General features: G+C 36.1%; 4 protein-coding genes across 4 annotated transcripts in view; 2 read left to right on the top strand and 2 right to left on the bottom strand.

The window, feature by feature from the left end:
* LOC145011994 (Major facilitator superfamily protein) overlaps positions 1–2133 on the top strand; it is a 6868-nt gene extending 4735 nt beyond the window's left edge. The window contains exons 6-14 of the mRNA XM_078970757.1: positions 232–307; positions 393–479; positions 574–654; positions 742–774; positions 895–948; positions 1022–1063; positions 1166–1244; positions 1340–1410; positions 1778–2133. Coding sequence (XP_078826883.1) covers positions 232–307; positions 393–479; positions 574–654; positions 742–774; positions 895–948; positions 1022–1063; positions 1166–1244; positions 1340–1410; positions 1778–1870 — 616 coding nt within the window. The 3' untranslated portion in view covers positions 1871–2133. The remainder of the gene's footprint in view (positions 1–231; positions 308–392; positions 480–573; positions 655–741; positions 775–894; positions 949–1021; positions 1064–1165; positions 1245–1339; positions 1411–1777) is intronic.
* A 21447-nt stretch (positions 2134–23580) lies between these two features.
* Positions 23581–30072, bottom strand: LOC145009519 (uncharacterized). Its single transcript, XM_078968203.1, has 8 exons — positions 29481–30072; positions 27978–28943; positions 27014–27878; positions 25904–26878; positions 25153–25219; positions 25001–25069; positions 23913–24902; positions 23581–23829 (listed from the first exon to the last, which is right to left on the bottom strand). Exons 1-8 carry the CDS (start codon positions 30070–30072, stop codon positions 23581–23583), a joined length of 4773 nt encoding a protein of 1590 aa, XP_078824329.1.
* A 19612-nt stretch (positions 30073–49684) lies between these two features.
* On the top strand, positions 49685–50666 carry LOC145009518 (uncharacterized). The gene is made up of 2 exons (XM_078968202.1): positions 49685–50155; positions 50229–50666. Exons 1-2 carry the CDS (start codon positions 49685–49687, stop codon positions 50664–50666), a joined length of 909 nt encoding a protein of 302 aa, XP_078824328.1.
* Positions 50667–57239: 6573 nt separating this feature from the next.
* LOC145009517 (uncharacterized) lies at positions 57240–59801 on the bottom strand. Its single transcript, XM_078968201.1, has 3 exons — positions 59285–59801; positions 57999–59170; positions 57240–57953 (listed from the first exon to the last, which is right to left on the bottom strand). The coding sequence occupies exons 1-3, from the start codon at positions 59799–59801 to the stop codon at positions 57240–57242; spliced, it is 2403 nt and encodes an 800-aa protein (XP_078824327.1).
* Positions 59802–72089: the final 12288 nt, after the last annotated feature.

The raw sequence follows: 72089 nt of genomic DNA, 5'->3' as shown, positions 1-72089 counted from the left end.
TTGATACATATTGAGATATCTAATATGTACTATACGAGAGTCTTCTTCACACATGCAATGCCCTACCATTTGTGCACTTTGAGACGAATATACCTACCATTTGTGAACTTTGAGACAAAAATGGAAAAACTGAATTCTTTCTTTCTTGAATGCTACTTTCACCTACCATTTGTGAACTTTGAGACGAAAATGGAAAGACTGAATTCATTCTTTTCTGAATGTTACTTTCAGCTGGACATTTTCACAAGCAGCAATCGTGGCATTTTTCAGTAGCCTTGGTGAATTAGGCCTTTATTCTGCACTATTGGTACTTCATAGTTCATACACCATAGCAACAAACTGTTCTTCTACTTCAAGCCTTTCCATTAAGCATTCGTTTCTGTATCCTGCAGTTCTATTTGAAGGCCGAATTCCATTGGGATAAAGACCAGTTTGCTGACTTGTTGATCATCAATGGTATCGCAGGGATCATATCTCAAGTATGGAATTTATAATTAGGGTTCATGAATCATGACTACTTTCACATACAAAGATTATAAGTTTAATCTTGTTTTCAAATTTCAACTCCTGCAGATGGTTCTTATGCCCCTGTTAGCTAGAGTAATCAGTGAAGAAAAAATTCTTTCAATTGGACTCATCTTTAACTGTGTACATGTAAGTAGATCTCTAATTATATATTAATTTCCACAAAATTCACATGAGTAATCTTGATCCCTAATATAACTTTGTGTTTAAATGCAGATTTTCCTTTACAGTGTAGCTTGGTCTTCATGGGTATGTACTTGTGCTTAACTATTATGAACAAGTTCTTTTTTTTTTTTTATTACACTTTTGGGTGTATGTTTCAGTTTTACTAATGACTATTATAATTATTTATTTTTTTGTATCAAAAAGGTTGTTTATGTGGCAGCCATGTTTCAGATTCTGGCTGTTTTTGCAGGACCAAGTGTGAGTTCCTTGTGACTGTTGTATTTATTTATTGATTTTTTTGTTATCTTATCAAGATTTTGATGTTTTTCAGTTGAGAAGTATTGTGTCCAAACAAGTAGGTCCTACTGAGCAGGTAATCTTAAGCGTTTATATATTATGTTTAATTAAAAGTTTTTCTTTAATTACGTCTTACTTCTAGACATAAGGGTAAAATGGTCATTTACTTTGTTTTCAGGGAAAGGCACAAGGGTGCATTACAGGTCTATGTTCTTTTGCCAGTATTGTTTCACCACTAATTTTCAGCCCTCTAACAGGTGATTAATTTTTTAAGCATAGTAGCATACATTATTTTTTTATTTTTTTTTAATAATTATAAATGAAACTAATGAATTTTTATGTTTTTATACAGCTTTATTCTTATCTGACAATGCTCCATTTGAGTTTCCTGGTTTTAGTCTTGTGTGTGCTTCATTTGCTGTGGTAAGAAATATTTTCTTTTTTTAATTGATTTTTGACATTTTATTGACCATAATCAGATATTAAAAATAAATAAATAAATAAATAAAATGTATCTCAATTTTATGTTGGGTGTTACATAAAAGTCACATTCTTTATTCTGTTGTGCATAAGAAAAAAAACCTCAATAACTGCTTTCTATTGAAGGCTAAATGACCATTTTACCCTTTTGTTTTACATTTTATTGACCATAATCGGGTAAAAAGAAGAAAAAAAAATCAATTTTATGTTGGCTGTACATCAAAATCACATTCTTTATTCCTTGTGCATAAAAGACCTCAATAACTATCATCTATTAAAGGCTAAATGACCATTTTACCCTTCTGTCTAGATGATCGCGTTCATCCAGAGTGTCATGATCAGGGCCCCACCCCCACCTGTTCCAGATTTAAAACTTGACGACTCTGTCTCAGTGGAGGCTTAAACTATTCTAATCATGGTATTTTGTTTGTTGGCTTGGTATGGTGGTGTATTGACTGTTATACCCTTTTCTGGCTAAGTACATAGTAAGGGCAATTACGGAAATGTTGGTTTTTCACAACGTGAAGTTAGCTACAAGGTAATGGACAAAAGTTCCATTTTTAGGGGTAGTGTGTATGAATATGATGTCTAAGTTGGTATTTAGAAGTATTTATTTGTAGTAAGATTGTTAATATATATATAAAAGTTATAGTATGGTTATGGTTAGGGGTAAAAGTGTCAAGTTACCACTTTTGTTACATATTTCTTGTTGGTGTATCATGTATGTTGTGGCTTTAAGCCTATATATATATATATATATATATATATATATATATATATATATATATATATATATATATATATATATATATATATATATATATATATATATATATATATATATATATATATATATATATATATATATATATATATGTAACTGATCTACTTTTCATATAATGAAAAATGCATGTCACTTTACTTTGTTTTATTTTATTTTATTATTTTTTTTTTTTTTTGTATGAAATTTGAAGTGGATTACCATCATGTTCATATATTAGTTTACATTGAAGATTTAGCAAAAGTAAAATATTATGGAATGGAATCATAAATGAACGGAATTATCAACAAGGTCTAACATGGATCATTATATTCCATTCTCATATTTATTGTCTAAAATGAATCAAATAAGCCATTCATTCATTTTGTTGTCATGTATAATAGAACATTAAGTTATATTAAAATGATAGATAAAAATATAATTTTATATAAATAAAGTTTAATAAAATAGAAGTCGTTAAATAAATTCCATATAATCCATATTATACATCCATTGGCTCTCTTTTTCTCTTTAGTGTTTTGTCCCTTTAGAACAAAGAAGATATGTAGAACTAACCGATGCAATTGGATCTACTCTCAGATTTTCATTAGTTTAGATAATCCATATTTCTATCATCAAGCTTGAAGATTGGTTAAATTCTCGAGCCTTATTGGTGCAAAACAAAACTACTTTTTTTTTTTTTCTGCCCGTCAAGTGTTCGACAAAATGTCTAAAGGAGTTTTTTCAAGTGTTGAAACCATTTTAGGACTCAAGAAGATGTAGTCTCTTTCTGGTGTGTTTTTACATTGTGCACTCCTACCTTTTGTTGAAGTGTCACATTTTATGCTGGATTTATGCTTCTCATTGTGAGCCTCCCCTTGAGGCTTATAAGATTTGTTTTGTGTTTATGACATATTCTCATACATATGCGGGTGGAACTTGGTCGTGTCCTTTTTGGGGGTTTCATTGCTGTCCGAAAGGGGAAGTAGGCGGTAAGGGGATTTCATGTATGATTTCTCATATCAAGAGCTTGCACATCCCTATAGATGAGTGTAGAGTTGTGTTGCGAGCGGCTATTTCTTTAGACTTGGAGCTGTTTATATCAGTGGCAACAACATTGAAGGAGTTTGGTTAATGGATATGTGGGGATTTTATGAGTCTACATGCCCTAAGTCACTCGTGTCGCCACTCAAATGGTCTTGTTAAATTTAATGGTGATGTTGATGATATGAGCGGACATATTGTTGGTATTCAAAAGTCGTCACTCAATGAACCGGAGGCCGACCTCAATGAGGGGTTGGTGTTGGATGTTCAGCTCCTTGATCTTGTTTTTAAGCTACCTATCACCACAGTCAAAAGCATCCTTCATAATTGTCATATGGATTTCTCCCAGGCTTTGAAAGCAACCCTTTCTAAGGTGGTTGCTCATCCTGGATACATTGAAGTGTGGGTTACATTGTTAATTCTTCCTAGATGTACTCTTCAGGTGTTTAGGCCCAAGAATAGGCAACAAGAAGTCCTTGCAACATCGTAACATCCTAAGTGCATTAGCTACTTGGGGTACAGAAGATGGTATAGCCAAGCTTGTTAAAAACTTGGTTGATAATGCAAGGCTAGAGCAATAAGACAAAAAAGAAGAGTACATTCATGAGGATAGAACTCGGGGTGACACCAATGTCAGATAATGTCTTCGTAAGGTGGCAGATAGGCATTTCACGGCAGTAATGAAAGTATTATGTTCCTCGGGGGTTGCTCCATACGGGGATGCTACCACGAAGGCATTGGAGGATAAGCATCCACACAAGCCACCACCATCCATGTCGAGTATTATGTGTTCAGTGCCTTCCCTTGTGGTGGATATTGACAATGTCCTTGGGGGCATTAAATCATTCCCTAAAGGAACCTCGTATAGGAGAGATACATTAAGGGCTCAACACATTTTAGATGCTCTTTGTGGAGAATGTTCAGCTATAGCCAAAGACCTCCTATTACATGTGTGGTTAATCTCTGGCTAAGGGGAAAATGCCCTTCGAATTTGGCAGAATTTGTTGCCTCTACTCCTCTTACTCCGCTCTTAAACCCTGAAAGGGGAATACTGTTGGATTAGGTGTCTAAGCTCATAACTATAATTGATATGTACTTGACCCGAGAGTAGCATGGTCCATTTCGAGTTGCCTTCACTAGAACAATATGATAGGATGGATAATTGAGAAAGATGTTATTTTTAATTTATTAATATATTATAAGTATAATATATTAATTGTGAAATCATATTATATAATTAGTATTGATCAAGAATTAATTTGGAATTAATTTAGTGATAAAAAAAGACTAATTAAATTAACGGAGACTGATTATGTAAATCAGTGGGCTATTGATCCATGATGGACTGAGTTTATGTGAGAGTCCATGAAGAGTTAGTCCATATGAGTTATTGGATCATAAGCCTAATTGTAAGAATTAGGGTTTGCATATGACTCTTGGAATTCTACACTATATATGTATTCCCTAAACCCTAAAATCATGACTTGTGAATTCCATGAAGAGCCTAGTCGATTTTTAGGTTCATAACCTCTCTCTCATATTCATCCAATTGTTCATGGTGTTTGTGACTTGTTTGAGGCATCACATTTGAGGTACTAAGCTATTGAAAGGCCAAATTCTACATGCTACAAATAAGAGGTATTCTTCTAACTAGTTTTATGATTCATGTACCAAATTTGTATGCTAGATAGGTTTCATTCTTTGGATAAATTTTTTTGTTGCATGTATAACTAGAGAAAACATAGATGCACTATAGGAGTGTTATAGTACTTAAAACCCAACAGTGGTATCAGAGCCATGAGTTTTTTTTATGCTATATTGATGCTTTAGTTAATTGTTCAAAGCAAGAAAATTTGTTTTTTTTGGAATCTGCATGATCACCATGCCGTGGTCAAAGTTACCACGTTGTAGTGGCTGCTCAGTGGACGATTTTTTTTCCAGTTTTTTGGCCAAGTTTTGGATTAGAATCATTACCACAAACTGTTTTGACTATTAAAAAATTGTTTCTGTGATAAGTTAATGATTTCCTTCATCCAAAATTAAAAAGATAATTATCAAATTTTAAGATAATGTTTTGATTATATGATAATTTGATTATTTGTATTGTTTGATTAGAATTTTATTGCAATAAGAGTTAAATTAGGTCAAATTGGTAAATGATAAGTTATATGATAATTGTATTAGTTTATATTTTGATCTAAGTGTTTCATGAAGAGATTCATAACTTGTCCTCAAATTATGAAATATGAAAAGTCTTATTCATGAAAATTTAAACTCTTTAAGTTATGGAATTGTAAAGGTCTTGAAGAGTTTCATAACTTGTCCTCAAGTTATGGAACTTGGAATGTCTCATTCATTAAACATTAACTCCATAACTTATGGAATCCAAAAGTTTTGAAGAGTTTCAAAACCTGCCCTCAAGTTTTGGAATTTGAAAAGTTTAATTAAAAATTTTTAATTTAAAATATTGAATTCTAAAACATCTAGTAATTGAGAGGTTTCAAAAGGTGCAACTCTTGGGTTCATAACTTAAAAATTAACTAAATAGTTTTTAATTTTGAATTTTTATATTTAGAACCTTGATGTTTTTTGAATAGTTCAATTACACCTTATGTGCTTTATTAAATTGATTAAAGTGTTTAATTAAAAAAGAATTAATAATTCCATAATGATATGGTTTAAGTTTAATTAAACTAAAAGTTTAATTTTTATTAATAGATTAAACCACAAATTATTTTAAATGGGTAAAATACACCCTTATACTATATAACATTAAAAGGTTAATATATTATATATGTATAAGTTAAAAGTCAATCTTATCGTTAGTATACCTAATTCATGAAGTTGGTCTATAAGGGGTGTTTAAGAAAATTGCCTATAAAATGGTGATTGAATGTGTATCTACTCTTACCCACTGCACTCTTAACTAGTGGAGAGTCGTTAGCCAAACGGGTTTGACAGGACATTTAAATCCTCATTAAAATTATAATGAAATATAAAGTAACTTAACCTTTTATAAATTCTCAATCTTAGTTACTTGATGAAAAATGTGATTTTGATGCTAACCCATGAAATTGCACATTGCACCTTATTAGTCGTTATTGGAGCGTGTGTGGTTAACCAGCACACTAATATGGGACTAATGAAGGATGATAATGGGTAACTCGTAGTTTATCATAGATCAATGGAGCGTGTGTGGTTAACCGGAACGTTGGTTAGGTGATAAATGACTTCGAGAGTACCAAGCTAATTTGCATGGTTATTCACACCTTGTTTGTGATCATCAGCATCCCAATCACAAACTTGAAGGGCATAATCGAGATTAAACATGCCATTGAAAAAGTTCAATGAATCTAGGAATTTCAATTCATTTAAAATCCAATGCTCCTTTTCATTTTTCATGGTGGAATTGGTAAATCGTCATTTACCTACCTTCAAATATTTTACAATTGGATTACAGCATCCCTCTTCCGAACCGTAAAATATTGTGTTGGGTCATAGCCTTAATATTTTATTTTGGGTGTTATATTAAGGACTTAAATCAACTAAACTTGAACTTCTCCCTTGTTGATGTCTAATTTTAACAACTATGTTCTTTCCGAATCCTATTGGAAAAAGCTTTCCACATGAAGATGATATTCCACAATATCATACTTCACTTCCTCCACCTCCTCCAATAATTCTCCCTGACCCACATGTTTTTCGACTTGAAAAGTTCAAGATCACTCAAACCCTATTGGTAAGCAAACACCAAGATGGAAGGTCTGTGTGTGCACATTTCTTGGAGATGAAGTCACACATTGACAGGCTAGAAATGTTAAGAGTCATTGTGTCAAGGAATTTGGCTATTGACTTGGTTCTTCAATCACTTCCTAAGTCATATAGTGAGTTTGTTAAAGACTACTATGTGACAGATCATGATGTGACCCTTATCGATCTTACATATTTGTTAATTGTTGTTGAATCAGCAATGATTTGACACACTAGTCAAGCAAATTTAAATGAAAGATCTGTATCCCAAATTTCCATGGACCATAACAATGGCAAAGGTGATAGTCCAGAAATGGTTTCTTCTCCTAAGGGAAAGAAATGGCCATGGTCGAAAAGTTTGATCATAAGAGAAAGGCCAAGTCTGAGATAATCCCGCGTGTCATCCCAAAATAATTTGTGTGTTTCTACTGCCAAGAGAAGGGGTACTAGATGCGAAGCTGTCGTATCTACCTGAAGGATCACAAGGGTGGTAAAGTCAAAGTGTTTGACTCTACTTCAGGTAAGTCCACTATCTAACTCTATTAAGTTCCTATTTCTAGATTCTTAATACATGATGTGATAAGATTACATTTTGATGTTTTGAAGGGTCGAAGAAGAGAAAGGAAGCTTAAAGGAATAGCATGTTGAGTCTGATCACGAAAAGATGGATTTCGATCGCACGGTTCGATGATCAGATTTTTGAGCTGCTACTTAGGAGTTATGATAGATTGCTTAGGAATATTTAGAAACATAGCTTTCATATGTACTTGCATTGTAAGGAAAGGTTTTTCGCATGTTATTTATAAAGAAAATTTTGATTTTTCTTATTTTATATCTCCTTGCAATGACATATGTTAAAATTGATGTTTGTATTTTTTTTAGCAATATTGATTTGATTCTTTCGTTTGTGGTATTGTCTAAATTTACAAAATAAGGAAAGATTCTCATCAACAAAGTTTTAGTTGAACAAAAACTTGGAATCATGCAACTAGTATTGTGTGATGAATGAGAATTTTTATCTTTGGGAAATTAAGACTAATTCATTATTCACATATAGATGTGAGTCAAGTGAAGGACTAGGGGATCAAGTACACATTGTTGTGAACTGATCAAGTCCACCAAGACTATTCCTCATGATTAACTAAGAGTTTAATAAATATGATTATGCTTACAATATTAAGTGTAATTCTGAATCATTGAAAAAGTTTCAATATATAGCAGAACGAATAAGAAGAATCAATTAGGCAGAAAGATAACAGTTTCTCTAATCTGAAAGGAAAGGAGAGTACTCTAGTATCGTGTTTTATGATTATCTTAATGATTATGAATACCATATCACAATTGATCCTCTAAAGAAACCTTAGTGCACTTGTATGGCTAAGAAAAGGAATCAGGAATTGTTGAAATGGTTAAATCAAAAAGATGAGTCGTACTTCGTTCCAAGATCAAGTCTTAGAGTCATACTCCAAGATTATACATTGAGTGACATATCTTACGTAGGGTTATAACACAACATGAAATGTAGAGTAGAAAAGTTTTCTTTCTCATGGACATTTGAAATTGGTAGTTGTGATGTTTTAGATAAGACAAAGACCAACTAAGACCAATTATATGAAGTATCATTCTTGATAAGAATCCGCACTAACTCTTGGATATTTGTTTGTCAATGAATGGTTCTTAACAAGAGAATCTTATATGTCAAGAGGTTAGTGGGCATCTTAAAACACCTTAAAAAACTTCAAGAGCTAATCAAGAATAAACCTATCGTTTATCACTAGCACACGACGTGAGTTTTGTAACCTATCTTGTTGGCGTATTCTTGTTTCTATGTCATTCCAGTTAAAGTTGACTATGCATGTGACTTTTATGATTTCTCAATTGTTTGCATAAGGCAAAGCACCTTGACCAGTGAAAGTTCATTGATCAGTAAGGGTGATATGCTCAACAACTTGGAAGACATGGTAGGCCCTTGTGCTGCCAAGTGGCAAGAAATTAAGATTGAGTAAGTTCAGTCCATATAACCTTGAATTTGTCATAGAACTTGTCTAATGATAATGGTTGGAAATGACAGTTTCACATGGATAAGAACACATAAACCATAAAATCTAAGTGACATAAGGTTTCTCTCCAATTCATGAAAGTGATTGTGAGGAAATGCTTTCATTAAGAAGATTTTAAGGAGATAGAATTTGTGTTAATTGCATTCTCAAATTCGATTATGATTATGGCATCCCTCTTCATAGTTCGAATTGTGAGAAATGACAAATAGTTTGAACATTCGAAACTTATTGTTGTAAGTTCTGAATAGTTTAGACACGCATATGAGCTTTCTAATAAAAGGTGTATGATCTTAGATAAAGGCTTATCAAAGTATCTCGTATCAGAAATCTGAACTTTGGAAAGAAAGTCAATAAGTATTGATTTCTAGAAGTCCAACTGATTTTTGAGTATATGTCAAAGCTAGTGGGAGCATAAGTGTTATGCTAGTAAGAATATAATTATCATGATAGTGGGAGCATGATTATCATATGAAGTGTTGCAAGTTAGCAATACTAGTTATAGGAAACAAAGATTACAAATTTGCAAAGTTGCAAAGTTGTTTCGCTATAATAAGGGAGAGGATACTTATACTTTATTTCGAATCTAAAAGTTTAGATTAAAGTACTAATCAAACTTAGTGATGGATATATGAATACCATGTTGAAATATTTCAACATTGAAAATTCTATATATGGAAACATTATAGCAAGAGACTAGTCCAGTATCATGTATTTGTGCAAGACATTATGAATCGTATCCCATATGCTACATGTATAGGATCGATTACATATGATATAATATTCATGTGTTCTAATTTTCCAAATGCCTAAGGCATTAAAAAGGAAAAAGGACCAAAACCGGATATGACTAAAGTTATTAAACAACTGTTAAGGACAATCCATGGTTCGCTAAGGATTGGTCACTTGTGGACAGTTGGAAGTATGTTATGAATGAACCATATTGATATAATTCTGAATAGATAGGATTCTATTAAGAATGGATAGTTATATAGAAATTATGGAAAAGTTTCCATAATGGGAGTTGGATATCAAGAATATATGAGTAAGTTAGAAACTTTTAAGCAAGAAGATGTTCAAAGGAATGTGCTTTGAATATAGGAATTCGTATCTATGGAATTGTCTTGTATCAATCTCTAATGGAAAGTTGTGTAATTGGCAAGGTCTTTGTGACTTGTGTACATAGTCATTATAAAAGGATCATTTCATATAAGCTTAGAATTTAATGGATTACAGTAAGTGGCAATGATTTAGTATTTTTACACTTACGATAAGGATTTGGAATTGTGAAATGAGTGTTATTGGAAATATTTACAATTGATCTATTTCACAAAGTAAGGACCATGGGTAAACATAGTGTGCATGCTTAGAGCATGGGGTGACTATTGTTTTAATTTGAGTATTAAGTTGATCAGTTGAAACATTATACAGTGAATAATGTGTAATCGATATGGTAATTAAATAACAGGTGTTTTATTAATATTCAAAAGTTTTGAGACGATATTGGATTCGATTATTCTTGTGTTTCATTTCGCATGTTTTGACTTCCCGAATAATAAGATTATTCAAACCATCCACAGTCGATCATACTTTGGAAGTAGGTATTGAAGCAAGAGTATCATGAATCCGTCTGTAACTCATGTAATAAGATTTGAGTATTGGATTAAACCCACGGTTATTTGAATCACTTCATAGATTTTATCACGAGTGATTGTGAGATGATAATATCTTATATTCTTGAAACAAAGACATATGAGTTGTAGTATGCAAATCGGTTGCAAGTTGATGATGTGAAAACGCACAAGTAACTTGGTGTTATAAAACACATCATTGTGTGTGATTTGATGAGTAAATAGAGCAAGCATATGAGTCGAAGTTTATCCATTCCTTTTACTGTCACACCCCCAAACCGGAACGGCGGAAACGTTCGGGGGCGGATGACTTCTTGTGGTAACGTAACAATTGAATACATAGTAAAGAAAGCAATATAACCATCATATATATAATTGAAAGTTTACATTGTTTAAAGTAGGGGTGTGCGCGGTGCGGTTTGGTGCGATTTAGAGTCAAAACCACAAACCGCACTGCATATGCGGTTTGAATATTTTAGAAACTGCAAACCGCACCACAAATGTTCAAAACCGCGTTATGCGGTGTGGTTTGATGCGGGCCGTTTGTGCGGTTTGATGAGTTGTTCAACATTAAATCTATCAAAAAACCAAAAAACTGACCCGGTTAAAAAAATTGATTGCTTTTATTTCATAAAAACAAATACAATTTTCAAGTTAAATCGTTTTTAATAAATTGTGATTCATGCTACTATAGTTTCGTAAGTGTCCCTGTTATTGCTTTATATTGTCGTTATAGTTGCTGTATTCTTGTAAACTGTGGGATCTTGATCTAATAGTGATTTAATGTTACGTTATAGATATTTGATTATTGTAAGAAATATATTTAAATACATCATTTCTAAATCGTGATTTGAAGTTATAACAAAGTAAAGAATATATATATATATATATATATATATATATATATATATATATATATATATATATATACGGCATCCCTTCTTCAAAAGCTGTTTCTTACCTGCAATTACGGAATCCCTAGGACATACAAGTAGTTTTGAAAGAGTAGATCAACATATAAGCTGGTGAGTTTCATAAGTATTAAATGACAATATTTGCATGAACTAAAACGAAATGGTTTGTTTTTGTTTGTTGATTCCTAGAAAATCCCGTATTCTCTACTGGTATAAATGTAGTCTTCTATCAAGACCAATGTTTATTTCTAGAAAATTTATGTTTTTCCGTATGTGGGTAGTGGTTTAGAAGTTCCAAAGTTGTATCACGATAAGGTTTTTCATGCCTTAAGTAGTTAATTTATGTACGTATAAAATTGTCAATACGTATGAAAAACCCCGTAAATCAATGTGTTTTTTGATACTGCATGTGAGTTTTATAACCATGCTATTTGACTAGAAATGTCTATATACAACGTTCTTCGGGCGTTAGAATGTTCTGATGTTTGTCACCCCAAATGGTGTACTGTAGCTAACAGTCAGGGCGCGGGGTTGTCAATCCCGTATAGATCTATACACAAACACCATGCTCCCCCTCCAAGGGATTCTGGTATATAATACAGGACTTGAAAAGTGTACTCGAGCATACGTGAAGTTTAATGTATCACAAAACTTAGTATAAAACAGATTTACGTGTGAAAATATTCGTTTGTTCTTGTATATGAAAGTAACTTCTTGAAATAGTATTTCTAGTATGTAAAAGTTCGTAATGTTCTTGTAAAACTATACCTATTATAGTTTTCTAAAAGTGTGTCTCGTTTGTATAGTAATCCCTAGTGAAATGCTCACTTGTTATGAAAAGTATAATTTTTGTAGTGCCAAAGATGGACACATATACATACAGTATAAGCAGAGTGTTTGATTTACATATATACATAAATCATTTCTTATTTCAAAAGATAAGATATTATCGTGGTATATTTTGCATACGAAAGTTCGCCTATAATAGTTATAAGTCACATATGATTCCATTGATAAAAAGTGTATAATGAAACTTTATATAATACACGGTAATAATCGTGTGTTTTACTTGTATTCCCCCCATTAAAAGCATATAAAAGTATTTATAAAACATTTAAAAGTGTGGATTATAGGGGTATGAACTCACTTGAAAGATCGAAGAAGGCGAGATGAAAACTGAGCAGAACTTCGACTCGAGAAAGCGGATTTTCTCGGGAATCTCGGGAGCACAAACGACCTTCGGGACTTTAGCAAGGAAACCAGGGCTTTGGAATAGCATGCCCATGGAAAACGAGGCAAAAATGCAAGAAAGTTGAGAGAAATTGAGCCATTTCTTCGGAACCCTCGCATCCCTTTTATAAGGGGTGGGAACCGCCTCGGTACGCTGGGCGTACGCGTGCGTCATGCGTGACCGCCTCCTCTACTGCCTCGGAGCTTCGGATGGGACGGGGCATAGCCTCGCATACGGGGTGATGGGGACGATCCGAGGCCTAGGCCTTGAGTACGCTGGGCGTACGAGTGTACGCTGGGCGTAACTCGGATCGGCTTGGTGACTCATCCCTCGGATAATACCGAAATTTAATATAAAATTTATATTTTTATTATTTAATAAACTTCAAAATTTCATATCTTCTTCATATGAAGTCCGTTTTCGACGTTCTTTATATCCACGCGTAGGTGAGACTACGCTCTACAACTTTCTTTTAGATTCCGTCGGCAAATTTTGAAATTATTTTTATTATTTATTTTTAAAAGGTCGCGGTAAGAAAATTTCGTTAGAAATTCATAACTTCATTATCCGACGTCTGTTTTTGCCAGACTTTTTACCGTTGAAAAACCATTGTCGAGACCTTCGATTCTCATTTAGGTCATTCCGGCCAAAAGTCGCTCGATCTCCGTTTTCGAGTTTTTAGTTGTCTGTTGCTATGCCGAACTTGGAAAATTCATAACTTCCTTATACAAAGTCAGATTTGGGCGTTCTTTTTACGTACGATCACGGTTTAATGACACCTAACATAGTAGGTAATTAATTAGAGACTTTTGGACATTTTATTTTTCGAATTTAATTTCATTATATCAAAAGTGGTTATAATACTTGACTTTTTAGGTCGTTACATAGAGTTGAAATATCGGGTTGTCACATCATCCCCCCGTTAGAGGGAATTTTGTCCCGAAATTTAAAGTAAGAAAGATACTTGTGAATTAGAGAAAAAGATGTGGGTACTTTTGTTTCATCTGATCTTCGCGTTCCCATGTGAATTCAGGTCCTCACTTGGCGTTCTAGCGAACCTTCACGATGGGTATGCGACTTTGTTTCGTTTGTTTGACCTCTCAGTCCATGATTTCTACCGATTCTTCCACGAAGTTGAGGCTCTCGTTGATCTCGATCTCATCGAGTGGGATAACAAGAGTCTCATCGGACAGACACTTTTTCAAGTTCGAGACATGGAAGGTTGAATGTATGTTACTAAGTTCACGTGGTAGATTAAGTTTGTAAGCTACAGGCCCGATTCTGGCGAGAATCTCGAAAGGCCCTACGTATCTTGGATTTAGCTTTCCATGCTTTCCAAAGCGTATTAATCCTTTCCACGGTGAGACCTTCAATAGAACGCGGTCTCCTACCTGGAATTCCAAAGGTTTCCTCCTTTGGTCAGCGTAGCTTTTCTGTCGGTCTCTAGAGGCTTTCAACTGTTCACGAATCTGAACTATCTTCTCTGGCGTTTCCCGTATGATTTCCGGACCGGTGAGAGTGCTTTCAGGAACTCGTCCTTTAGCTAACTGTGTATCGCCAACTTCAGTCCAGCACAAAGGGGACCTGTACTTACGGCCATAGAGGGCTTTAAATGGAGCAGCCTTTATGCTCGTATGATAACTATTGTTGTATGAAAATTCGACAAGGGGTAAATGGATATCACATGCTTTTCCAAATTCAACCACACAGGCTCTCAGCATATCTTCCAAAGTTTGTATCGTTCTCTCACTTTGCCTGTCTGTTTGTGGATGGTAGGCTGTACTCATGTCTAGCCTAGTCCCCAGGGAACTTTGTAGTGACTGCCAGAACCTTGAAGTAAATCTACTATCTCTATAGGAGATAATGGACATTGGAACACCATGCAATCGCACTATTTCGCTTATGTAAGTTCTTGTAAGCCTTTCCATCTTGTAAGTCTCCTTGATTGGTAGAAAATGCACGGATTTGGTCAATCTGTCGACGATGACCCATATGGTATCAATTACATCCGTTGTCTTGGGCAACTTGATTATGAAGTCCATAGTAATCCGTTCCCATTTCCATTCCGGTATCTTCGGTTGTTGTAGTAATCTTGAAGGATTCTGATACTCGACCTTAACCTTAGCTCAAGTAAGACATTTACTTACGAAGATAGCAATTTCTGCTTTCATGTTAGGCCACTAGTACAGTTTCTTAAGATCCCGATTCATTTTATCTGAACCTGGGTGAACGGAATACCTCGTGTTGTGTGCTTCGGTCATGACTACGTCTCTGAAGCCACCATGTCTCGGTATCCATATACGGTCCATGAGATAATATGCTCCGCCACCCTTGATTTCTAGATTCTTTTCCATTCCTCTTAGGGATTCACCTGTCACATGTTCAGGTTGAAAAGCTTCCAGTTAAGCCTCCTTAATTTGTGTGGATAAGTGGGAATGGATAGTCATAGTTAGAGATTTGACTCTCTAACCAGTGTATTCTTTTCGACTGAGGGCGTCAGCTACTACATTGGCCTTGCCAGGATGATAACAAATTTCGCATTCGTAGTCATTGAGTAGCTCGACCCATCGTCGTTGTCGCATGTTGAGATCCTTTTGATTGAAAATGTGTTGAAGGCTCTTGTGGTCGGTGTAAATAGTACTCTTCGTTCCGTACAGGTAGTGTCTCCAGATCTTCAGAGCAAATACCACTGCTCCTAACTCAAGATCGTGTGTTGTATAGTTTACTTCATGTATCTTAAGCTGACGGGAGGCATAGGCAATAACCTTCCCTCTTTGCATAAGAACACAACCAAGTCCTTGATTTGATGCATCGCAATACACTACGAAATCTTATATCCCTTTGGGGAGGGATAGTATCGGTGCGGTGCACAAGGCCTGTTTTAGTGTTTGGAACGCCTTCTCTTGTTTCGCTTCCCATTCAAAGGCCACGCCTTTATGGGTTAATGTAGTAAGAGGTTTCGCAATGCTAGAGAAGTTCTTTATGAATCTGCGACAATAGCCAGCGAGAACTAGAAATTGACGAATCTCTGTAGGTGTTTTCAGTGCTGACCAATTCTCTATGGCCTTAATTTTGGAGGGGTCCATGTGTATCCCCTTTTTGCTAACAATGTGGCCCAAAAATTCGACTCTTCGAATCCAAAATTTGCATTTAGAGAACTTCGCATAGAGCTTCTCCGATCGTAGTGTTTCTAAGACTCTTCGTAGGTGCTGACTATGTTCTTCCTTACTTCGGGAGTAGATAAGTATATCATCGATGAAGACGATGACGCATGATCCAAGTAAGGATAGCACACTCTATTCAATAGGTCCATGAATACCGCTGGTGCGTTGGTTAATCCGAACGACATCACTACAAATTCATAGTATCCATAATGGGTTTGGAAGGCTGTCTTGGGAATATCCTACTCTAGTACTCGTAATTGGTGATATCCGGATCGTAGATCTATCTTTGAGAAGTAGTTCGCTCCTTGAAATTGATCAAATAGGTGGTCAATGCGGGGCAGAGGGTAACGATTTTTGACAGTTTGTTTGTTCAGTTCTCTGTAGTCAATGCACATACGGAACGATCCGTCTTTCTTCTTTACAAACAAGACCGGTGCTCCCTAAGGTGAGAAACTTGGTCTAATGAATCCTTTTTGGTGGAGTTCGTTAAGCTAACTAGAAAGTTCTTGCATCTCTGCTGGTGCCAGACGATAAGGCGATTTTGCTACTGGGGTAGCCCCTGGAACTAAGTCGATTCTGAACTCGACTTGGCGTTGTGGTGGTAATCCTGGCAGTTCTTCTGGAAAGATATCGAGAAAGTCGCGTACTTCTGGAATGCTCTTAATGTCCTTTACTTCCTTACTCGTATCGACGATGTGTGCAAGAAATGCATGATAATCCTTCTGCAAACACTTTCAAGCTTGGATGCACAAAATGATGCGAAGGTTTGTACTTGATTTATTGTCGTAAATCACTAATGTTTCATCGTTAGGGAGATTAAGGCGAACTGATTTTTCAAAGCACATGATGTCGGCGCGAAGAAGACTTAACCAATCCTTGCCAACTATGACGTCGAAGCTTTTAATTTGGACCGGTATGAGGTTGATTGGGAAATAATGACCGTCTAAAGTGAATGTACAACTCATGTATATGCAGTTAGTGTTTTCTGTTTTTCCATTTGCCATTTCTATAGTGAATGATTTTTCTAACATGCTAGGTTTATGTTAAGTAAGTGAATAAAGTTTTGGCTCACGAAGCTTCTCTCTGCTCCACTATCCAATAGTATGCATGCATATGAATTATCGAGAAGAAACATACCAGCAACTATTGTATGATCAACTACGACTTCTTCGTGACCTATAGCCAAAACTTGTCCCACTCCGCCGGTGTTCGCTACCTTCGGGCAGTTTCTTTTGTAGTGACCCACCTCGCCACAACCGTAGCAAGCTTGGCCTACACCAGCATTGGGAACTTGAGTGATCGGCTTTACGGGGGCTTTGCAGAAACGGACAGTGTGTCCCTTTCTGTTGCAGTTGGAGCACTGCATTTCCCGACAAGGTCCATTGTGGTGGTAATTTCATTTGGTGCACTTAGGAAGGTTACCCACATAAGGCTTTGTTAGGTAGACATTTGTAGGAACGGTAGTAGGTACAGTAGCAACATTCACTGTAACTAGTTGTTGTTTCTTCGAGGATTCTTTGGAAGACCCACCCTTCCTCTTATCCCATCATCTCTTCTTGTTATTGTTGTTGTTGTTTCCCTTTTGTGGTTCTGGTGTAGAAATTGTTGAGTTCTGATGACTTCCGTGATCAATAAGAGATTGTTCCAGCTCTTTGGAACTTTCAAAAGTGTCAGGTTTTGAAGCTAACACGCTTGACTGAATTTGGGGCGACAACCCCTGAATGTATCTCTCTATTTTCTTGCTCTCAGGAGAAATCATATCTGGGAAAAGGATTGCCAGCTCGCATAATCTGTTGGTATAAGTTGCTATGTCGGTACCAATCATTCCAAGAGTCCAGAGTTCGTGCTCGAGCTTTTGAATCTCTCCTCATGGACAGTACTCTCTCATCAACATGATTTTTAAGTGCTCCTAGCTTATTGAATTCGCCACTATCAGAGTAAGTACCTTAATGTAACATACACGTTTTGAAATCGTGTTTTGTAATGAATAAAATTGTGAAATATTATGTAAAATTTGAGTGTTGAGTTCTAACAGATGGTTTTTACTAGAAATAAAGTAAAACTATGTTTAGAATCACTCAGAAAATATTGGAAGTCTTATGAGATTCCAATTACAAACCAAATAGTTAAATTTAGTGAAAACCTCGTCAAAATCCGTCAAATTGTAGAGAATCTCGTTAGAAACTTGTAGGCGAACACCTCGTCAAAATCCGAGTTATAACGAAGAAGTTATGACCAACTGAAGATCCGCAACAAAACCGGCACGACGCCGAATGATGTAAAAATTGAGTTTTTGATAAACTACTTTTTAGCCTTAGTAATCTAAATAAAAGTCTTAGTATTCGTTAAACTAGAAATTCGATAAAAAGAACGCAAAAATCTGACTTCGTATGAAGAAGTTATGATTTTTCGAAGTTTCAACTTAGCAGTAGATAGCTAAAAACTCGAATTTTAGATCGATCAATATTTGACCGATACATCCTAAACGATAATGGAAGGTCTCGTCATATGTAGTACAACGGTAAAAAATCTGACGAAAACGGATGTTGGATGAAGAAGTTATGAATTTTTAACGGATTTTCTTGTCCCGGTCTGATAAAAATAATAATATTAAAAATAAATTAAAAATTAGCCGACGAAGTCTAAACGAAAGTTGTAGAGCGTAATATTAGCTACACGTGCATATAAAGAATGTCAAAAACGGAGCTCATATGCGAAGGTTATGGATTTTAGAAGTTCGGGGCCCGAAAACCAAAGAATTTCGCATGAATAGTATCGGCCACGTCACCTCGCACGAAGAAGGTGCGTCACCGGAGACGTGGCCCAAACCAAGACCGACGCGTGTTCCTTTATGATTCACCGAGGCCGAGGTCCAGCAGGAGCGAGACACGTCTCGCCTACCAGCCTCGTATCTGAACCTTACTGACCGAGCCTCGCATGCGTGCCAGCCTTTCCGACCCTCGCATCCGAGCCTCGCCTTCACGCCACCTGCCCCTCGCTGCTGACACCACCGAGCTGCTTCGCTGCTTGTTTCCTTCCCAGCCGACTCCGAACCTCGGCCCTATATAAAGGGGGCTGCGAACCCTCCCGGCTAGAATTTAAAAATTACCACGTTTAGCCTCTCTTTCCATATTTTCTTCATTTTGACTTTCCCCGAAGCCCCGGTATCAATTTTAGCAACCAAAACACGTCCCGAGACCCCCGAGAAGCCCGTAAATTTTATCTTTTCAGTTTTAAATTCCTACCTTCGTAGAGCCCGGTTTTCAATTAAGCTCCCGATTTTCAACATAGAAAATCATATTTAAAGCCGAAGTGCTGTCCAAATTACTATTTTAACCCCCGGTTAACTTAAGGTGAGTTCAATATATAGGAAGAATTGTATGTTATGTGTTATATGTGCTATGTGCTTTTCAGTATTATTATTCTGAGTTATTTTCTCGTGTTATTCGCTATGTTTATAGCAATTGTAATACCTTTGACCATGTGATCAGTGAAAGGACTTAGATTCACATTGGTACTGGTACGTAGCCTCTGGCCATGTAGAGAATGTCTTCGTAAGAGAATGTCTTCTATTCTATGGCATTGGAAAATGGTTAGACAGGATTATAAGCCTGAAATCTAATAAGATGTTAATCAGAAATTGCATGTCTTCTATGCCATTTGGGCCAAAGCTTTATTGATGTATATCAAGAATTGAAAAGTATATCTTTGAATAAAGTCTTTGATTGATATGAACACTTGTCACATGATCTGACATACATCTTGTTGTTCCTCTTTGCTTTTGCCACATTGAAGTATATATATGGCATAACATTATATTGTATCTATTTTTTGAACTCACTAAGCGTCACCGCTTACCCTATCAATGTTCAACAATTGCAGGTGATAAGTAACTAGTATGTTTACATACTATTGAAAGATATCGAATAGTTTGTATTAGTACTTTTGTACTACATTTTATGTTTGTATAAATTACAATATCCTGGGTAGTTATGTAATATCTATAACACTTTGTAATAGAAGGTTTGTATCCACTAGTTTGTAATTCCCTTTTTATCAATGTAAAATATTGCTTTTATAAATATGCAAATAGCATGTTTTGGAGTAATGATATTGTGAAGTACGAAAGTTTGGGTCTTTCAAAAATACGAAAGTTGGGGTCTTTCAACCATGGTATCAGAGCAGTAGTTTAAGCGAACTAAATTCCACGGATTGGTATTTAGACTTAAACTGTAGGAAGTCCAATATATGAACTTAATTACTGTAAGTATAGGGATACTGTTTGGGTGTCAAACCAACAAATGATGGGATAAAATAATATTAATATAACTCAAATCACTGCTATTTCTAATACTAAAGATAGTATAGAGTAAGCAGGGTCGGTCCACAGAGATACGAGACTTTTCATCTTACCATATTTTCACACATAATACAAGTAATATTTAAATGGGGGTTTGTATTTAAACTTGAATTAAACTTCATAAATAAGAAAGATTGAAAACAAACGCAGTAAAAGAAGTACATTTCCGATTCCGACTCTTATATATGTATTATGTTGAAAGATGTAATATGATTATAACTCATGTTCAATCTAGGTTAGTAAGTTGGATATTAATAAACTCTAATATCCAAATAGGCAAAAGTATTCTATTCAAAATAAGCTCTTTAAATAAAATTTCATTTATTTGATTCAACCCAAATAAGCTCTTGCATTAAATCATTAAATGACATTAAGTTCTTGCACTAATTACCAACAATGTTTAACACTCCTCTTAAGCTTGGGAATATAAACATTTAATCTTTGATTGCACTAATTTTGATCTAATTACAACCAAATAGTGAGTGTTACTAACATCAAATCATAAAACATATACGAATTTCATGATTTGATTAACTAGATTGAATAGAACCCTAGTTCATTGATCAAGTGAAAAAGAGAACTAATCAAACACATGATTAAGATCAAATCAAAGATTACTAGATGTTAAACATAAGTCAAATTCAAGTTACAATCTAACAACACATACTTAAGAATTTAGATTCGGAAATGATAATAAAATCAACCACACATATCTAGGTTGGACTACAAATCAAACAAGTTTAAACTTCAAATTGACTTACAAAAAGAAATTAAAGTGTTTTCCAAGTGTTAATCTACTTGCAAAAGCTCTGAAAATCTTCTCTTCTCCTCCCAAAATCCGACCTAACCTCCATAAAAACTGATTGTCTGAATTATAAGAAGACAAAACCACTTTAAAACTGCCGAGACGTTTACACGGCCCGTGTAAACCAAAGGGTTCCATTTACACGGCCGTGTAAACAAGAAAAGTAGAATGCTTAAGTCTTCCAGGTCTTCGAAGTAGAATGTCCTTGCATATACGTTTACACGGCCCGTGTAAATCAAAGGCATAAATTTACACGGCCGTGTAAACTCCTGTGAAACCAAATTCTTCATTTCTTCATTCTCTCTCTTCAAAGCTCCAAAACTTCTACAACTTTGTATCCAACTCTTGATAACTTCCTCCAACAATATCCAACCTTCATAAGTCCCTGAAATATTCTAAAAGCGTGTGAATGGAATTGCATCATGAAAAATCCCGAAATTATACAAAATGCATGAGTCTAAACCTAAATGTAATGCACTTTTATGAACTAAAACTATAAAAAATGAATGCATGAAATGCACCTAACAAATCTCCCCAAGCTTAAACCTTTCTTGTCCTCAAGAAAGAATAAGAAGATTTAAACTAGAAAAGAAAAAAAAAATAGAATAGAAGAAAAGAAAATTAAAGTTAAGACTATTTATAACTTAATGCATGAAATCAAAACAAATATGAAAAGATCCAACCCAATTACCCTGTTTTGTACCATAGTTGAGAATGTACCTGTCATGCCTCGAGTTAACTTTGCTTTAGTCTCAAAATATTAAATGATAATAGAAACAAGACTTTGGCTACTCCCTAGTACAACTCAACAGAATTAAAGATCACAACACTTATTCCTTTTCAATATTATCAAGTCAATTCTTGGAAAAAATTATGGTCTTACTCTCGTGAAATTATATATGACAAAACATGCTCAACCATCTTTATTTCATAAAATATAACAATGTTCGATTCCAGCTATTTGTTGGTCAACAACAATCTTTTTCTGAAAAATATTTTCTAAAAATTCCCTAATATTTATCTAGATTGGTTACAAACTTCAAACCACTTACACCAGTTGAAGTAATTAACATTCAATCCAATGTCATAAATTCAAATCCAAGTCCAAGGGAATCTTTTGACAGCCATTTATTTTTCCTAAACACAACATCTAATTAAACTATAAACACAACTATGTACAAACTTTCTAATTACACTTTTTTTTTAATAAATAAAGCTCATGGCTTTCTTTGAAATCCGTGTAGCAGGCTTTCAACCAACACATCCAAATCAAATGACCTTAGTGTGCTAGATTTAAAGAGATCCCTCGGGTTTACTTGCCCGAACCTCAAAGGCCACAGATTAGCTTTATTTACTATTATTAAGTTCATGACTTTCTATGGAACCCGTATAGCGAACTTTCAACCCAATCAATCCCAAACAATTTAGCTTTAGGTGATTAGGTGTAGAACACCCCTCAGAGTTTACTTGTTCGAATCCCAAAGGTCACAGATTAACTTAATAATAGGTTTTTTTTTTTTTTTTTAAATATAACACATATACAAATAACTAAGTTAACACAACACATAACACTCTTATTAATTTGTTTATTTGGCCAATTTCCTTATATTTCCGTCCTTGACTTTTCTATTGTGGGACATCTCACGGTCTATTACCGTGAGGGACTTCTGGACATTTTTCGAGGGATTAAATGTTAACATGCAAAAACCCGTAAGTATAGTTGAAAGCTATGTCCTCAAGCAGGGTATATATAAAAGGGAATAAGTAGAAAGAACTTTTAAGAGCGCTGGAAGGCGGGACATTGAGATTTTGCATTCTTTTTATGAACTTTTGAATTTGACATTTTAAGTTCAATTGAGCATTACTACTCATAAGACCGGTCATATGTCCCAAAGAATCGACTCATACCTGTTGTTATGCTCCAGTGTTGACAATCTTCTCATTTTCTGTTTTGCACAAGTAGCTTTGGGAGATGTGCTCGTGTGTGATTAACTTGCTTTTAGATTTTTTTTTCAATAAGAAAAGCAAGCCAATTTCAAGGCACATGACTCATTTACCTGCTCAACTGTTTTGAAAAGATTCGGTTGCTTGGGATTGGATCGTTTGTTTATTTATTTATTTATTTATTTATTTATTTTATAATTATGCAATGAATGCAATGCAAAAAATTAGATGCAAAGAAAATAATAAAAATTAGAATAGAAAGAAAATCTTTTTGGTTTTTGAAAAATTTTCCATGCAGAAAAAAAAATGAAAAAGAAAATGAAATGAAAATTAATGCAATATGTACAAAACTACATGCAACCTACATGCAACGGGATAATGCATGGATGGATACCCCTCCCCAAGCTTAAAGTATAGCATCGTCCTCGATGCTTGAAGAGAGGCGTAGCCGTCCTATTGAGGACCAGGCGGAGGATATGGAGGGAACTGTGAAGGGTAATCTGTAGGATAGTAGGGAGGCCATTGGGGTTGGGATGCTGATGGCTGCTGCGACTGTGTGGGGAGCACAAGAACTCTATGGATATCACTCAGCAGATGGTGAATGTTGCGGTTGTGCTGCTCTTGAGTAGCCCATCTTTGATCTTGCTCAGCCCACCGCAACTCTTGTTGGGCCCAATGCTCTTCCTGTAAGTTACGGTAGTCCTGAAAATCAGAAGTGATTTCAGCGACACCCGTATAAATGTCCCCGATTTCCTGTTGTAGACTGGTGTAACGATGATTCAAACGCGCAAACTCGCCCATATAAAGATTATGTTCAGAAAAAGGAATAGGGCGAGAGGAACTAGAGCACCAGCAGCAGGAGCAGGAGGAGCAGGAGGAGGACTATGATCTACTGTAACACCTAAGTTGGATCTGAGTTTCCAATTAGTTGATGGAATATCATTGGCTAAATTGAGTATCTTCTTATTTCTGCTGTCTATACGTAGATACTCTTTCCCATCTACTGTCCAATGAATATCCCCAGTGGGAAGGCGGTGGAAAAGATGCATTGTTTCCATAACATCAATTGATAGACGAGTACGGCCCATGATGATGTTTGTTGGGTTATTAGGTAGATGGAGGCCAAGATGCTCTGCAATAATAGAAACCATGCCTCCACAATGTAGCTGTCCACCATTGCTCGTAGCACTTCTGAGCATTTTTTGAATAACCCAACAACCAAAATGAGGGACTTCTGCAGGCTTGTTAATCATACACCACAAGACTTCTAGCTCTTTTTTATTAGCTTTGCTAATCTCTTCTTGAGGGAATAAGAGAGAAGCAATGATCCGGTGAGCTACTTTCAAGACCGGATGGATAATGCTAGAAGCTTTGGCGATGCCTGATTGATACTCATACTCACAAGAGATGTTTCTCCAAAAATTTGCGCAGTCTTGCTCAAAAACAACATTTTTTCTACCCTTAGCTGTGTATATATCCCTTCTTGCTTTAGGAGCACCAATTATATCACAAAGGATATCAGCATGAAATTGATGCGTTTGGTTGAGCAGACGGAAAGTTAGGAGATGGGTTTGATAGTCAAAGGAAATGGAAGACAAAAGTTCCAACATCGGTGTTTGGTAACTAACTGCATGAAGATTCAAAAGACCCTCCCATCCTATGTTTTTAAAAAGCTTGTGAACACCCTTGTATATGTGTAAATCTTTGAGGGCCTGGATGTCCACAAATTTTTGAGCACCCATTGTTCTTGTAACAAGATTTGCATACAAGATTTCCTGTCGATTGTTCTCAAAAATAAGACCAAATTCATAGGGGTTGTCTATGGCATGTGGGTCGTGTTCATCATGTGAAGTGCCAACTCTATGTCTTTTACCCCGGGAAGCCATAACCCAAATGAATCAACAAAATATTGCACACAATTAAGACAATTGAAGTACAAGAACTAGCAAGTTGCACCAAAAACACCCAAAAAAAAAGAATGTGTTCTATCTAAATGCACAAAGTAAGAGTTTGGAACAATTATACCAATTTGTGCTTGATAATGGTGATAAGATGATATCCAATGCTTCCCCAAGCTATCCCCAAGCTTATCCTACAAGAAATTTGAAACATTAGGTTCAGATTTGAAGTTAAAAAATTCTAGGGTTTTGTTAAAAAAACCCAAAATCGGCCATGGGAGAAGGATATAGATGTGGAAGATAAAGAAGATGAAGAAAAGGGAGGAATTTCATACCTTGGAGCTTGATTTTTGATGCAAAATTGAGGAAGATTGAGTATTTGGAAGGGTTTTTTCGAAAGGGGGCAGTAGGGAGAGAGGGAATCGCAGGTATTGAGTGAAGAATGAGTTAGAAAAATCGAGATTTGACCTTAAAATCGTTCAGCCCTGTTTTTGCGTTTACACGGCCCGTGTAAATCAAAGGGGAGGGTTTACACGGCCGTGTAAATCCCTGAATCATAAAAACCGCGTTCAATCGTTTACACGGCCCGTGTAAATGCAAGGCATAAGTTTACACGGCCGTGAAAACTTCTAAGAAAGCCAAAAAACTTGATTTTTTTTTTCACTTTTTGAAATTGCAACCCGCTAAACCTCTACTGCCCGAAAAATGATTTTTAATCCTTTTTTAGCATGAAAAACAACTTGGAAGTTTGAAAACAAAGAAAATACAATGAAAATATACTAAATGACAAAAATACCCCCGGGTTGCCTCCCGGTTAGCCGCCCCTTTTTAATGTCGTTGGCTCGACTTGGACCCCAACTATTTGTCAATTTTCATACTTTGGATCCATTACTTCCTCCACCTCTTCATTCTTGACTTGAAATCCTTCATAATAAGGCTTCAAACGGTGACCATTTACCTTAAAAATCTTCCCGGTTTTCTCACTTGTGATTTCTATTGCACCATGCTCAAAAACATTAGTGACAACAAATGGTCCCACCCAACGGGACCTTAATTTACCAGGAATCAATTTAAAACGCGAATGGTAAAGTAGTACCTTTTGACCTTTGTGAAATACCTTGCGTGTAATCATCTTGTCATGGAATGCTCTAGTCTTTTCCTTATAAAGAACCTCATTCTCATACGCTTCATTGCGGATTTCTTCCAATTCTTGTATGTCCAGCTTCCTCTTCTTTCCCGATTCACTTAAGTCCATGTTGAACTGCTTGACTGCCCAATATGCCCTATGTTCCAACTCAACGGGTAATCGACACGGATTTCCATAAACAATACGATATGGCGACATTCCAATTGGAGTTTTGTATGCAGTGCGGTACGCCCACAAAGCATCATCAAGGCGTGTACTCCAATCTTTCCTTGTTGTATTCACGGTTTTCTCCAAAATGCCCTTGATTTGTCGATTGCTCACCTCAGCTTGTCCATTTGTTTGTGGGTGGTATGCTGTGGAAACTTTATGAGTGACACCATATTTCTTCAAAACACTCCCGAGTATACAATTACAAAAATGTGTACCACGATCACTGATCAAGGCCTTTGGAACACCAAATCTGGAAAAAATGTTAGCCTTCAAGAAATCTATCACAACTTTTGAATCGTTAGTACAGGTAGCCTTTGCTTCCACCCACTTGGAAACATAGTCCACAGCCAAAAGAATATAAATAAAACCCGAAGATGATGGAAAAGGTCCCATAAAATCAATGCCCCAAACATCAAAAATTTCACAAACTAATATGGGGTTTAAGGGCATTTGATTCTTTGAGCTTAAAGAGCCCATTCGTTGACATTTATCACAGCTTGAGCAAAAAACATAAGAGTCATGGAAAATACTTGGCCAGTAAAATCCACTCTCTAAAACTTTTCTTGCAGTCCTTTGAGGACCAAAATGTCCTCCACAAGCATAAGAGTGACAAAATGTTAAGATAGAAGCTACCTCATATTGATCCACACATCGTCTAATCATTTGGTCAGCACAATATTTCCACAAATATGGCTCATCCCAAACATACCTCTTCGCTTCTTTCTTGATCTTGTCTTTTTGCCATCGAGTTAAATCTGGTGGAAATTGATTTGTGACAATGTAGTTCACAATATCGGCATACCACGGGGCAACATTTGCTGAAAACAGATTTTCATCGGGAAATGCATCATGAATGGGAGTTGAATCTTCGGGAGAAATAATCCTGCTAAGATGATCAGCTACAAGATTTGACTTTCCGCTCTTGTCTTTGATTTCAATGTCAAACTCTTGCAAGAGTAATACCCATCGAATGAGTCTAGGCTTCGAATCTTTCTTTGCAAGTAAATATCTAATAGCTGCATGATCAGAATAAACAATGACTTTAGAACCTAGCAGATATTGACGAAATTTGTCTAAAGCAAAGACAATAGATAACAATTCTTTTTCAGTTGTTGAATAATTGGCTTGTGCACTATCAAGTGTTTTTGAAGCATAATAAATGACATTAGGAACACGGTATTTTCTTTGCCCTAACACTGCACCAACTGCGTGATTACTGGCATCACACATGATTTCAAAAGGCAAACTCCAATCCGGTGATTGAAGTATTGGTGTTGTGATCAACAACTCTTTCAACTGATCAAAAGCTTGCTTGCACTGTTTAGAAAACTCGAATTCTGCATCTTTTTGTAGGAGCTCACACATGGGACGAGATATCTTGGAAAAATCTTTAATAAACCTTCTATAAAATCCTGCATGACCAAGAAATGAGCGCACCTCACGAACACAAGTGGGATAAGGTAAAGATTTTATGACATCTATTTTTGCTTTGTCCACTTCTAGACCCTTAGAAGACACAATATGACCTAGTATGAGACCTTTGTCAACCATAAAATGACACTTTTCATAATTCAAAACAAGATTGGTTTCAATACATCTTTGCAAAATCTTTTTCAAATTTCCCAAACATTCATGAAAAGAATTACCATAAACGGTGAAGTCATCCATAAAAACTTCAATGATTTCCTCAACAAATTCTGAAAAAATACTTACCATGCACCTTTGAAAAGTGGTTGGAGCATTGCAAAGCCCAAAAGGCATTCGTCTATATGCAAATGTTCCGAAAGGACATGTGAAAGTAGTTTTTTCTTGGTCCTCAGGTGCAACGGGTATTTGATGGAAACCGGAATATCCATCCAAGCAACAATAATGTGTTTTTCCCGCTAACCTTTCCAACATTTGATCAATGAAGGGAAGTGGGAAATGGTCTTTCCGGGTTGAGGAATTGAGCCGTCTATAATCAATGCAAACTCTCCACCCGTTTTGCACACGGGTGGGGACTAATTCACCTTGGTCATTCTTTGTAACGGTAATACCTGTCTTCTTCGGCACGACTTGGACCGGACTTACCCACTTACTATCTGATATAGGGTAAATCATTCCCGCATTCAACAACTTCAAAATCTCTTTTTTCACAACCTCCATCATTGGAGGATTCAGACGCCTTTGAGCTTCTCGGGAAGGCTTGTAATCTTCTTCCATAAGGATTTTATGCATGCAAAGCGAAGGACTTAGCCCTTTGATGTCGGCTATAGTCCACCCAATTGCTTCCTTATATTCCTTCAAGGTGGTGACAAGTTCTTCCTCTTCTTTTGTTGAAAACTTAGTGGAAATGATCACTGGTAGAGTTTCCTTATCTCCAAGATATGCATACTTGAGATGCTCGGGTAAAGTTTTTAGCTCCAATTCCGGTGCCTGCACAATAGAGGGAACAAGTTTCTCATTAGACATTGGTATTTTCAGCTTTTGAACATCAAACCTCATTTTCTTCTTCTCATCCATACAAGACACAACCCCCATAATCTCTTTGTCAATTGTAAATTTATTGGCAAGTTTTTCCACTCTTTCCTTTTGAAGATTCCTGTCTAAAATAAGAGCTAACACATCAAGATTAGACAGATCAAAACACTCCTCTGTCAATGGTTCAATGACATCCACAAAATTCAAAGATGAAATATCACTTGGATATCTCATAGCATCATAAATATTGAAATTTATCACCTCCCCATCAAATTCCATGGACAATGTACCATCATAAACATCAATTTTCGTCCTGGCTGTTTTCAAAAAGGGTCTTCCTAGGAGAATTGAACTCAAATTCGGTGAATCATCATCATCCATATCAAGTACATAAAAATCTGCTGGAAATACTAGTTCATTCACTTGGACTAACACATCTTCTAACACACCTTTGGGATGTACTAAAGATCTATCAGCCAATTGAATGATTACCCCGGTCTTCTTCAATGTGCCAATATTTAATGTTTTAAAGATGGAATATGGCAAAACATTGATAGAAGCTCCAAGGTCTAGCATAGCTCGTGGAACATGAAGATTACCTAATTTGCAAGGAACCGTAAAAACACCCGGATCCTTACATTTTTTAGGTAATCTTTTTTGTAACACTGCAGACACATTTTCCCCTACTTTAACAGTTTCATTCCCTTTCAACTTTTTCTTGGATGTACATAAATCCTTAAGGAATTTTGCATACCTAGGGACTTGTTTGATGGCATCAAGAAGAGGAATATTTACCTCTACCTTCCTGAACATCTCCATGATTTCATTGTCTTCTCTTTCACGCTTTGACTTGCTTAATCTTGAGGGAAACAGAGGAGGAGTGACTTTTACTTCAATAGGAGCTTGCTTGGAAGGGGTTTTTGATTTCTCTTCTTCTTTCTCTAACTCCATCTCTTCTTCTTCTTCAATCATTTTAGGACCTTCATATTCTTTACCATTTCTCAAAGTGATGGCACATGCACTATGTTTTGGATTCTTCTCAGTTTGCGCGGGTAGTTTGCCTTGTGACTCCAATTTACTCACAGATGTGGCGAGTTGAGTCATTTGTTGCTCCAAAGTCTTGATGCTCGCTTTGGTCTCATTTTGAAATGTTTGAGTACTTGTGGCTAAACTCTTAACAATGTCTTCCAAAGACATTCCCGATCCGCTTGAACTACTTCCTTGATGCATGTTTTGAGGTTGATATTGAGATTGATGAGGAGGTTGAGTTGGTTGGAAATGTGGTTGATAATTTTGTTGATGGTGCATTTGATTTTGAAATGGGGGTCTTGGTTGATAAGGTGGTGGTCTAGGCTGAAAATTGGTATTAGGTTGGTGCCAATTTGGATTGCTTCTTGGCTAGAAGTTTCCTTGTTGTTGACTTGAAAATCCCATAGCTTGAACTGGCTCTACATCTTCTTGTAACATGGGGCACATATCAGTTGGATGTCCAACTTGTGTAGAAATACCACAAGGTCTGACTATTGGTGGTTGCACGCCCTTATCTTTTGCAAGCATCATTACTACCTTAGTCAACTCAGAAAGTTGACTTTCAATTTTTGGAGTAGAAATTTCTTTCACCCCCCTTGGTGCATCACTATACCACTCTTCTTCTTGGACTGTATGCTTGGACTCTTCTGCCATGTTTTTTATAAGAACTCTGATTTCTGTTGGAGTCTTATCAGCTATAGATCCACCACTTGATGCATTGAGTAATCTCCTATCCCAAGATGACATTCCTTCACAAAAATACTGCAGCAACTGATATTCTGTAATCCCATGTTGTGGACATCTTGAGCATAATTTCTTGAACCGTTCCCAATAAGTATGCAAGGCTTCTCTCTTTTGTTGCTTGATGCCAATTATCTCTCTACGTAAAGCTGAAGCTCTCATTTCGGGAAAATATTTATCCAGAAACATCCTTGCAAGTTCATTCCATGTTGTGACTGACCCCGGTGGTAAGTCATACAACCACTCCTTGGCTGAATCTTGTAAAGCAAAGGGGAATGCCCTTAACTTGATTTGATCTTCTGTGACTTCATGTGGCTTCATACCCACACAAACAACATGAAATTACTTAAGGAATTTATGTGGGTCTTCATTCTCAAGACCACGGAATGAGGGTAACAAATGGATGAGTCCAGACTTGAGTTCAAAATTGATTGCTGCAGGGTAATTTATGCACAAAGGTTGTTGGGTGACATCTTGAGTAGCCCATTGTCTAAAGGTTTGTTCAGGTGGTGGATGTGGAGGATTTTGATGTCCTCCATGGTTATCTGCCATGGTAGGAGTAGGTGAAGATGGTGGGGTGATACTTTTGGATGTTGGAGAGGATGTAGTTGATGGATTTGATGAAGAAGCTCTGGATTGTTGTTGTTTCTTTAAAAGTCTGGCTTGCTTCCTTCTCTGTTTAGCAGATTTCTCTATTTCCAAATCAACTGGTAAAGGTGTACCTGTGCGAAAAGATCTTGGCATAAACAATTAGTACTACCGTATCCCCGGCAACGACGCCAATTTGTTTGGGTGTCAAACCAACAAATGATGGGATAAAATAATATTAATATAACTCAAATCACTGCTATTTCTAATACTAAAGATAGTATAGAGTAAGCAGGGTCGGTCCACAGAGATACGAGACTTTTCATCTTACCATATTTTCACACATAATACAAGTAATATTTAAATGGGGGTTTGTATTTAAACTTGAATTAAACTTCATAAATAAGAAAGATTGAAAACAAACGCAGTAAAAGAAGTACATTTCCGATTCCGACTCTTATATATGTATTATGTTGAAAGATGTAATATGATTATAACTCATGTTCAATCTAGGTTAGTAAGTTGGATATTAATAAACTCTAATATCCAAATAGGCAAAAGTATTCTATTCAAAATAAGCTCTTTAAATAAAATTTCATTTATTTGATTCAACCCAAATAAGCTCTTGCATTAAATCATTAAATGACATTAAGTTCTTGCACTAATTACCAACAATGTTTAACACTCCTCTTAAGCTTGGGAATATAAACATTTAATCTTTGATTGCACTAATTTTGATCTAATTACAACCAAATAGTGAGTGTTACTAACATCAAATCATAAAACATATACGAATTTCATGATTTGATTAACTAGATTGAATAGAACCCTAGTTCATTGATCAAGTGAAAAAGAGAACTAATCAAACACATGATTAAGATCAAATCAAAGATTACTAGATGTTAAACATAAGTCAAATTCAAGTTACAATCTAACAACACATACTTAAGAATTTAGATTCGGAAATGATAATAAAATCAACCACACATATCTAGGTTGGACTACAAATCAAACAAGTTTAAACTTCAAATTGACTTACAAAAAGAAATTAAAGTGTTTTCCAAGTGTTAATCTACTTGCAAAAGCTCTGAAAATCTTCTCTTCTCCTCCCAAAATCCGACCTAACCTCCATAAAAACTGATTGTCTGAATTATAAGAAGACAAAACCACTTTAAAACTGCCGAGACGTTTACACGGCCCGTGTAAACCAAAGGGTTCCATTTACACGGCCGTGTAAACAAGAAAAGTAGAATGCTTAAGTCTTCCAGGTCTTCGAAGTAGAATGTCCTTGCATATACGTTTACACGGCCCGTGTAAATCAAAGACATAAATTTACACGGCCGTGTAAACTCCTGTGAAACCAAATTCTTCATTTCTTCATTCTCTCTCTTCAAAGCTCCAAAACTTCTACAACTTTTTATCCAACTCTTGATAACTTCCTCCAACAATATCTAACCTTCATAAGTCCCTGAAATATTCTAAAAGCGTGTGAATGGAATTGCATCATGAAAAATCCCGAAATTATACAAAATGCATGAGTCTAAACCTAAATGTAATGCACTTTTATGAACTAAAACTATAAAAAATGAATGCATGAAATGCACCTAACAGATACAAACCATCGGAAATATATAAGTAAAAGTATTAGGTAATAGTAAACCCTAATATTCTAAAATACTATCTTACTCCATATTTCAGATCGATGGCTGAACAAGTAAGAAGCCATACCCCTGATGTTGATGGAGATCCTCAACCCGAGGAAGTGAATACTCCAGTATCTCCTCGTGAGGAGCGACTTTTAGGTAAACTTACCGGTGTTATTTGACAGACTCTAGAAGAACACAAAAAGAATGATGATAAAGGAAAAGAGAAAGTCACTGGAGAATCTTCAAGCGGAAAGGTGAAGCGTCCCTCGTTCAAAGATAACAAGAGTAGTGGTACTATGGAGTTTTCTGGTGTCCTTAATCCTATAATTGTTCTAACTTGAATTTAGAACACCGAGAAAGTATTTTGTGTTTCTTATGTGGATGATGAAGACAAGGCTATCTATGCTTCTGCAATGCTCATTGGAGAAGCTTTAGTTTGGTGGGAAGCAACATATGAAGCTCTCGATGGATGTGACCAGGAGAACTTATCCTGGGAGTTGTTCAAGACTCGTGTGCTAGAGAAGTAGTCCTCTTGATATGAGGAGAATACTGGAGAAGGAATTCCTCGAGCTTAAACAAGGAGGAATGGATGTGAATGAGTATGAAACTCAATTTAATCAAAGAGCAAGGTTTGCTACGAAGTATATTCCAACTGAAGACGAGAAAATTCAGTTATTCATGGAGGGACTACGACACGAAATCCATGATTTCGTTGTCAACCGAGATGTTCTGTCATTCGATAAAGCCTTTGAGTATGCTCGAAGGTTTGAGCATGACTTAGAAATACGTGGTGCCACTCTTACTATTCCAAAGCATCCACGTACTGAAAGAACTACTCCAGCTTCCATTATTCCACCAGCTCAATTTATTCGAACTGATCCAAGCAAGCAAGCACAATCTCAGAGTGCTTTTCGTGGCCGTGGTAGGTCACAATATTTTTCTATTCAATCGCCGTCATGTCGCGCTTGTGGAAGGAATCATCCAGGTCAATGAAAAATAGACAAGGAATCCATTGTCTGTTATGGGTGTGGAGAAACAGACCATATCAAGCCAGCTTGCCCAAGGAAGGATGTGACTTGTTATGCATGTGGTATTACTGGCCACAAGAAGCGTTTTTGCCCTACTCTTACCAGCCAAGTGATGGGAAGTCAAGCTTCTGTTCAACAACTAGCGAGAAGTCAAGTCCCTATCCAATAACCAAAGAGTACTCCAGCTAAAAAGGAGGAGGTGCCAAAAGCTAAGGGTCGTGCATTCCAGATTACCGAAGAGGAAGCACGTGAGGACCCGAATGTTGTGATGGGTACATTTCTTGTTAACTCTAGACCTGGTCACATCTTATTTGATTCTGGTGCCTCGGATTCTTTCGTATCTTATGAATTTGCGCATTCTTTTCAAACTATTTGCTATGCACTCGCGCAACCATTTCACGTAGATACTGCAGGAAGTATATCATTACTTGCTGATAAAATCTATAGGGATTGTGTCATAGAAATTGAAGGCTATAATTTTCTTGCTAACCTAATCCCTATCTCCTTGCCCAATTTCGATATTATTCTCGGCATGGATTGGTTGTCAAAGAACCATGCAGAACTCTTGTGTTACGAAAAGATGGTACGCATTCCTATTAAGGGGGAAGATCCCATTCATGTCTACGGTGAACAAAGGATCTTAAAAATAATCTCTTTCCTTAAAGCTCGTCAACTTATATCGAAAGGTTGTCCTATCTATCTGGCCTATACAGTTGACATCTCAAGAAAGGAGAATAAAACTGTAAATGATATTCCCATTGTTAACGAATATCCCGATGTTTTCCTCGATGATCTGCCTGGACTTCCTCCGGACAGATAAGTAGAATTCCGAATTGACCTTGTGCTCGGTGCTGCTCCGATTGCAAAGACTCCTTATCGTCTTGCGCCAGCCAAGATGAAAGAAATGATGATCCAACTGTAGGAATTACTTGACAAAGGCTTTATTCGACCGAGTACCTCTCCCTGGGGTGCTCCAATATTGTTTGTAAAGAAAAAGGACGAATCGATGCGAATGTGCATTGATTATCGTGAGCTGAATAAGGTGACTATCAAGAACAAGTACCCACTACCTCGCATCGACGGTTTATTCGATCAACTTCAGGGTGTTAGCTATTTCTCAAAGATTGATTTGAGATCTGGCTATCATCAGTTAAAAGTACAAGAGCAAGATGTACCGAAGACTGCTTTTCGTACTCGTTATGGGCATTTCAAATTCCTTGTCATGCCATTCGGTTTGACAAATGCTCCTGTCGTATTCATGGATATGATGAATCGAGTGTGCCGCCCAATGCTCGATAAGTCTGTCATCGTATTCATTGACGATATTCTAATCTATTCCAAGTCTGAAGCCGATCATGCCGTTCATATTCGTGAAATCTTAGAACTTCTTCGAAAGGAGAAACTTTATGCTAAATTCTCGAAATGTGAATTTTGGCTTCGTCAAGTTCAATTTCTCGGCCATATTATTTCTAGTAACGGTGTATCTGTAGATCCCATCAAAATCGAATCCATTCAAAATTGGGAAGTGCCCCGTAATGCTTCCGAAATTTGATGTTTCTTAGGTCTCGCGGGATATTACCAGAGATTCATTAAAGACTTTTCTCGTATAGCCGTACCTCTCACAAGTCTTACATGGAAGGAAGTGAAGTTCGAATGGGGTGAAGCTCAAGAAAAAGCTTTCTCAACTCTAAAAGATCTTTTGACTCATGCTCCCATCCTATCACTCCCAGAAGGTGATGATCATTTCTCCGTATATAGCGATGCTTCAAGATTGGGACTCGGTTGTGTGTTGATGCAACATGGTAAAGTGATAGCCACAACTGAAAGATTATGAAAAGAATTATCCCACCCATGATCTTGAACTCGCTACAGTAGTATTTGCCAAAAAACTTTGGAGACATTACCTTTTTGGTATGAAATGCCAATTATTTACCGACCACAAGAGTCTCAAGTATATATTCATTCAGCAAACTCTAAATATGAGACAACAACGAGCCATGGAGCTGATCAAGGACTATGATTGCGAAATCCTGTAACATCCTGGAAAGGCTAATGTGGTTGCAGATGCACTTAGCAGGAAAGTTTATCGTAATAGTGTGTGTTATACTATTACTCACACTACGGTGAAGTTCACCATTCTTGATGAACTAGAGAAGTGGCAAGTTGAAGCCTTAAAGCCAGAAAATGTGAAGAAGGAAGGAATGGTACATTATGCCGATGTTTTACTTGATGATCCACGAGGATTAAAAGTATTTAAGAATCGGCTATGGATTCCAAAGATTGGTGGATTAAGACAGAAGATTTTAGATGAAGCTCAATACATCCTGGTACAAGTAAAATGTACTATGATGTAAGAGCTGATTATTGATGGGTTTTGTACATAAGAACATTCCTATGTGCGCATACAAACCCTAATGCTTGGATCTAGATTTCTCTAATTAAACATGCATTGAATCCAAGACTCCTAATGGCTAATTAGGTATAAGAACAATACAAAACTAGAGTTAGAGGCATACCTTGAAACACTTGTTTGATCTTCTTGTCCTTGGAGCTTTAGAGTCACAATTGTCACTCCTCTAATGGCTTACAAACACCAACTAGCAAAGAAAATGATTTGAGAGAGAGGAGAGAGGAGGAAATCGGCCAGGGTATCCTTGCTGTAGAGGAGGTGCCTATTTCCCTATCCCAAGGGGTCTATTTATACTTGTAGGCTCCTAGGGTTTCACCCTTAAACCCTAATTAGATAACATAGACTCTAAGTAATCCTAATCCTTTCCAAATATACGCCATGGACGAATTTGAGACTATCCCAAGCCCTAGAATTCGTCCAACCCATATCCTTTAAGGATTTACAGCCTAAAGTGTAACTATCAAACAATTGATAGTTTATACCCTCTTATTTAATTAATCTCTTTAAGTCACCAAATTAATACTAATTAATCTATGACTTATATTAATCAAATAACAATATTATTATTCATTATATTATTCTCATAATATATTAATAATATCTATTCTCTCATAATAAATCATCCTACCAAGTTGCTATGGTGAAGGCAACCCAAAAGGACCATGCACAATCGGGTCAAATACTTGCCTAATATAGTTGCAACCTTAGACACTATTCCAATAGTCTCCCACTTGGATAAGTCTAGTAACTATATGCACAAGTACAATTTGATTTGCAATCGTAGCTCTCAAAGACACTGTCAAACTCTGATCTAATCAATCTTGTCCTTCAGATAAGGGATCGTACAATCCTCTGTTAGATATCATGCTGACAATTCTATGGAATGATTAGTCTAGCATTTGGTTTCTCGATCTCCGATTTATTTGACATAGAACTTAATCGAACACATATTTTCAGTTCTGACCGGGCCCGACACATAAGTCAAATCAAATCATCGAGCGGCCGAGATATCACTTTTTCCTTCTTAGGATAAAAGTTACAGATAAACTTCGACTTATATGCATTTACTTATTCATTAATTAACTATACACAACAATGCGTTTTATAACATTGAGTTACCAATGCGTTTTCGCATTATCAATGTATAATCAATTAACAAATAACAAACCATATATCTAGGTTTTAAGACAAAATGATATTATCGTCTTGCGATCACCCTTTTTATCACATTCCATAAGGTGATTCCAGCAAGTGCGGGTTTGTTCCAATGCTCAAAACCAATTCATAAGCACTCATGAACGTTGCAACAATCTTTTGCTATGTCTGAAACCATTTAGACACTCTACACACCTATTATTGACAATCTTCATTCATATCTACTTCCGATATATGAACGATTGTGGACAATTTGAACAATTCGATTATTCTTAATAAACTCAATTATTCTGGAAGTCAAAACATACAAAGTGAAACAATAGTTAAACAATTAACATAAGACAATAACATTACTTATAAATAAAACTCCTTTATTTAATCATCAAATGTTAATTACATTTATCTATTATACGTTTCTAATACTATCTAATCTATGCTAATATCATCCTTCAGCCCAATACTCCTAGCATGCTGCAAATGCTTAACCCTACTCAGTCCCTTCGTAAGCGGATCTGCTGGGTTATCTTCTGATGATATCCTCTTCACTACGAGTTGTCCTTCTTCTACACGATGTCTAATAAAGTGATATTTTCTGTCGATATGTTGTGATCTACCATGATCTCTTGGTTCCTTGGTCAAGGCAACCGCTCCTTCATTATCACAGAAAATCACCATGGGCTCCTTTATGGCAGGTACAACTCCATGATCACCAATGAAGTTCTTCAACCATATTTCCTCCTTCGACGCTTTGATCACTGCAATGTACTCTGATTCGCACGTTGAATCAGCTACGGTTTCCTGCTTGGAACTTTTCCAAGTTACTGCTCCTCCATTCAGGGTAAAGACCCAGCCCGACTGCGAACGGTAGTTGTCCCTGTCGGTCTGAAAGCTGGCGTCACTATACCCTCGCACCTTCAAGTCATCACTCCCTCCGAGGACTAAAAACCATTCCTTCGTCCTCCGAAGGTACTTAAGGATATTCTTCACCGCAATCCAATGGGCTCTGCTAGGGTTCCCTTGATATCTACTAACCATGCTCAAAGCAAAGGCTACATCAGGACGAGTACAAGTGATAGCGTACATGATTGAGCCAACTGCGGAAGCGTATGGAACTCGGCTCATTTCAGCTATCTCGGCTTCGGTACTCGGACTTTGAGTCTTACTCAACTTGGCAATACTTTGTATCGGTAGTTCTCCCTTCTTCGAGTTTTCCATACTAAAACGTTTTAGTACCTTCTCTAAGTAGGTGTTCTGACTAAGTCCTATTAGTCTCTTACTTCTCTCTCTTACTATCCTTATTCCCAAAATATAGGAAGCCTCTCCGAGGTCCTTCATAGCGAAGCACTTTCTGAGCTAGGACTTAACCTCCTGCAGAGTCCGGATGTCGTTTCCTATGAGTAATATGTCATCGACATATAGAGCGAGGAAGCTTACTACACTCCCACTGGCTTTGACATATACACACGATTCATCTTCGCTTCGTACAAATCCAAACTTTTTGACTTTCTCATCGAAGTAAAGATTCCATCTGCGAGACGCTTGCTTTAGTCCATAAATGGACTTCTCAAGCTTACACACTCTATTCGGATGCTTCGGATCCACAAACCCCTCTAGCTGAGCCATGTAAACATCCTCAGCCAACTTCCCGTTAAGTAAAGCGGTCTTGACATCCATTTGCCAAATCTCATAATCATGTAATGCGGCAATAGCTAGCATCACTCTAATAGATTTTATCTTCGCAACTGGTGAGAAGGTCTCTTCATAGTCAACTCAGGGAGTTTGAGTAAAGCCCTTCGCAACCAATCGCGCTTTATATGTGTGTACCTTTCCATCCATGTCGGTCTTCTTCTTGAAGATCCATTTGCACCCAACGGTCTTACGTCCAGACACATTATCAACCAAATTCCAAACTTGCTTATTATACATGGATTGGATCTCGCTATCCATTGCCTCATGCCATTTCGCAGACTCCGGGCCTGTCATGGCTTCCTTATAGCTATTAGGTTCATCAAGGTTTATTAGTGTACTATCACTAATATACGTGTCCCCTTCGGTAGTAATATGAAAACCATACAACTGGGGTTGAACTCTAACTCTTTCAGAACGTCTAAGAGGTAATGATACGTCAATCGGTTCAACCGGAGTTTCCTCCTCGGGTTGAGAGCCAGCGGTAGAGGTTCCTTCATCTATCGACTCTTGAATCTCTTCAAGATCGATTTGCCTCCCATTGTCTCCTTGGCCTATGAGTTCTCGCTCTCGGAAAACTCCTCTCCTCGCAAAAAAGACAACATTGTCCTTCGACCTATAGAAGAGATATCCAAAGGATTTCTGCGGGTAGTCGATGAAAATACATCGCTCACTACGAGGTTCGAGCTTGTCGTGAGTATCTCGTCTTGCGAAAGCCTCGCAACCGCAAACCTTGATATGTGCTAACGAAGGAGCTTTCCCCATCCACATCTCGTGAGGTTTTTTGGAAACCTTCTTAGTAGGGACTCGGTTAAGGATATGGGCGGTAGTCTCTAAGGCATACCCCCAAAAAGAGATAGATGGGGAAGCATGACTTATCATAGAGCGAACCATGTCCAACAAGGTTCGATTACGCCTTTCTGCCACACCATTCAATTGTGGTGTCCAAGGTGGCGTCAATTGTGAAACTATTCCACACTCCTTGAGATAATCGTGGAATTCAAGACTTAGGTACTCTCCTCCTCGATCGGATCGAAGCATCTTGATCTTCCTGCCCAATTGATTCTCCACTTCATTTTTGAACTCTTTAACTTTTCAAAAGTTTCTAACTTTTGCTTGATTAAGTAGATATACCCATATCTACTATAGTCATCGGTAAAAGTCATGTAGAAGCAGTTTCCATCCTTCATGGTAGATCTAAACGGTCCACACACATCGGTATGTATGAGGTCCAATAGACCCTCACCCCTTTCGCACGTACCAGCGAAGGGTGACTTAGTCATCTTTCCAAGTAAACAAGACTCGCATGTGTCATCTTCCCTAAGGTCGAATGACTCCAACACTCCATCCTTTTAGAGTTGGGCTATGCGTTTCTTGTTGACATGTCCAAGACGATAATGCCATAAGGATGCCTTATCCATACTATTGGAAAAATCCATGCATAAAACGTCATTTCCTAAGTTATCAACAATCATAACGGTTTCATAAATTCCATTACATGGTATAGCTTCAAAGTAAAAGACACCATTCAAATAAGCTAAAATGGAACCATTCTCATTATTAAAAGAAAGTCTAAAACCTTGTCTAAACAAACCATGAAATGAAATGATGTTTCTAGCCATTTTTGGCGAATAGCAACAATTGTTCAAATCTAAAGACAAACCATTCCTAAGCATTAAAGAATACACTCTAATCTTGGTAACAGGCGACGATCTTCTGTTCCCCATGATTATATTTATTCTTCCATGCTCCACGTCTCTATTTCTTCTTAGTCCCTGCACGTTAGAACAAATGTGATAACCACAACCGGTATCAAGAACCCAAGAAATATCATGAGATGAATCGAAGCCAGGTACTCCGGGCAGCTTCTCTTCCAATGTCCTATCTTGTGGAAGTGGTGGCACTCTGCCTCCTTCGGGTTAGGGCATGGCTTAGCGGGATCAACTTTGGTGCCACTAGAAGATGCACCATCTCGGACTTTAACCTTGCGATAGTTCTTAGACGAAGCCTTCCTCTTCTTTCCCTTTCCTTGTCCAATTGCCAAGACAGGAGCGGCGGGCGGATTGGGAGTTGGTGCAACAGACTTTTCCTTGAGGTTGCTCTCAGCGACCCTCAAGAGACCTTGGAGTTTGCTTAGGGTGACCTCTTCTTTGTTCATCAGATAGGTCATCCTAAATTTATTGTAGCTTGGAGGCAGAGAGTGAAGCACCATGTCGATCGCCAAGTCTTCCCCAAAGTCAACGTTTAACTTGTTAAGGCGGTCGACATACCTTTGCATCTTTTGCAGGTGCACGGTAAGAGACTCTCCATGACCCATCTTAGCGGAAATCATGTTAGTGAAAATCTCATAACGCTCTTGTCTCGCGTTTTGATGGTATCTCTCCAATAAGTCTTGGTGCATTTCGTACGGATACATGTCCTCGTAGGACTTTTGGAATTCGGAGTTCATAGTTGCGATCATGATGCAATGTACCTTCGTTGCATCATGCTCGTGAGTTTCAAAAGCGGTCATTTCGGCTGGAGTAGCAATTTCGGGATTCATTTTCTCGAGCTTCTCATCGAGGACATACTCCTTATCCTCATAGCGAGCAATTGTGCGAATGTATCTTATCCATTCGCTAAAGTTCGTTCCATCAAAGGTGACCTTTTGACAAAGGCTCATCAAAGTGAATGAACTCGCAGTAGCGTTGTTAGCGTTCGACATCTACAATAGAAAGACAAAGATTGATTAGAATGTGAATCCCTAATTATCACCCAATAAGAAAAATTAGGGCTAGGATCCAACAACAATATTTACACATTAGAAAAGGGATGCCGTAATCTAATATGCAAACAATTTGAAGGTAAGTGAATGACGATTCACTAATTCTCCACCATGAAAAACATAATTTTAAGTCATAAATGTATTGAGAATTCCTAGGTTCGGATGAGATTCATTGAAACTTTTCAATGGCATGTTTAAATCTCGATATGCCCCTCTTGTTTGTGACTGGGATACTGAGGATCACAAAGCGGGTGTGAATTACCATGCAAATTCACATGGTGCCTTCATTGTAACGATCACCTATTCAATGTGCCGGTAAACCACACACGCTCCATCGAACTATGATAAACAATGAATCACCCTTTTCCACCTTCACTTAGAACCAATTAGTGTGCCGGTAAACCACACACGCTCCACTAACTTCTTAGCAAGGTGCAAGGTGTAATTTCATGGGATTGCATCAATTCACTTTTCCTAAAGTAACTAAGATTGGGAAATTTTAAGAAAACATGTAGTTACTTTGTATTTCTTATTATACATTTAATGAGAGGATGAGGTTGCTATATCCTACCCGTTCGGCTAACGACCCTCCACCGATCAAGCAAGCGGTGGGTGTGAGTGTACATCCATTAAGCGCCATTTTATAGGCCGCAACCTTATACCCACCTTATAGACCGGCTTCGTGAATGAGGCCTACTAACGGTAAGACTAGCATTTAAGTTATACATATATAGATATTAATCTTGTAATATTATATTAGTATAGGATTGGATTTTAAACTTGTAAAATTCTAGGGTTTGAAATTTAAATTGTCTAAATTAAACTTTTAATCACAAAATATAAATTTCAAAACTTGAGGGCAAATTTTCAAACATTTAAAATATAAAGGATCAAATAACAAATAATTCAAATTAACAATTAATCACATAATTATCCATATTTGATTTATTTATGATTTCTTGAAAAACAATTTACCAATTTAATCAAAATAATTAATAATTATCATATAAGGAAATTAAATATTTAATTAATTGATAAATATCTTCAATTAAATCAAAAATATAGTCATATATATCATAAAATCGGATTTGGGTTGATCTAATATGATAAAGGTAAGTTTCCATAAGATAAATATGAAAAAATCCCGTTTTTGGCTCTTCCTGACGCTCGGACTCGCCGAGTACCCAAACTAGACTCGCCGAGTCCATGACTCAGAAACACAAAAATCAAATTTTGCAGTTAACACTCAAACAATTAAGCATCAATTTAATAGAAACCAATCTAGGCTCTGATACCACTGATGGGTTTTGTACATAAGAACATTCCTATGTGCGCATACAAACCCTAATGCTTGGATCTAGATTTCTCTAATTAAACATGCATTGAATCCAAGACTCCTAATGGCTAATTAGGTATAAGAACAATACAAAACCAGAGTTAGAGGCATACCTTGAAACACTTGTTTGATCTTCTTGTTCTTGGAGCTTTAGAGTCACAATTGTCACTCCTCTAATGGCTTACAAACACCAACTAGCAAAGAGAATGATTTGAGAGAGAGGAGAGAGGAGGAAATCGGCTAGGGTATCCTTGCTGTAGAGGAGGTGCCCATTTCCCTATCCCAAGGGGTCTATTTATACTTGTAAGGCTCCTAGGGTTTCACCCTTAAACCCTAATTGGATAACTTAGACTCTACGTAATCCTAATCCTTTCCAAAGATAAGCCATGGACGAATTTGAGGCTATCCCAAGCCCTAGAATTCATCCAACCCATATCCTTTAAGGATTTACAGCCTAAAGTGTAACTATCAAACAATTGACAGTTTATACCCTCTTATTTAATTAATCTCTTTAAGTCACCAAATTAATACTAATTAATCTATGACTTATATTAATCAAATAACAATATTATTATTCATTATATTATTCTCATAATATATTAATAATATCTATTCTCTCATAATAAATCATCCTACCAAGTTGCTATGGTGAAGGCAACCCAAAAGGACCATGCACAATCGGGTCAAATACTTGCCTAATATAGTTGCAGCCTTAGACACTATTCCAACAATTATTGGTGGCCTGGATTAAAGAGAGATATTGGAAGATATGTACAGGAATGCTTAGTATGCTTACAAGTCAAAACAGAGCACCAAAAACCTTATGGAACCCCAAAAAGTCTTAGTGTTCCTGTATGGAAGTGGGAAGAGCTGTCCATGGATTTTATTACCAAATTGCCAAAGACTGCTAGATAGCATGATAGCATTTGGGTAATCGTCGACCGCCTGACTAAGAGTGCACATTTTCTCGCCATGCATGAAACGGCTCCAATAGAGACATACGCACAAGTATACTTGGATGAAATTATTGCAAGACATGGTGTGCCACTAAAGATCATTTCCGATCGCGATACTCGCTTCACTTCTCACTTTTGGGCGAGTATGCAATGTGAATTGGGATCTCGAGTTGCTCTCAGCACCGCTTATCATCCCCAGACAGATGGTCAGAAGGAGAGAACAATCCAGACAGTAGAAGATATGCTTCGTGCATGTGTTTTGGAGTTCGGTGGTAACTGGGATAAATACTTACCGCTTGTCGAATTTTCGTATAATAACAGTTACCACACTTCAATTAAAATGCCACCATATGAAGCATTATATGGTCGCAAATGTCGTACGCCGTTATGTTGGCGTGATGTAGGACAGAAGATCCTTGGAGGCCCTGAAATGATTCAAGACACCACCGAGAAGATTCAAATCGTACGAGAAAGAATGAAAGCGGCCCAGGATCGACAGAAGTCCTATACGGAAAAGAGAAGACGACCTATAGAATTCCAAGTGGGTGATTTCGTGATGCTGAAGGTATCCCCATGGAAAGGCCTTATGCGATTTGGGAAGAAAGGAAAGTTGAGTCCTAGATTTGTTGGTCCTTTCAAAATCATCCAGAGAATTGGAAAGCAAGCATACCGCTTAGAATTGCCTGAAGATTTGGCAGGTATTCATGATGTGTTTCATGTAAGCTATCTGCACAAATGCTTGAGCATCTACAATGAGACAGTTCCATTATCCAAAGTGAAATTGAATAATAAGTTAAGATATGTTGAGGAGCCTGAAGAAATCGTGAATGAAAGAACAACTAAGCTACGCAATAAAGAAGTAGAATTGGTGTTTGTCAAGTGGAAACACCATCGCGGCCCAAACTATACTTGGGAGAATAAGAATGAGATAAAAGCAAAATATCCCCATTTATTTTAATCGATGTAATTTTGGGGATGAAATCCTCAAAAGGAGGAGGTATTTGTAACATACACGTTTTGAAATCGTGTTTTGTAATGAATAAAATTGTGAAATATTATGTAAAATTTGAGTGTTGAGTTCTAACAGATGGTTTTTACTAGAAATAAAGTAAAACTATGTTTAGAATCACTCAGAAAATATTGGAAGTCTTATGAGATTCCAATTAAAAACCAAATAGTTAAATTTAGCAAAAATATAAAATTTTAAATAAGTAAAATTTTATTATTTGATGTTGTAGAGAATCTCGTTAGAAACTTGTAAGCGAAAACCTCGTCAAAATCCGAGTTATAACGAAGAAGTTATGACCAACTGAAGATCCGCAACAAAACCAGCACGACGCCGAATGACGTAACAAGTGAGTTTTTGATAAACTACTTTTTAGCCTTAGTAATCTAAATAAAAGTCTTAGTATTCGTTAAACTAGAAATTCGATAAAAAGAACGCAAAATCTGACTTCGTATGAGGAAGTTATGATATTTCGAAGTTTCAACTTACCAATAGGCAGCTAAAAACTCAAATTTTAGATCGAGCGATATTTGACCGATACATCCTAAACGAGAATCGAAGGTCTCATCATATGTAGTACAACGGTAAAAAGTCTGACAAAAACGGATGTCGGATGAAGAAGTTATGAATTTTTAACGGATTTTTCGGTCCCGGTCTGATAAAAATAATAATATTAAACATAAATTAAAAATTAGCCGACGAAGTCTAAACGAAAGTTGTAGAGCGTAATTTTAGCTACATGTGCATATAAAAAATGTCAAAAACGGAGCTCGTATGCGATTGTTATGGATTTTAGAAGTTCGGGGCCCGAAAACCAAAGAATTTCGCATGAATAGTATCGGCCACGTCACCTCGCACGAAGCAGGTGCGTCACCAGAGACGTGGCCCAAACCGAGACCGATGCGTGTTCCTTTATGATTCGCCGAGGCCGAGGTCCAGCAGGAGCGAGACACGTCTCGCCTACCAGCCTCGTATCCGAACCTTACTGACCAAGCCTCGCATGCGCGCCAGCCTTTCCGACCCTTGCATCCGAGCCTCGCCTTCACGCCACCTGCCCCTCGCTGCTGACACCACCGAGCTGCTTCGCTGCTTGTTTCCTTCCCATCCGACTCCGAACCTCGGCCCTATATAAAGGGGGCTGCGAACCCTCCCGACTAGAATTTAAAATTTGCCACTTTTAGCCCCTCTTTCCATATTTTCTTCATTTTGACTTTCCCCAAAGCCCCGGTATCAATTTTAGCAACCAAAACACGTCCTGAGACCCCCAAGAAGCCCAAAAATTTTATCTTTTTGGTTTTAAATTCCTACCTTCGCAGAGCCCAGTTTTCAATTAAGCTCATGATTTTCAACATAGAAAATCATATTTAAAGCCGAAGTGTTGTCCAAATTACTATTTTAACACCCCGGTTAACTTAAGGTGGGGTCAATATATAGGAATAATTGTATGTTATGTGTTATATGTGCTATTTGCTTTTCAGTATTATTATTCTGAGTTATTTTCTTGTGTTATTCGCTATGTTTATAGCAATTGTAATACCTTTGACCATGTGATCAGTGAAAGGACTTAGATTCACATTGGTACTGGTACGTAGCCTCTGGCCATGTAGAGTATGTCTCTGTAAGAGTATGACTTCTATTCTATGGCATTGGCAAATGGTTAGACAGGAATATAAGCCTGAAATCTAACAAGATGTTAATCAGAAATTGCATGTTTTCTATGCCATTTGGGCCAAAGCTTTATTGATGTATATCAAGAATTGAAAAGTATATCTTTGAATAAAGTCTTTGATTGATATGAACGCTTGTCACATGATCTCACATACATCTTGTTGTTCCTCTTTGCTTTTGCCACATCGAAGTATATATATGGCATAACATTATATTGTATCTATTTTTTGAACTCACTAAGCGTCACCGCTTACCCTATCAATGTTTAACAATTGCAGGTGATAAGTAACTAGTATGTTTACATACTATTGAAAGATGTAGAATAGTTTGTAATAGTACTTTTGTACTACATTTTATGTTTGTATAAATTACAATATTTTGGGTAGTTATGTAATATCTATAACACTTTGTAATAGAAGGTTTGTATCCAATAGTTTGTAATTCCCTTTTTATCAATGTTAAATATTGCTTTTATAAATATGCAAGTAGCATGTTTTGGAGTAATGATATTGTGAAGTACGAAAGTTTGGGTCTTTCAAAAATACGAAAGTTGGGGTCTTTCACTTAACGTGGGCATTCCACCAAGTTAAAGCTCTATCAATAAGTTTGTAAGTTGCAACATGACTTTGTTGTGCTCGGGACAGGAGCAGATTTCAAAGACTGATTCTATCCTTTCAATCCACTACCTCAAAACCATAACACCACCAGTTCCATTAAACATCTGGGGTTTGGCATTCGTAAAGTCTTTGTAGGTTCACTCTCGGGGTTGCCCATGACTCTCGCCATGGTTGGAAGGAAGTCTGCCAATTCCTGAACCAGTAGTAACAGGGGTATTGATCTGTGACATGGCAGCCACCACAGCTGCGGTTACTGCTGCTTGGAACATGATAGCATCAAATTGAGGAAGTGTAGGAGGTGGTGGTATTGGTGCTTCCCCACCGTTGTTCTATCTCAGATTTCTACGCGGAGGCATCCTTCAACTAAAGATTGAAAAGACAAAGGTGAGAATTTCTTAGTATAGAAAATGAATGTGTCTCACGAACTAAATCGCTATAGTTCAACAACAGATGATAGTATGAGTTTCAGAGATAGAAGAATGAAAGTTATTCGTAAATCCGAATATATGAAACAAGCATATGGTTTTTTCATAATATTTTAAAGATTGAACGAAATACTCAACATAGGTGAGACTGCGCTCTACAACTTTCGTTTAGATTTCATCGGCAAATTTTGAAATTATTTTTATTATTTATTTTTAAAAGGTCGCGGTAAGAAAATTCCGTTAGAAATTCATAACTTCATTATCCGACGTCTGTTTTTTCTAGAATTTTTACCGTTGAAAAACCATTGTCGAGACCTTCGATTCTCATTTAGGTCATTCTGGCCAAAAGTCGCTCGATCTCCGTTTCGCGTTTTTGGTTGTCTGTTGCTAAGCCGAACTTGGAAAATTCATAACTTCCTTATACGAAGTCAGATTTGGGCGTTCTTTTTACTTACAATCACGGTTTAATGACACCTAACATAGTAGGTAATTAATTAGAGACTTTTGGACATTTTGTTTTTCGAAGTTAATTTCATTATATCAAAAGTGGTTACGATACTTGACTTTTTAAGTCGTTACATAGAGTTGAAATATCGGGTTTTCAGATTTACCCTAAGAGGGATAAAAGTGATATCTGTGGACCCCTCAATGATTTAGTGATGACACCCTAAGTGTTTGGCCAATCCTGGACTGATTTGATTTGTTCAATTAGTCGGTCGTCATAAATCGGAAATTGGGAAACAACACATGGACAGAGAGAATGATTATAATCCATGTCTTATGTCCATACGATATCTAGAATGGAGGAATATACGATCCCTTATCTAATGGGTGCGTCATTGACTAGGTCAGAGTTCGACAGCGGCTTTTGAGAGCTACGATTGCTAGTCGGGATTTTAGAGTCATACTTGCAGTTATAGTTATTAGACTTATCCAAGTGGGAGACTATTGGATTAGGTGTCTAAGCCCATAACTAGAATTGGTATGTACTTGACCCGAGAGTAGTATGGTCCATTTCGGGTTGCCTTCACCAGAACAATCTGATAGGATGGATAATTGAGAAAAAGGTTATTTGTGATTTATTAATATATTATAAGTATAATATATTAATTGTGAAATCATATTATTTAATTAGTATTGCTCAAGAATTAATTTGGAATTAATTTAGTGATCAAAAGAGACTAATTAAATTTACGGGGACTGAATTAAATTAACGGGGATTGATTATGTAAATCGGTGATACATATGATTTGAGCTATTGATCCATGATGGACTAAGTTTATGTGAGAGTCCATGAAGAGTTAGTCCATATGAGTTATTGGATCATATGCCTAAGTGTAACAATTAGGGTTTTCATATGACTCTTGGAATTCTACACCATATATGTATTCCTTAAACCGTAAAATCGTGACTTGTGAATTCCATGAAGAGCCTAGTCGTTTTTTAGGTTCTAACCTCTCTCTCATATTCACCCAATTGTTCATGGTGTTTGTGACTTGTTTGAGGCATCACATTTGAGGTGATAAGCTCTTGAAAGGTCAAATTCTATATGCTACAAATAAGAGGTATTCTTCTAACTAGTTTTATGATTCATGTACCAAATTTGTATGTTAGATAGGTTTCATGCTTTGGATAAATTTTTTTGTTGCATGTATAACTAGAGAAAACTTAGATCCAAAGCATTAGGGTTATATGTGTACCATAGGAGTGTTATAGTACTTAAAACCCAACAAATATGACCTATTGCAGTAGGCACTATATGGAGACGTTTGGTTTCCAAGCTGGCAATGAAAGGTGTTGGTAAAGAAATGACCAAGTATCTCAATGATTTGCTGTTCGGGGTCGGGGCATCGGGTGGCGTTGAAGCTGTATTACATAGCGCTAACATGGTATTAACTGAGCACCACAATGACGGGTCTCTCTCTATGCTTACCGTGGACTTCTCCAATGTCTTTAACCTTGTTGACAGATCTGCGTTACTTCATGAGGTTAGATTGAGGTGCCCTACTATATCCTTGTGTATAGAATTCTTATATGGTCAAGCAGCAAGGTTATATGTAGGAGACACGTATATTTGTTATACTACTGGAGTTCAGCAAGGAGACCCATTGGGACCACTTCTCTTTGCCCTTGTGTTGCACTCGTTCTTGCATAATATTAGAGACAATTGCAAGCTTTTTCTCCATGCATGGTACCTTGATGATGGCATACTTATTGGAGATTCTAAGGAGGTGGCCAAAGCGTTAGACATCATTAAAGTTATTAGACCAAAATTGGCCTTCAGTTGAATATCAAGAAAACAGAGCTCTTTTGGTCCTTGTGTGATGGTAGGAAGTTGCACAAGAAGCTATTCCCGGTTGGCATCGGGAGCCGCCATTAGGGGTGAAACTTCCCGAGGAAGCTATTAGTAGAGATGATATTTTCATTAGCGGCTTAGCCATACAAAGAGCTGAAAACACTGTGAATTTGATGCTCCTTCTTCCACAATTATCTGATCCGCAGAGTGATCTCCTTCTACTTCGGTCTTGTATGGGTACTGCAAAACTTTTCATTGGGTTGAGGACGTGCCAACCCGTTCACATGGAGGAGGTGGCATTGTTCTTTGATAATGGGTTGCACAGGGCGATTGAGGACATTGTGGTTTGTGTTGGCCTTTTCTTTGGCGACATACAGTGGCGACTTGCTTCCCTACCCATTCGGTTTGGTGGTTTGGGTTTATACTCAGCAGTAGAAGCTACATCATACGCTTTTGTTGCCTCAAGGGCCTAATATTGGGTATTGCATGACCACATCTTACGGGATAGCGACATTTATGGTATGGATTATGATTATGCTTGTGTCTTGGCTTCTCTTTGTAACAAGATTTTGGACATTGACCATAGCAGTTTTTCTACTAACGACATCGCGCACCCTAAATCCCAAAATACACTGGCGAGTGCCCTTTTTAGTAAAATTGTCCAAGATATGGAAGTGCATTTCCACATGACAGCTTGGCAAAAAGCAGTTTTCCAATATATATACATATATATATATATATATATATATATATATATATATATATGTGTGTGTGTGTGTGTGTGTGTGGCCTAAACCCTAATCTAATGCTCCCACTATGCCCCGCATATGCCAAGCATACGCCTAGCGTATAACTTCATCCAGCCCAACTCATGGTCCAACATTAATCTCAAAGTCCAACAATTAATTACAAGATTAAATAATTTAGCATTACCTCAAGTCACGGATGTTATATATATATATATATATATATATATATATATATATATATATATATGTGTGTGTGTGTGTGTGTGTGTGTGTATATATGTATGTATATATATATATATATATAACATCATATCTTAATATTTTTAGCCATTTTTATGCTCATTATAGGACAAAAGATACTTAATCTTATTATATGTTGTGTTGTAGAAGTAAAAGACATGCTCAGGAACGAAAAGGAAGGAAGCTAGAAGCTAGGAACTTGGATCAAGCTAGGCTTAAATGAAGAAAAGTTTCTCTACCATGACGTGGTGACATCCACCATGATGTGGTGTTTTGAAACCTCCTAATGAACTTCGAAGACTTGCTAATTATGTGATAAACCCAAAGACCACATCGTGTTGGGACTTACCACGACGTGCTGAACTGACTTCGAAAAACTATATATAGAAGGCAGATTTCTCTACAAACCAAACTTTTTTCGGAGCTTTAATCAACTTTTAAAGGTCAAGAATGTTATTTGGAAGCTTGGAAGTGCAGAGATTGATTATATGCTTGATTTTAAGAGATTTAAGACAATACTTCTTATATTTACTTATTCTTCTTGTGTTTGATTATGGATTACAAGTTGAATTCCATTTTTACATGTTTGTTTGCTAAAGTTGTGGTCTAAAAACCCTAAGTTTCGTTTAGACTATATTACTTGCTTATTTATGAGTTGATTTATGGATTAGATTATGCTAAGTTGATTACTTGTTATGTTAGCTTATTAAAGAACATCTTTATGTTTATGATAAGTATTTTTCTTTTTATTGTTGAGCTTATATAAGTTTGCATGACCTATCATTCTTGATTAACTTGAATCTTATAATCTTGTGATTTACAAAATTATAGGACTAGTGTTTTGACAAAAAAAATGTAGGGTTAAATAGAAAAGAGGGTATGTAAATGTACGAGATAATATATGAAGACCAATCATATATTAAATTGATTTACTTAACCAAACAGATCAATCCATTATAAGTCTCACATAACTCAAACTAAACACGAGTAAATATGTTAGTTTATTCGCTTGATCACTATATGAATGAACTTATTTACTAAAGGATTAGGTTAGTGAACATTAATCTAGTCATCTTAGGAATCAGTAATCAACGAAGCATTAATTCATTACACTTCCATTCAATCAACCATAATAACAAATATACCGAATCTAAACGAAAGTATCTTATTTATCTTGATTAAATTCATCTTTTGTGTTTCTTGCTTTTTAGTTTTGCTTTGTGTTTCATTAGTTGATAATTAGTTCATTTCTAAGTTTTAGTTTGAGTAATTAAGTTTCTAGTCTTGCAAAACTAGAGAAACCCCCATTTTTAATTAAATAGTAATTTAGTTAACTATAGTAGATAAAACTAGCTAGTAATTATGTTCCTTGTGTTCGATACCCGACTATTTGTGCTATTCTATTTTTGACTAGTTATACTGCCTTAGGAGTAATAATTAGTAAAATGATTGGTTAAAACTAGTGCATATTTACTTACATCAAGTTTTTGGTGTTGTGGCCGAGGAACAGTCAATTTTTCGTTAACTTTTATCTACTATTTGTTTTAGATCCTTTTTGTGGGATTTATCTCATAGAAAGTTAAGAATTTTTTGTCTATTTTTTTTCTTAATTTCACTTTATTTTTCATGTCGTGGCAATAATTACCATTGTGTGGTCATCAAGTAGTTAATTTTTTTCATTTTGTTCTTTTTACGCATTTCATCTGTTTTTGTTTCAGTGAGTTATGAACCAAGGATCGAAAACACCAATCATACCACCGTTTGACGATCCTCAGTCAGCATTCTATAAGAATGAGACAATAAAACTTGGAGAATCAGGCAACAAGACTCTAGAAAGCAAATTCGAAAGTTTTGAGAAGTCTCTTAACAAAAAAGGAAGCAAGTTGCGAGCACGAAATAGAATCGAAAAATAAATCGAACCCGAAAGCGAGCCCAAAAACAACATGCCGGACATTGGTGACATGACTATGGAGGCATGCAAACGAGTCAAATGTGTGAAGATAATAGACCATATCTTATACAACCTACAATTCCCAACACAGCTAACTTTAAGTTAAAAGGACACATATTGTAACATCTGAGTCTCTAGGTATTAGTTCTTTCTGTTATTTCAATTAACCTTAGTCTAAGCATGAGTACATTGGGCATACCCAAGGTACGTATGACGTACTCCCCTTTTCTTGCACATTTCGGACAACCCCTGCGTACGTTGGGTGTACCATGCATACGTGGGGCGTAATCAAGCAGAGTTGTGACATCCGGGAATTTAGGTCTAAGACTATGAACGGTCAAGTTCACAGTAAATCTCTTGGTAATTTAACTCATTGAGTCTTAGTGCATCTTTTGTAAAATAAATGAATTCATTTCAACTATCATAAGATACCAGATGATATCTTACTTCCAAATATGTAATCTGTCAAATAAATGAAATAGCTCAAACTGTAACCCTAGGAATGCGTCTGAAAAAATATAATTTCGTTTTAAGCCGTTGTGAGAAAAACAAATACTCTAGTCTCGTAGTATGTATTTACCTATTTCCGAAATATGAATAACGTTCAAAATGGAGTTAGTATGCAAATCCAAAATCAGTCTAATACTGATTTTCTTAAAAATTGCTAAAATTGTTTCTATCCGTTGAGGGACTTGCACACCTCAAATGGAAATTTTGAAAGCATTTTTGGACTCACGCTATAGCAAAATATTAATTTCATATTTGAAATATTTTAGTAAAACTATTTATAAAAGTTGAAAAATCAGACGTTTTCAGATTTATTAATCGTAAAACCTTAAACTATTGATTTCCATATACTTTCAATTATTAGGAATATATTGTTGAAATAATATATTATTTTCCAATCTAACAACTATGGTTTTTAACAATAGAGATAACATTACTTTCATTTTCCGTTATAACCACTTATATTTATACATAAGTAATAACTTGTGATCAACTAAAGATAAGTTATTATGGACTTAATAAATCATACAATAATTTATATTTCTAATGAACAAAAATTAACTGTAGTATATATATATATATATATATATATATATATATATATATATATATATATATATATATATATGGAAAACAAAACCCAAAACCCTAAAACTCATAAAATTGCATAAAAAAATACTTAGAGATCACAAATCTTTTTTTTGATTTTATATTCTTAAAAATCACAGGTTTTTTTTATAAAGTCACTGAAAAAAATTTAAAAATCTATTTCTTTTTTTTTTTATTATTTTTTTTATTTTTTATATTCTTTGGCTTTTTTTTCAAAATAAATTTCAGCGAATATATATATAAAGGTGCGGTTATAAATAATATAAAGTGGAAAAAAAAAGATTTTTGATCTCCAAGTATATTTTATTCATTTTTATGATTTTTATGATTTTTTTGTTTTCCATAGAGCCTATATATATATATATATATATATATATATATATATATATATATATATATATATATATATATATATATATATATATATACATATATATATATATATATATATATATATATATATATATATATATATATATCGTCTCTAATAAAGTAAAACTTTTTTTTTGCTATTTGTCACACTTTTATTCAATTTGTCAAATATCATTTTGTTGTTATTTTCAATTAATTTTTTTTCACGTGTAATTTTATGAGTTTTTTCTGTTTTATGAAATTTCACATAATGTTTTAATGAAATAAATCGCAAAAAATGAATATTAATTTCATTAATAAACTTACCTTCAAAATTCTCAAAATTAAAGCTTATTAATTTATTTTCTATATTTAAATTATTTGTTTAAATTTAAATTTGTAAAAATATTTTCATTATAATAATTTATTATTTTTCTTATTTTTTTCTTATAAATTCAAAGTTTTCAGATATTTTAACTTTTATATTTAAATTTTTTAAAGTTAACCTATTGCTCTCATAACTAGTGTGCATATATATATATATATATATATATATATATATATATATATATATATATATATATATATATATATATATATATATATATATATATAGGTTCAGGTTCATTTGAGACCATTCTAATTTTGTGAGACCGTGAGACCAAATCTAAAAATAATTTTAAAATGCAAAATAAATGAAAAAATCCAAAAATTCTTTTTTTAAATATTATTTTCGAAACTTGAACTAACTAAAAAAAATATAAAAAATATATAAAAAAAAAATAAAAAAAATTCCATTTTTTTTTGAAAAATACGTGAAATATTCTAAATAGAATATTACACTCACATATATTCTAAAAAATAATTTTAAAATGAAAAATAAATGGAAAAATCTAAAAATTCTTTTTTTAAATATTATTTTCGGAACTTAAATTAACTAAAAAAAATAAAAATAAAATAAAAAAATTCTATTTTTTTTTAAAATACGTAAAATATTCTAAATAGAATATTACACTGTACATATTCTAAAAATAATTTTAAAATGCAAAATAAATGGAAAAATCAAAAAATTCTTTTTTTTTAAATATTATTTTCGAAACATGAATTAACTAAAAAAAATAAAAAATACATAAAAAATAAAAATAAAAAAATACATCTCACGGTCTCACAAAATATAAGTGGTCTCAAATGAACCTAACCATATATATATATATATATATATATATATATATATATATATATATATATATAACTGCAAACACTTCTCATTTCTCAATATCATTAAATTGAAAATTTATATAGATGATTTACTAAGCTTAATAATAAAACTAATATGATAAAAACTTTGGGTTATTATTTATATAAAGCCTAAATCCTACTCACATGGGTCCATTTATCGCATAAAATGACACACGTATATAATCTATAAAATAAATACATATACATTATATGTATAAGAAATTCTTACCAAAATACCTAAAAACATACACATGTGTAAGTACATTCACCATAGGACCAACAATGTATGAATAATTAAAGCAATAGACCAATACATATTTATTAAACTAATACAATGCTTGTAATATTTTATTAAACTAATACAATGCTTGTAATGCTAACTAAAAGAACAAGGGTTTAAGTTAATTGAACAACCACTACTCTTTGTCTTCTATCCCACAAGTCTATCCTCTATCTCTCAAAATATCAATTATTATACAAAATTTTCAACGTGTATACACCTTGCTTAAGAGAGAATTACAAGCAACAAACTTCAATCAAAATCATGTTAAAATCTAAGATCAGAGAAAATCAAATTAAATCCTAAATTATAAATTGTACACCAAAAAATCACTCTAAAATCAAATCAAATCAAATCTAAGGGATCAGATTTTATATATACCATCACAAGTTAAATGTGAAATAAAAGAACTCCCTTCACCTGTTCGTAGCTTTCACTGACTTCAATCATCGCCATCTCACTCTCACTAACATGACAAACAAAGAAACCCAAACACTCCTTCTGATCGATCATTCTGCCCTGTATCACCATCCATTTGATTGAATGCCAAAAAAAAAGAGAGAGAGAGAGAGAGAGAGAGAGAGAGAGAGAGAGAAGAAGAAGAAGAAGAAGAAGAAGAAGAAGAACGGGGGAGCTACTACTGACCAGCTATAATCGGAGCAACCGCCCCACCCCCGATGCTTGCATTCTTTTTCCTCTTCGGTCCAGCCAAGCACCGAAGGCGCCTCCCTTTTCAACCACTGATCACCTCATCGCAGCACCCACTGAGACCGACGACCCACCCCTCGCACCCTCCCCTTTTTTCCATCGAGCCAATGCCACTGAAACCCCCACCTGGTCGTCAAACCCCGAAGACAAACTCCCTCGTCGCCGATCGCTCCTTCTCCTTCGCACCTAGCAGCCGACCGAGACCACAGCAGCCATGCTGCCTTCCCCTTTCCCTCTCTTCGGCCCCGTCAGGGCCGGTCCGTTGATTTTAGGGGCCCGGTGCGATACTAAAAAATGGGCCCCTAAATATATATTTATTTTTTACTTATATCAAAAATTCGTTAATTATTTCATAATTGTTATAATATGAAGCAAAAGAAAAGAACATCATACAATAGATAATCTTAGACAACTATATGAATCGCGAGACTCTCCTAGCATTCTTGGAAGCAAAATTGTTCACCAACTCTTCATAATCAATAGTCTCCAATATAACGTTCTCAATAGCTATTATCGCCAATCCATTAAGTCTTTCTTGTGACATTGTGGACCTTAGGTAGGACTTCAACAACTTTAGCTTTGAAAAACTTCTTTCTGCAGACGCGACCGTTACGGGAATAGTCAACAAGATTTTGTAGGCAATAATTGCATTAGGAAAACAATCGACTTTTTTCATATACTTTAAAACATCAATAGGGCTCGTAATTTCACTCGGTAAGAACATGTCAAGCAGCTTTAACTCCATATAAAGTTCATGAGAATCGATATTTGATTGTTCACCAGAATTAAGTGCGGCTTCAAGACGGCGACAACATGACTTGAGATCTTTGTCATCAAATTCCTTCATTTTTTTTTTTGGAAACAAAAAACCAAAAATATTTTCATACGCTTTGTATTGTTGAAATCTTGTCTTAAGAGAAGCACTCGCTTGATCAACAATATATAAAAAGTAATTAACTTTAAAATTCTCCTCGGCTGAAAATACAACATCTTGATCACTTGAATTCTCATGAAATTGTTTTTTTCTACTAACCCGCCGCTTTTGAGAGAATACCGGATCAATATTCATTTCAACGGAAAGTTCCTTCGCATCATCAATTGCCTTGGAGAACCCTGTTTCTCTAAACTCTTTGAAGTACTCAATTAGCATATTCACTTCGTTAATTGCAACATCGAGAAGCATATCTTTTGATTGTAATTTTTTGCTAACTAAGTTCACCATGTACAATATTTGATACCAAATGACTATGGATACCAAAAACTCAAATCCACCAAGCTCATTATTTGCTAGCGATTTAGCTTCACTTTGGATTTTAGCATCGTTGTCTTTTTCCGCAACTTCAAGTAAAGCTTCTCTTAAATCCGGAAGTTGTTGTCTAATAGCCTTCACACTATCAACACGACTTTCCCACCGAGTGGCAGACAATGAATTTGGAGTCAAACCTTTGATATTCTCTTTCAGAATTTGCCACCTCTTAGTAGAATTGGAAAATATTGTATATACTCGTTGTATGACTCCAAAAAAATCTCTAGCTTTACTACAATTGTTAGCCATGTCACACAGTGCAAGATTAAGACTATGACAACCACATGGAGTATAAAATGCTCTAGAATTTATGTCCAAAAATCTCTTTTGAACTCCTTGATGTTTTCCTCTCATGTTTGATCCATTGTCATACCCTTGCCCCCGCATATCATCAATATCAAGACCAAGAGATTTTAATTCATCGTGTGTAATATCAAAGAGCCCTTTACCAGTGGTATCATTAACATTCAAAAAACCTAAAAAGGATTCTTCAACAGTAACATCATTGGAGGAGAAATTTACATACCTCACTATCAAAGACATTTGTTCTTGGTGACTTGTATCAGGGGTACAATCAAGTATGATGGAGTAATATTTTGCTTCCTTTACTTTTTTAATGATTTCTCGTTTAATTTCATCAGCTAGTAAAAGTATCACCTCATTTTGGATCTTGTGGCCAAGATAATGTACATGGATCTCATCATTTTTGATACGACGCACATGCTCTTTCATAACCAGGTCAAACTCTTCAAACATCTCAATCGCTCCAAGAAAGTTTCCATTACTCTTTTGATATAATTTTTCATTTGTTCCACGAAATGCTAAATTATATTTAGCCAAATATTTCACTAGTGCAATAATCCTCAACAGTACTTGTTTCCAATGCTCCCTTTCTTTCTTAAATTGATCATACACCACTTTATCAATTGTTTCATTAACTTTCAATCTTTCACGCATTTCAAACCAAGTAGCTAAATTTGTGAGATGATCTAAACCAACTTCATGCTCTTTAAGTCTTGTACTAAGATGTTGCCAATCTGCATAACCTTCACTATCTAATTGACCTTTCGGGATCCCTTTTCTAAATATTTTACAGCAAAAACAAAAAACTTTATCAAGCTCTTTCGAGTATACTAGCCATTCTCTGTTACATGTCTGTTTATTTGGCAGAGTTCTAGTATACATAGTTGCAGAAAACCGTCTAGAAAATCTATCAGGTGGACCCTTATCAATAGTATTATCCCTTTTAGGACCTTTCTCTACCAAACGTTTCACCATGTCTGTGCTTAGTCCATCCCAATTTCTTGGATCGAATATATCAACATTATTACTATTAACATTAACATCATCATCATCATCATCAACATCATCATCATCATCATCATCATCACCATCATCTTCAATGTTATCACCATCGTCATTACCATCATCAACATCAACACGATCTCCATCGAAATTAACATTATCAACATTAACATCATTAATTTGATCTCCTTCGACATCAACACCCAAATTATCAGGAATATCATCATTATTTTGATTTTGAGAAGGAACTTTAGGTTTTTTTTGGAAAAACTTATCTAGAGAACCACTGTTAGCCTTTGTTGATTCTTCAATTCTTTTTCTCTTTTTACGTTTTTGACTACCAGATAAATACTTAGGAGGCATTATTTTTGAAAATAAAATAACAATAATCAACCAAATACTCGATAAAAATTAAAACTATGATAAAAGAACTCTAGAAATCTAATTGAATATATCAAAACGTTGAATGAGCAATACCAATAACAATGTAAACTAGAAAAAAAATACTAATTATTATAAAAAAAAATACTAATAATGATGAATTATAAATATTACCATTAGACAAAAAAAAAAAAAAAAAAAAAAAAAAAAAAAAAAAAAAAAAAAAGAACATTTTCTTATGTCTTCCTTTGCTGCCGAATTGCCCAAACTCAACAAATAAATAAAAGAGGCTAAGGACTTATATATAGTAATTAAATGCGTGTTTGTGTTAGATACTAATTCTATGTGATATATTTAGTTTAATTGGACTCATATATTAATTTAATTAAAGATGGGTTTGACATAAATAATTCCTTATTTGTTACGTTTGAATTAAAATGATATGTTGAACGACTTATATATTAATTTAATTAAAGATGGGTTTCACATAAATAAATCCTTGTTTGTTACGTTTGAATTAAAAGGATATGTTGAACTACTATAATAAAAATAAAAAACAAAACTGCTTGTGCCAAGTTTTGATCTGGGGAGTAACTGATAAATGTCAAGCACCTTTACCATGTCAACCACCAATTTTTTGTTTACTTTAGTTTCAACATCTCATATATAAATATATATATATATATATATATATATATATATATATATATATATATATATATATATGTATGTATATATAATTATATAAATATCGGGCCCCCCAAACAATGCGGGCCCTGTGCGGTCGCACACCCGGCATATGTTAAGGGCCGGCCCTGGGCCCCGTCGATCCCCGGAGACGATCTCTCCTTGCAATCGATCGACCAAACGACCAGAGTAGCATCCCCTCGTTATGTTCCTTTCAAAATCGCATTCGTCAACTGCTTCCATTTGACCTCCTTTGCCCGATAAACGACAACACGGGATGTAATTTAAGCCCTAATTTCATTTAGTATGTGAAAGGACCGAACTACCCCCACTATTAAACCTTTATTTAAAATCACTCCTAATCCCCCAGATAATGATCCCATTTATTCAAAAACAACCCATACTTTGATAATTATACCAACAGTCTCATTTATTCAAGAAGTTACATACCCTCCCTTGAATTATTTTAACCAAATCGGTCATATTTTGGTTAACTAAATTACCAAGCAACCCCCAATAGTTTATATTTGTTAGGAAACGGTTCCGAAAGTATTTCAAAGTTCAAGAATGGTGGATTTGTGGTTTCTCGCGACAAAAAGAAACCAAATTCGAACAAATGGAACTTAAGCTTCAAGGGTGAATGCTTATGACCCCTTTTTAATATTTTAATTATTTCGAGGGGAATACATTTGTCTATATATTTTGTTTATTCAAATATATTATCCTTTATGCGAAAATAAAATGAATCTAGTTTATAAAAATGTTATTTAAAAAATTTAACATATTATTACAAATAACTAGTATAAACTTTTTGTAAACATATTATGGAATTTTTATCGTAAAATAACTAGTTCACACGATAAATGTTACATGATACAAAAATATATGATTTTTATGTGACATTGTATATCATGACAAGCACGTTATAACACTTTGTAGTATTTCAAGGATTCAAACTATTACTATTCATGTATATTCGTATGTTTAAATGCATAAAGTTTATACAAGTACATATGTTCATTACTTTGAAACATACATCTTTATAAGATCAAACACATTAAACTTTTACATACATATCAAGCATAATCTTCTTTTATAAACTTTATACAATGAAATTCATTGTGCCTAGTGACTTAATCACAATTAAGTTAGGGCTAAGAGTTATTTCAAAAACTTTTTAGCTATGGGCTTTTTAGTGAGATGTTATTCATTAGCTGAGTCAAAACACTTAGCATACCCATACTACTCTAATCGTTAATATTTGGATCAAGATACACATGTATAAATCTATACGGGATTGACATCCCCACCTACGGTTGCTAGCTACAACCACGATCGATCAATCGAAGCGGGAGATAAGTGTTTACGCTCATTACTGCAACGTCTAATGAAGCGTTGTAGGGGATACACTCAGTCACATAGTTCGGTTATAGGACTCACTATAAAACATTAACTAGAATATCTCTCTCACTACTAACCATGGGCTTGGTTGCTTTCAAAACTTTTTTAAGTATAGATTTACTTATGTAACATAACAATTTGGCTTTAAAGGATAAGATATATTACAAACACGGTTTAAAGTATGGATTTACTTATATAAAGACACAATTTGGCTTTCAAAGTCTCTTTGAAAAACAGTTTTAACTATTGTTATACATACAAAGAAAATATTTTTTAGACTTTTTAAAAGTATTACTTCTGTTAGCAGAAAACTTGTAACTCTCAACAACCTGGTGTTGACCCTCAAAACTACATGTATTCTCAGGAAATTACTAAACAGACATTCAAAACGGATTGGATTACAGGTGACCTAGTATACTTGTTGTTGTGTTATATGCTTATTTGTTAAGGCAATTCGTGTATTATTATTATTTGTAAAAACATTGTGTTCAAATATCAAGATGGAACGTGAATGATATATTGTTTATTATTGTAGTTGTGTTATATATTCAGTTTACCTGTGATCCATGAACTTAGTCGCACAGTTCGGTGTGTTCTGCCGTCTTGGTTGGGGGTGTGACAATATCACAAACCCTAAATTTTAGGGTTTTCACCCTATATAATCATCATTATGAGGCATGGGGCTGCTTCCTCATCAACTTCTGTAACATCCATGAAAATTCATACAATTAAAATTTTTCAAAACAACCATTTTTTTAGAGATGTGTTTACAAAAAAACATTGTTTCCAAAACAATATTTAAAATCAGAATCGTGTTCAACATAGTTTTCAAAACATTCTTATTATCAGAGTTTTCCAAAAATCATAAGTCCAAAATGTGAGGATGTGTATAGTCACGCCTTTTCCTTGCCACAATCCACCATAAACTAAAAATGTAATCACGGAGCTTAGTGAGTTTCCCTCAAAATACCAACACACAAATAATAACACATATACAAAGCAACATACTATGGGCCCAATCAACCATCGGGTTGGAATACCCCAGGTGTGATATCCCTATTTTGACAGAAAATACCAATTTGTTTATGCTTTGTTCAAAAATCAGAGTAACCTTTTAAAGAAAAGTATTGCGGAATTTGTTCCCAAAAGATAAATATGATAAAGATTTATCAAATCATTTCCGAAGAAATGTATTTCATTATAATAAAACCTCGGGATGTCATGTTCGATATAGATCAAAAGCATAAACAGAATAACATAGGCCTTACAACATTTATTTATATCTATTGGCCTATAATTTGTAATCGCTCATCAAGTCATCCAACTATGCTCTTGTGTCACTACCTGTAATACAAGAAATGGAGTGGGTCAAGCTTGGGAGCCTGGTGAGCCATAGGGTTTTCAACCCACAATAAATAGTTTATTAGTTTCATCACAACAATCAACCCGATTACCCATTCCCGTTATCCTCACTTTAGTGTGCCCTCTCAACTTTTGTGACTGGGATGCCGAGGATCACAAAACAAGGTGTGAATAACCATACCAATTCACTTGGTACCCTTAATATTATCACCTAATCAATGTGCCGGTTAACCACACACGCTCCATTGATCTATGACAAACATTAAGTCACCCTTCGTGATCCTTACTAGTCCAAGTTAGTGTGCCGGTTAACCACACACGCTCCACCCACGACATGGTAAGGTACAAAGTGTGAATTCCATGGGCTAGCACCAAATTCACATTTTTCCTAAAGTAACTAAGATTGGGAATTAAATAAAACATTTAGTTACTTTATAATATTCATCATACTTAATGATAATTTATAAGTCCTTGTCTTACCCGTTCGGCTAACGACCCTCCACCAGTCAAGCAAGCGGTGGGTGAGAGTAGACACCCATTAAGTTGCCATTTTATAGGCAACAACCTTATACCCACCTTATAGACCGGCTTCGTGAATGAGGCCTACTAACGGTAAAACGACTTGTTCTTATACATATATATAATAACTAGCCATTAATGTTATAAATAGTATAACTGTTGAATTATTCTTTTAAAACTCTAAGGGTTTGGAATTAAAGTTTGTGTGAGACTTTACAAATTCCAAAACTTGAGGGCAAGTTTTGAACAATTCATAAACTTGTGGATATTCATAACTTATGAGTTTTAATTAAGTGTTTAAAACTTTTAATGAAGAGTCTCTTGGAAATCCATAACTTGAGGACAAGTTATGAAGTCCATAAAAGCATTTATTAGAAAAACTCTTCAAAAGTGTAACTTATGACTTCTTGAAAAACATTTAAAAGAAAAAACTTTTGGAATTCCATAACTTGAGGACAAATTATGAATTTCATTAAAAGATATTAAGATCAAGAATTAACTAACAAAAAATTTGCAAATAATTCCTATGATCTAACAAAACTCATAAGTTCATGAACATTCATAATCAACAACTTTCAAGGATCATATATTCATATATAAACTTGAAACTTTGATTATAACTTTGAAATTGGTCCACCATCATCATTACCACATCAAAAACAGGTTTTATAAGATCAAAACAATTTAAGGCAATGATTCTACACCAATTCCAGCACCAAAACTCGAAGATATGTTGTTTGGGGGTCCAACTCGTCGAGTGCATGAACCAACTCGCAGAGTCGGATGAATTTTGTCTTGGACTCGTCGAGTCCCTTCATGGACTCGGCGAGTCTGCTGTGCAGATAGCACACAAACTTCGATTTTCAGCAATTTGCATCAAGTATCCAAGAAAACAAGCCTAGGCTCTGATACCACTGTTCGGTTTTGAGCATTCTAACACTCCTATGGTGTGCATGCAACCCTATAAACCATGGATCTATGTTTTCTTCTAAAATACATGCAAATAATAATTTCCAAGGTTTCTTCCTAACTAGCATAGTATAAGGATTATGAATCATAAAACTACTAGTAGAAATACATACCTTTTGATGGTGGTTGATTGCTTGGAGTTTGAGGGCCTAGCACCAATAATGTGAATGCCTCAAGTGGAATCACAAATCACCACAAACTTGGACAAACCTTGAGAGAATAATATGCTTATGTAGAAATCGGCCACCCTTAGTTCTCTCACAACTAGTTGCCATTTCTTGCAATATGTGCATCTTTATATAGTGTGGAGGATTAGGGTAAACCCTAATAACCCATGTCTTTTCCTTTCCAACGATCCACGGGTTAAAAGCTCCATGGATCATCCATGGACCCCCATGCATGCTTAGCCCATTCCTAATGAGTTTAAGCCCACATTATATAAAATGCAATAGCCCATGTTTAATTAGTCTTCCTTTTAATCACTAAATTAATTCATAATTAATTTAAGACTAAAACTAAATAAATAACATGACTTTATATTAATATATTATAACTTATAATATATCATAAACATACTATTCTCATAAGTTTATCCATATAAATTGTTCGGGTGAAGTGCAAACCAAATGGACCATGCCGGGTCGGCTCAAGTATGTACCAAATAAGTTATGGACTTAGACACCTTATCCAACACATTTTACCCCTGGTCAAGTCAACATTCTGGTCAAAGTCAAAGTCAAGGTAAAATCCCAATCAACCCCAACTCGTCGACTCATCTCCCAAATCAACAAGGTTATAAACAACTCAGACACGTGGTCAACTGAGTCAACTCGTCGAGTCCCTCCCCAGACTCATCGACTTCTTCCTGTCATATCATCGGGACATATCGACTCTAACTCGTCGAGTCCCTCCTTGGAATCGTCGAGTTCTTCTGCTTCCAAGTCCTAATCTTATCCAACTCACCGAGTCCTCTCCTAAACTCAATGGATTCACTCATAACCAGAAAAGGAGTTAGGGTTTACGACCCGACTCACCGAGTCCAAGAACAGCTCGTCGAGTCCTCCATGTGTAACACCGTAAATTTCAAAACAAAATTTTCAAATTTTATAAAACATAATTCACTTAATATTCATAAAACAACCATATTGAAATTCAATCCAAGTAATACAAAAATCCCAAGATCTCAAAATCATAAATCCCATGCGTGTGTACTGATCAAGCCAGGGCCTTCACACGATCGTCACTAGTACCTGAAACAATTAACACCAAACACTGTAAGCACAAAGCTTAGTGAGTTCCCCAAAATACCACATATAACACATATTAGCCACTCGAGGCTATAACTCTGTGGGTCCGTGCACCCAAACTCTATGAACCCTCAGGTTCTAACTCTGTAAACATGCACAACATAAATCACAAAGAATAATGTAGTGCAACACATAACACAAATATAGCATACAAGCATTGTATCACATAACTCTAGTTACCTACTCAAGGTATGTATAGTGAGAAGACTCACCTCGCGTATCTCGGTAATTCGTAAATCCCTGAAATCACTAGTGCTCGATCTCCCGAGCTATAGTCATCCTATAACACAATACATCTCTAATTAACACTTTCCCAACTACGGTTGACTATCCCTTAACAAGTCAACATAGGTCAACACTGGTCAATGGTCAACGGTCAACTTTGACCGGACTCGGCGAGTGCAATATAGCGAATCGGTGAGTCTATACGCATACACTGATTTCCCTGGGATCCTCACTTGACACGACGAGTATTCTCCTAACTCGACGAGTTCCACCTGGCACGAGTTGTAGGGCCTCCACGACTCAACTCGCCGAGTCTCAAGAACAACTTGGCGAGTCCCAGCTTGACTCAGTCCACCTGTCAACCCACTCTGACTCTCCCTGACTCACTAAGTCAATCCCCCAACTCGACAAGACCTCTCGTTGAATGGTGTTGGGCAATCTTCACGCTACTCGTCGAGTCTGTTCTTCGGACTCGGCGAGTCCATGCCATGCAACGACTCAAACTCACTCCTGAGGTCAAATCTGTTCCACTAACTCATAGATCCAGTCCTTCCAAGCTTATTTATCTCGTAAAGTCGCTATCTTGATGTACATATAACATCTATATGACCATATATGATGATTTAGCCCCAAATAACACAACTCAAGGTCATAACCTCCATTGCTCTTCATAAAGCTTGATGAATGAGGCTCTCTGGACCTCTATGGATCCAGATCCAAAGCCTCATCACTAGAAAGGGACTATTTGGGCATCAAATCAACCCAACAAAGGCCACAAGAAACCCTAAATCCAAATATACTTCATAAAACAGAAGATGAGCTGAATTAATACCTCAAGTGCGATGATCTAAGCTTCAAATCCAAAGTATAGCAACCTCCTTTGCTTCCTCTTGGTTAGGACCTCCTTCTTCTTGCTAAACAACACCACAAAGGTCAAGAATGGCTTCCTTTCTCTCTCAAAACGTTCAAGCACTCTAGGGTTTCTCTCTATGGATTGGTGAGCACAAATGACGGCCATAAGGCCCTTTAAATAGGTCTCAAACCCTGGGAATTAGGGTTTCATTACACAGCGTGGACTCGCCGAGTCCAGACTCGAACCCGCATCCAAAATCGCGATCCTATTCGGCGAGTTTGAGCTCCAACTCGCCGAGTCCACTCACAATTCTCCAAAAATACACCAATAATAAATACCTAGAAATTACGGGCTGTTACACCATGTGACATATCTATTCAGTCGATTCTAATCCATTCCAATGCTTCTAACTCATAGATTTGGACTCCTTAGACTAGGATTACAAGTAAAGTTGCTAACTTTACGCACATGCATGGTGTTATGAAGCTAAAACACCCAATCCAAGCCAAATTGAAGGTCTAAGCCATAGAATGGGGCCATATCTGAATAAAGGTGGCAACTTTGAGCTTCTAAAGCTCGAGAGTGCCCAAATCTGAATTCCTTTCATCCCCAAAGGTTCAAATCTCGTATTATCCTTGGAAATAGCCCAAAAATGACAACATACAAGCTAAGAAGGAGATTTAAGTAAATAACAGCCAAGGTATAAGCTTTATACCTCTATGAAGACGGAAATGAGTCCTTACCTCTGGGTTTCCAACCTTTCTTCTGCAACTCCAAGCCTTTTCTTCCTTCTCCTAGCTTTAAATCACAAAGATGGAAAGAAATAGCTCAATAAAACACAAGGCTGATTAGGGTTTCAAGAGTGGGATGTGGAGGTGATGGAAGCTGGGGTGGAGATCTGTTATGATGCTTAAATACGGTGCAAACCCTAAAGATTAGGGTTTCCTCCTGACGGACCTACTCGTTGAGTCCAAGCTTACGACTCTTCCAGTAGACCACTTAAGACTCGCTTCCAATCTGGCATCTACTCGATAAGTTAAGGCTACCAACTCGTTGAGTAGCTCTAAAAATAAATACTTAAATAGATTAAACGCGTACCATGAATAAGGTGTTACAAAATTAGCCTAATCATATAAACTAATACTAATCTTGAAATTATGACAATTATCTTTTAATTGGATAAGCATGATCATTACCTTATCAAAAAATAGATTTCATGGTTCAAAAAACAGTTTGGGGGTAATGATCCTAATCCAATTTCTGGCCAAAACTCAAAAATTCTGCACACTGGAGCACCAACTCGGCGAGTACATGAACTGGACTCGTCGAGTTGGTCTGTTTCTGAGTGGATTCGTCGAGTCACCCAGTGGACTCGGCGAGTTCACCAATAAGATTGCAGAAATTTGATGTTTTCAACTTCGAAAACCAATAAACATCAAGTATAATAGAAAACAATCTCAGGCTCTAATACCACTGATGGGTTTGAGCACTCTAACAACCTTACGGGTGCACATACAACCCTAAATTCTTTGGATCTATGTTTTCTCTAATTATACATGCAATTTGATTTTACAAAGCATTATCTTAACTAGCATACAAAACATGGGTACTTGTATAACAAAAAATAGTTAGATGACATACTTTTCTAGTAGCTTGATACCTTAGACCTTTAAGAGCCTAGCACCTAAATATGATGCCTCAAATGCTTCACAAAACACCACCAACAATGAAGGACTTGAGAGAGAATATCTTGCACACAAAACTGGATATGCTATTCCAAATATCACTAGTGGTCGATTTCATGAGCTAAGGGACTCCTTTTATAGTGTGTCAAGGATTAGGGTCACACCCATGTAAACCCTAATGTGCATGACCTTTCATAATACTTAGGCTCCATGGGTTAAACCTCCATGGAATATTCATGGACTACCATGTTGGTTTAGCCCAACCTAAATAATCATTGGCCTACACTATAAGAATCATTGATTTACCAAATCAATCCCATTACATTTAATTAGTCTCTTTTGATCACTAAATTAATTTCAAATTAATTTTTGACCAATACTAATTAAATAATATGATTTCATATTAATATATTAGAACTTATAATATGACACCCGATGAACTTATAATTAAATAATATGCCTTGCCCATTACATCGGGCCCCGCCTGACACCCGATGAACCCAGAATCGGGCCCCGCCCAGCATCGGACCGAAGTCTGTTATTAATATAACATATCAAGAAACATATAACATAAACATATAAGCTAAATCCTTCCTTGGTCTTGCCCCGACATCGGACCAAAGTTCGGAACATATAACACATAACATATAACTAAACATTCCTCGGGATTGCCTCGACATCGAATCGAAGTCCGGTACATATAAACAAACACATGCAAGAATCACAAAGACATCAAGCATACAAACATTCCTCGGGTTTGCCCCGACATTGGATTGAGGTTCGGAAACATATAATCTACATTGGTCTAACCCCGACATCGGACCTAAGTCCGGTATACACTAACATACATAAACGGGCTGGCATTGGTGCTTTCGACCTGTTCCTATTGGAGGAAAACTCACCTCTCAAGTTGGTTGCTGAAATCTCATGTGAGGAATCTATGATGGCTACTCCAATGACTCCCCAACTATCATTATAATAGTAATCACTTAGTAAAAAACTAAGAATTCTTCTAAGGGTAAAATTGTAACACCCGGTTTTGAAAATAATCGGTTGTGGCTTTGGAGGCCAAGGGTATAGGCGTAATGTGATGATTCGGTATTTTATGGGTCTCGGGTTTTATTCGGAAGAATTTAGGTTGGGGTGTAGCTAGGAGCGTAGGGCTTCCCGCCACTTTTTCGTAGATATAAAGTTCATTGGAAACAGGCTTAGAATGAAGGGTTATAGCACTTTGAAGTTATTGGAATTATTGGTCCCTAATGGAGAAAAAGTGGCAAGAAGGTACCACGTATGAAAGGTGTTAGGCACAAAAGTACGCCCAACATAAGCTAGGGTACGCCCATCGTAGAAGAGTAAAATGGACGCGGGTGGTTTGTGAGTACGTCGGGCGTACATAGAGGTACGTAGGGCGTACTCCATTCATACTTAAACCCTAAATTTAAGGGTGTGCTACTATAAAAGGAATAATATGCCTCAATGGTCAACAACCACTATGAAACTGTAACCATTCTTTGAGTGTTCTAGGAGCTTAGAAGGCCACTAAAGAGCATTTGGTGTTATGAATCCATTTTCCAAGCAAGTGGCGAGCAAATCAAGGTGGTGGTTCAAAGGAGAAACTGTGGATCCAAGATTGTTGCTTCATTTCAGATCACCTTGAGGTATAAAGTCTTGAACTTTCCTCAAGTATGCTTAGATCTAGTGTAGTGATGTGTTGGACCTTTTTAGTCCCAAGAATGGATCTTCATTGTTCAATTTCGATTCCTAGGCTTAAAGTTGCCACTCTCAGTGCCAATGAGTCCTTAAGGTAGAAAGTTGTCGTCTTGGATGTATTAATGGGTTCATGCATGAGTTAATATCACTTTCATGGGAATAGAATACCATTTTTGGAGTTTGGGCTTAGTTGGGTCATGTAAAGCCACAAAGTCAATGACTTTATGGATTAAGACATTGAAGAGGACTTGGATCTGTGATTGTAGCCTTTAGAATAGAGTATTAAGTGCTTAATGAGAAAAGTGACTTAACAGAGAAGTATGATGGGTGTACATACATGTACGCGCATCGTACAAGCTATTCAACTGTACACTTAGCGTACAAAGGAATACGCCCCACGTACTCAACAAAAGTGGGGTTTGCGTGTTTTGGGCCTCGGATTGGGCCATATATTGGACTTGTTTCCTTGGGCCTTAGTGGGCCATTAGAAGACAAATATTTTAGTCTAGAATATGTTTAGGCTTTAGGGTAAGGCCCATTAGAGGGATGAGGCCTAATTTAGCAAATTGGGTCGTTAATGGGCCACTAGTGGTTTTAGGAAGTCTACCTACTATTGGGCCTTTCATATTCTGGTTTTGGGTCTAACGTTGAGGCCTATGTGAAGGGATTGGGCCTAGTTGGAAATTGGGCCATATATTGGGCCTTGTGGAAATATTGATCTTTTGGGCCAAGGTTAGGGTACAGTTCAATTTACGACAAGAGTATGAGAGGGCTATAATGGTATTTTACCCCTAGTGAGGACTCATGGTTAGGTTATGACAATCCCGGACTCATCTAATTTGTATGATGATCAGTAGCTCGGGGAGTCGAGAGATCAGCAGTTCAGGGATCCGCCAGCTAGCATCAAGAGGTCTATTCGCGGGATTCTGCAGTCAGTCTGTGAGGTGATTTTCTCCAGTAGGAACGAGTCAAAGGCACCAATGCCGGTCCGCTTATGTATGTTACTGTATACCAGATTTAGATATGATGTCGGGGTTAGCCCGATGTAGTTTATATGTTTCTTGATTTCGGTCCGATGTCGGGCGAGACCTGAGGAAGGTTTATATGTATGTTTTCGAACTACGGTTCAATGTTGGGTGGTACCCGAGGAAGGAATGTATGTTTAGTTATACTTGTTGTCTTTGTGATACTTGTATGTGCCTGGTAGGGAGGTGATGTGGTCAGGGACTCGTATCTCATTAGTAGCTGAATTTGGACGGGGTTCCATATCTCATTATTAGCAGAGTAGGGGCGGGGCCCAAGATAGGTGGGGACTTGAGACTAGCAGTTATAGTATTGTGTTTGTCTATTATGTACTAGCATGATTATGTGTTATTGTTTGTATATGTACAATGGGCAGGGCCCAAAGATAGGCGGGACCTAGTAGAAACAGATATGTATACCGAGCAGAGCTCGATGCCAGGCGAGGCCTGATGCCATATCCGTCCGATGCTGGGCGGGGCCTTATGTAGTGGGCTAGGCCCAATGTATGTTGTTATGTGATTATGAGTAT

This window comes from Lactuca saligna, chromosome 8 (genome assembly GCF_052625555.1).
Source record: "Lactuca saligna cultivar CGN05327 chromosome 8, ASM5262555v1, whole genome shotgun sequence".
NCBI lineage: Eukaryota > Viridiplantae > Streptophyta > Magnoliopsida > Asterales > Asteraceae > Lactuca > Lactuca saligna.
Note: the sequence above shows the minus strand (reverse complement) of the source record. Positions and strands in the feature narration are given on the sequence as shown.

Coding starts and splice junctions, on each gene's coding strand:
- LOC145009517 (XM_078968201.1), bottom strand. CDS start 59,801: ATGCCTCCTAAGTATTTATCTGGTAGTCAAAAACGTAAAAAGAGAAAA. Junction 59,171..59,284: donor TCTGCCAAATAAACAGACAT/GTAACAGAGAAT, acceptor AAGGTTATGCAG/ATTGGCAACATCTTAGTACA. Junction 57,954..57,998: donor CAAAAGATATGCTTCTCGAT/GTTGCAATTAAC, acceptor TACTTCAAAGAG/TTTAGAGAAACAGGGTTCTC.
- LOC145009518 (XM_078968202.1), top strand. CDS start 49,685: ATGAAAGGTGTTGGTAAAGAAATGACCAAGTATCTCAATGATTTGCTG. Junction 50,156..50,228: donor AAGCGTTAGACATCATTAAA/GTTATTAGACCA, acceptor GTGTGATGGTAG/GAAGTTGCACAAGAAGCTAT.
- LOC145009519 (XM_078968203.1), bottom strand. CDS start 30,072: ATGCATCAAGGAAGTAGTTCAAGCGGATCGGGAATGTCTTTGGAAGAC. Junction 26,879..27,013: donor TGTGTGGATCAATATGAGGT/AGCTTCTATCTT, acceptor TTTTTGCTCAAG/CTGTGATAAATGTCAACGAA. Junction 24,903..25,000: donor TTGGGTTATGGCTTCCCGGG/GTAAAAGACATA, acceptor AACAATCGACAG/GAAATCTTGTATGCAAATCT.